At 37.8% G+C, this 72089-nt stretch overlaps 2 protein-coding genes across 4 annotated transcripts; one reads left to right on the top strand and one right to left on the bottom strand.

Moving 5' to 3' along the window:
* Window positions 1–29130: 29130 nt before the first annotated feature.
* On the top strand, window positions 29131–50261 carry LOC133800576 (ATP-dependent DNA helicase Q-like 2). 3 transcript variants are annotated; one of them, XM_062238577.1, is made up of 21 exons: window positions 29131–29209; window positions 29479–29595; window positions 30811–31031; window positions 31638–31784; window positions 31886–32101; window positions 33247–33351; window positions 33468–33572; window positions 33650–33772; window positions 34745–34833; window positions 35088–35124; window positions 35204–35237; window positions 36078–36130; window positions 36205–36282; window positions 36395–36460; window positions 37134–37200; window positions 37348–37401; window positions 46508–46615; window positions 47278–47342; window positions 48186–48264; window positions 48830–49047; window positions 49972–50261. In XM_062238577.1, exons 2-21 carry the CDS (start codon window positions 29529–29531, stop codon window positions 50164–50166), a joined length of 2127 nt encoding a protein of 708 aa, XP_062094561.1. In that variant the 5' UTR covers window positions 29131–29209; window positions 29479–29528; the 3' UTR covers window positions 50167–50261. The 3 variants fall into 3 exon arrangements, with proteins under 3 accessions (XP_062094561.1, XP_062094560.1, XP_062094562.1); XM_062238576.1 differs by having other exon boundaries at window positions 29147–29209; window positions 29433–29595; XM_062238578.1 differs by lacking the exon at window positions 48830–49047 and having other exon boundaries at window positions 29149–29595.
* Window positions 50262–58203: 7942 nt separating this feature from the next.
* LOC133800166 (uncharacterized) lies at window positions 58204–58852 on the bottom strand. The gene is made up of 2 exons (XM_062238125.1): window positions 58574–58852; window positions 58204–58509 (listed from the first exon to the last, which is right to left on the bottom strand). Exons 1-2 carry the CDS (start codon window positions 58850–58852, stop codon window positions 58204–58206), a joined length of 585 nt encoding a protein of 194 aa, XP_062094109.1.
* Between the last annotated feature and the right edge of the window lie 13237 nt (window positions 58853–72089).

The following is a 72089-nucleotide window of genomic DNA, read 5'->3' as shown; positions in this document are numbered from 1 at the left end:
GACTTTTACGTATAAAAAGGGACATGTTAATTTCATAGTTTACCACCTTTCATTCGAAAAAATTTCTCATCTTCTTTCTTCTATGTTTTCATACCTTCTTCCTTTCCAGAGAAAAGAAGAGCTTTCAAAAACCCACTGTGCCCAAAATCTTCCAAAGACTCGGCCGTTCAGCTGTCCAGGAGTGAGTTTTTCAAAATGTACGAAGCACACCTCTTGCATCGACGATCTTACTGTAAGTCGAAACATTCCTTATGGGTTCTTTCTTTATAAATTTTTGCATTTTACTTGTCATTTTTCTTTATGCTTCGCCGTAGACGATACTAGGGTGCCTTCTTGGTTTTTGGCACATAGATTTCAACTTTAGGGTTATACAAAAGACTTTGAACTTCTCCTAACGTTGTGGCACTTATGACATAGGATATTTTCTGGGTAGAATTGGGTAACTTTTAGAAAATACCCATTTGGTGCATAGAAGATGAAAGGTTAGGTTCAAAAATTGGGTTGCTTAGGGAACACGCTTTCTTTGGTGGCTTTTATTTAAACCGCCTCCCAAGGACAATAGTGGCCAGATTTTCTGACACACAGATCCCTAAATGCCAGGGGTCTGTTGGGAAACCTAGGCGCGTAGCGTAGGTAGCGTGTGGCATCACGCCGCAGGCTGACAATACCTCAGCTCGAGCATTACAAGCACCAATCTTCCTTCGTGCTTTCGTGTCTTTATAAAAATGTTAGGTCGCCTACTAAGTGATTCTTCGTTCTTGTTCAATAGGCGATCTAATGGCACCCAAGAAAGGCGTATCCAAGAAGAGCGCAGCTGGCTCATCGTCTCAATGAGCCAACAAGGGAAAGAAGGTTGCCTCCGAATCCCCTATCCCTTAGTTTGGCCCCGTGATGGAGGAGGAGGTCGTGGTCGGTCCTGACGCATTCTTTGAGGTAGAGAGAATTGTCTCCAAGATCACGACCCAAGGGAGGGTCAACAAGATAATGTTGTCCCATAATATTGAGGTCGGGTCTGGCGTCCTTATTGCTTGACCTCCATATGAAGGGGAACGGAGCTGTGCGCTACTCCAGGATGACTTTGCGGCCTGGAGTGATGAGCACTTAAAGGCAGGGGCCTTCCTTCCCCTTGACCAATACTTCGCTGACTTCCTCAATTATGTGAAGCTGGCACCGTTTCAGCTCCCCCCGAGCTCGTATCGACTGTTGGCGGGGTTGAAGTATCTTTTCTTGAAGCACGAGTGGGAGGTCCCCACTTTGGTGGATATTCTTTACTTTTTCTGCCTCAAAGCCAGCCCGGAACAACGAGGGCGAGGTGATGGGTTTTATTACTTGACCCGATTCCCGAAATCGCCCTCGGTCATCGAGCTCCCCAGCCATCCCAACGACTAGAAAGATCAATTCTTTATGTCGAATGGGTTCCGCAACTGTGAACATCGATACTTCAATCGTCCTAGTAAGTCTCCTTTCCTTTCTTAGCTCATGAAATTATTCTCTTTGTATCTGGAGTTTTCTCGTGTGTATACTAACTGAGTAGTATTTTTGTTCAACCATATTTGCGAGGACGGACAAATCTATGACCCTCGGGGGTCAATATGATACTTTATCGAGGCTTCCGCCTAGCGAGAAGGATTACCGCCAGCTCATGTCTGACGACACGATGTTGGCATGTAAGTTAATTACTGAAGGCCAGACCCTGGCCGTGAGAAGAACAGGGGCTAACTTCCCCACAGTCCGCGAGCTCCCACCTATCCCCGAAGGGGGTGCTGAGGCCGACGAAGGCGAGGAGCAAGAAGAAGACGAGGTACCTCTCATGTGGAAGAGGCGAGCTCCCGAGGCTGCTCAGGACCCTGATGTAGAGCGAGCTTCATCGGGGGCAGCAGCCGGCCCCTCCGGCCAAGGTAACCCATACCCCTATAGGGACTTAGATAGGGATGTCGCCGACCTTAGGTTAGTTAGGTTTAATCCAAACCAGCTCGTCCATCGCCACCCCAATGATCCCGACCGTAACATAACCCTACTTCAGTGCATGGATCACTTAGTGTTACGTCAAGACATGGGCCATCCTAAAGTAACCGTAGTTGTAGATAACACCATATCCTTTAGGTCAGTCTTTTTTGAAGAGTATGGAACCAATCTCAGGTCGTGGCCATCTCTACTTCAGGGTACCCTTGACCCTGGACTTAGGCAATACGTAGAGGAGTCCAGCCCCGAGGTAGAACCTGATCCTGAACCTCCCCTAATTCAAGAAGTTGTATACTTAGGCTCCCCCTCTCCTCTAGCGATTCCAAGGCCGGAGGTCGTGGCAATAGACTCTTCCTCTAGCTCAGAGGGTAAGACTTTTTGTTATATCATATACATGTTTTATGTTAATAGATGACCTTATATGTATATTAACATCCTTCTCATTCTTTTCAGGCGAGGAGATGGCACAGTCAGGGGTTCCCGATATCCGCACGATTTTCCAGGAGGGAAAATCCAACTCGGGGCCAGTCGTAAAGAAGCCCCGGTATACAGCAAAGAAGGTGCCTCCTGCGACAGGGACGACCTCCAAATCCCTGGCTAAGGGAAAAAGCCAGAGCTCGACAGCCTTAGCTACTGCTACTCAGGAGAAAAGAGGTCTGCCTCCACCTCCTCCTCGATTTCCATCTGCCTCTGCTCGGGATCAGGCAGCATAAGCTGATCCTTCAGCGCCTATTGTCCCCGCCACCACCATACATATCCCAGTTGTTATCCAAAAAACAGACACGGATGACGTGGCAAGTGATTTCTGAACACGTGGCTGACACCTGGCAGAACTCTGTTAGAGTATCGACCAGTAAGATATTGCAAGCATAACGGTTGAGTTTTTCTTACGACCAGACTGGTCGTACACTCCGCATATTTCAAGATAATTTTGTAAAGATCTTAGTCAATCCTGAGATTGTCTCCAATAATTCCTGATGATCCGATTAATTAGGAGAGAATATCTGTAACAAATTAATGTACTCCTCCTTGAGCCTATAAATAGAGAAATATAGTTCAAGGAGGGGACTTTTTTCTTGGCTTTTTGATTACTTGAGAGTATAGATTTACAAGAGAATTAGAGCTAATACATTACAATATATTGTTTGTTCTTCAGAGGTTGGTGAAACTCATACAACCCTAGTTCTTTGATCACTCCTTTGAATCTCATATCAATAATAGCTCAAGTGGACATAGGTTATTACCAGTTTCTGGGGCCGAACCATTATAAATTCTTGTGTGCTTTACTGTTTTTTTCATTATATTCATTCCAACATATCTGTCCACATCAAGCATTTTTGACTCTGTGTCAGTTGACTAAAATCAGGATCAACACCAGTCAATGCCCAGGACCTGGAAAAGATCCCGGACACCTTTCGGGGGACTCTCTACAAGACAGCGAACCATGCTGTGGAACACTTTTACAAGGCCAATCCGAAGGATCTGAGAGTAATCGAGGAGAGGAGCCCGGAGAACGTCCTAGAATCCGCGCTGGGGATGAATCTTACGGTAAGCCAACTTTCCTCAACTGACCATGCACTTTTGATTTTATCCCATTATGCGCCTAACTTGTTTCCTTACTTTTTGCAGGCGGTCTTGGCTTAGCACCGCAACATAGCTCAGTCCAAGGCCAGGAATGAAGAGCTTCAGGCCGAGCTCCAGGCTGCTCAAACCGCCCTGACTACTGCCCTCGCAACTACTCAACAACGTGAGCTAAATGCCAAGGCTGCCCTTGCAGCATCTCAAGAGAGCAAACAGGCTACAAAGGTTGTCATGGCCGCTCTTTAGTTCGAGGTTGCGGAGGCCAAAGCCAAGCAGCTAGAGGCCGAGGTTGCCCTTAAAGAAGAGAGGGTGGCCTCGCTATCCTCTATGGAAAGCATGTTGTATCACTGCTGGGCTTTCAACTAGGATGGCAACTTCTCCTTCCTAGCTTCGGAAGTGTGGCATCCATACCTCGAGAAGTTCAAGGCTTGAATCAAACAAGAGCAGTCCGAGACCAAGGAGGCCTCCACCGCTGGCGAGCAGAAGACCGAGGAAGTTACATCCTCAGAGCGTCCTGGAGGGTCTTGATTTTCTTTTTCTTCATATTATTATTATTATATTTTTTTAAAACATTTGCCATTTGGCCCAGGGCGAGGTTATTTTTCCTCGAGACAATTTATTTATAATTCAAATATCTACTTTTTTATCTATTTGTCTTTTCCTTGATTGTTTCTTATGCTTATGACTTGCACATTCAAAATCTTAGGAATCGATTTTATATCGGGATAGATATTTTAATTTTGGTTATAACCAAAATTAATGTTGATTTATATCCTACCTGTTAAGTATCAGGCCTTGGACCCGGTTATATCCAGGGTTTTGAATATTTCAAACTTAGTTCTTGTTAAGTTTTATTGCTATTCTGAGCTTCTAAGGAAGCCATCGGATTTTCAATTTTTCTAACTTCTAAGTCGTGGACCTGGTCATATCCAGTATTTTTAAATGGTTTAAAACTCAGTTCGTGCTAGGTTTATTGACAGCTTGTGTTTTTTGCAAAAAAAAATATTGGTTAATCAATTTTATTAACTTCCAAGTTTTGGACCTGGTTGTATCCAGGATAGTTTTGTACCTGGTTATGTCCAGGATTTTTAATGATTTAGAACTTAGTTCGTGCTAGATTTATTGACACCTCGTGTTTTCTTAAAAGAAAACATCTTAATCAATTTTACTAGCTTCCAAGTTTTAATCCTTCTCGGGTTGTATGCCCCCCAAGTAACCAGAAAGTGAACTTTCTTGGTTGCTTGGACAAATGCTATCACACGAACTAATACATAAATTAACTACATGAAAGGCAAGAAATATACAATGATTCCTTCATTTCTTAATCAAACGGATTTTCTAACTAAGCCTTACATAGATGGGTGGTATCATCATTGATAATACTTCTTTAGGTACATAGCATACTAGGTCCGTGGGACTGTTTCCCCATTAAGTCGAGCTAATTTGAAGGTTCCCTCATGTACGACCTCTACTATTTGATAGGGCCCTTCCCAGCTCGGACCTAAAGCACTGTCTTTGGGGTCCTTGTTTGCCAAGAAGACCATTTGGAGTACCAGGTCGCCCAAACCAAAGATACGCCTCCTGACCTTGGAATAAAATATTGAGTGATTTTTTGCTGGTAATGCGCGAGCTGTAGCTGCGAATCCTCTCGTTTTTCATCAATTAGGTTAAGAGACGCACTGAGCAAATCATCATTCAACTCCTGGTTAAATGTCTGGAGCTTGTGCGTGGTTATCTTTGTTTCGATGGGGAGGACGACCTCACTTTCGAAAGTCAGGGAGAAAGGGGTGTGCCCTATAGAAGTATAGTGGGAGGTCCGGTATGCCCACAGCACCTGCGGGAGCTGCTCAGGCCAGACTCCCTTGGCCTCGTCTAATCTTTACTTAAGGCTTGCTTTTAGGGTCTTATTCACGGCTTTGACCTGTCCATTGGCCTGTGGGTATGCAATCGAAGAGAAACTTTTAATTATGTCGTGCTCTCACAGAACTCGGTGAAGAGGTCACTATCGAACTGAGTTCCATTATCTGATAAAATCTTCTTGGGTAGTCCAAATCGGCATACAATACTCTTGACTACAAAGTCGAGGACTCTTTTTGAGGGGATTGTTGCCAGGGGCTCGGCCTCCGCCAACTTCGTGAAATAATCAATGGCCACCACTGCATAGCGAACTCCTCCTTTTCCCGTAGGTAAAGCTCCTATCAAATCAATTCCCCATACCACGAATGGCCATGGGGATGAGATCATTTTTAGCTCGACTGGTGGAGTTCGGGTGACTGTGGCGAATCGTTGACATTTGTCGCACTTTCGGACATAGGAGATGGAATCCTTTGCTAAAGTGGGCCAATAATATCCCTGCCTTAATATTTTTTAGGCTAGGTTTTGTCCCCCAGCATGATCCTCGCAGAAGCCTTCATGCACCTCCTGTAAAATAGTTTTGGCAGAACACATCGTAGAAGAGGCAAGGAATGGCCACGTCGGTACAACGATCCATCCATAATTATATACCTTGGAGCTTGATAGAGTATCCTTTTCGCATCTTTTTGTTCATTAGGCAATTTCCCTGTTGTAAGATACTCTATTATGGGGGTCATCCAGGTCAGCCTAGTGTCGATCATCTTGACCTCCATCATGCTTCCTGCCACGCTTGGGCTCTCCAAGAATTCCACCGGTACTATTGTTAGAGTCTCAGCTTCTTTGAAGGTAGCGAGTCTCGCCAAAGCGTCAGCGTTGGCGTTCTGCTCGCAAGGGATCTGCTCGACTAGGCCATATTCAAATTTTCATAGCTCTTTCTTCACCTTGGATAGGTAAGCCACCATCTTGGCCCCCCACACTTGGTATTCTCCTGACACTTGATTTACCACAAGCTAGGAATCGCTATAGCATTGGACGGCCTTGGCCTTCAATTCCTTTGCCACTCTAAGTCTGGCCAACAAAGCTTCATATTTAGCTTCGTTGTTAGATGCCTCGAACCCAAACCGTAGCGCAGAGTGGAATCGATGCCCTTCCTAAGAGATCAATATGATCCTAGATCCGGACCCGTTCTCGTTAGATGAATCATCCACGAATATTCTCCACAATGCCTATACCGGTTCCCTCAAAAGCTCCTCCTGAAACCCGGTGCATTCAGCCAGGGCTTGGCTTTTTATCATAGTCTATGGTACGTACAGTATTTCAAACTGGCTGAGTTTGATTGCCCATTTTAAGAGACGTCCCGATGCTTCAGGTTTCTACAATACCTGCCTTAAAGGTTGGTCGGTCATGACGTGGATTGAATGGGATTGGAAGTATGGCCAAGCTTCCTGGAGGCTAGAATAAGGTAGAACTCCATCTTTTCCATTAAGGGATATCGCGAGTCAGCTCCGAGGAGTCTTTTGCTTATGTAATATACCAGTTTTTGAACCCGGTCTTCTTCTTGGACTAGCACGGTGCTGGCTGCATTTTCCGTAATGGCCAAATAAAGGAAAATAGGCTCTCCCGCTGCTGGTTTAGACAATACTGGTGGCTCGGCCAAATGTGTTTTTAGATCGAGAAATGCCTGTTCGCACTCTTCAGTTCATTCAAACTTTTTATTTCCTCGGAGCAGGTTATAGAATGGCAGGCACTTGTCAGTGGACTTAGAAATTAACCGATTAAGGGCTGCCACTCTTTTAGTCAGACTCTGGACATCTTTACGCGACCTGGGCGAAGGCATTTCTAATAACGATATGATTTTATCTGGTTTCGCCACAATCCCCCTTGTGTTGACTATGAATCCCATAAACTTTCCTGATGCCACTCCAAAAGTATACTTCTAGGGATTCAACCTCATGTTATATCTCCTTAAAATCTCAAAACATTCTTTCAGATAGGGAACATGGTTATCAACAGTCTTAGATTTGACCAACATATCATCAACATACACTTCCATGTTTTTCCCGATTTGATCAACGAACATTCTGTTAACCAATCGCTGGTAGGTAGCCCCAGCGTTCTTCAGCCCGAAGGGCATAACTTTATAGCAGTAAACATTCATTGGAGTCATAAATCTAGTATGCTCCTGGTCTGTGGGGTTCATCGCGATATGGTTATACCCATAATATGCATCCATGAAGGGCATGAGCTCATGTCTTGCAGTGGCATCCACCAACTGATCAATCCTTGGAAATGGGAAGCAATCCTTGGGACAAGCTTTATTTAGGTCGGAGAAATCGATGCAGGTCCGCCACTTTCCATTTGGTTATGGGACCAGGATAGGATTTGCGATCCAAATAGGATATTTAGCCTCGTGAATAAACCTGCATTTTAATAGCCGAGCTACTTCTTCTTCCAGGGCCTTAGCTTAGGTTGTACCCAGACGCCTCTGTTTTTGGGATTTTGCAAGCACGCTTTTATCCAAGTTCAGGGTGTGCATGATCACACTCAGGCTTACCCTTACCATATATTCATGAGACCAGGCGAAAACATCTAGATTTCCTTGTAAAAATTTTATCAGCTCCGCCTTCCTCTCCTCGTCAAGGTTTCTCCCGAGCTTGACGACTCACGAAGCATCTCTGGGATCGATGTTTGCCTCTTCGAGCTCTTCAATAGCTCGGAGCTCAAATCTATCTTCGCCTACTCGCGGATCAATATCATCACTTGGGGTAATATCCCTGCCATTGGCTTGCTGAGGTTCTTCCATTCCAAGAGCAGCCCTTACTCCCTGGGATTCCTCGCCTTCGTCCTGTATGGCCATCGTTTGCTGCCCGGGTTGTGGTTTTCCCTTCATGGAAATGCTGGAGTATTCCCTGGCAGCAAGCTGATTGCCTCGGACAGTGCATATTCCCGCAGATGAGGGGAACTTGATCACAAGGTGGCGGACAGAGGTTATGGCTTCGAATGCCATCAACGTAGCTCGGCCCAAAATTGCATTGTACGTGGTCGAACAATCGACGACCACAAACTCGAGAAGCTTGGAAACAGTCCGTGTTCCTTCGCCCAAGGTTATCACTAACTTTATTGTTCCGATAGTTGTCGATCCCTCGCCGAAAAACCCATACAGCATCACGGAGGTTGCCTTCAGCTCGGTTACAAACAATCCCATTTTTTCTAGTGTGGACCTGAACAGTAGGTTCACAGAACTTTTATTATCCACTAGTGTCCTCCTAACTCTCCGATTGGTGAGCTAAACGGTTACAACTAGAGGATCGTTATGCGATAATTGGACATGGCTAGCATCTTCTTCAATAAAATTGATCGGTTGTTTTTCCGATCGTTGTTGCTTAGATAAGCGCTGCTCTTGGACAAACTTAACTCCATTGTGAGATCTCAGCTCATTGATATACCTCTTTTGGGCACCTTTACTCGTGCCTGCCAGATGAGGGCCTCCGGAGATGGTTGTTATCTCTCCCCTTGTTATCGGAGGAGGGGTATCCTGATTCACCTGAGCTCCGGTCTGATTCATTGGGGCCTCCAGAGCTGATGGAATGTTTTGTCCAGGGAGCTGACCGGGAGTTATTCAATTCCGAGCATGCCAAAGGTCCAGACCTGATGAGTGTCTCAATCTCATCCTTCAAGTGCCTGCAATCATCAATGTTGTAACCGATTTCATTGTGGAATCGACAAAATTTTGAGGGATATCTCTTCGCCCTATGATTCTTTATTGGCTCTGGATTTTTCCATGGAAGGCATGCAGAATTTGCCAAGAAGATGCGCTCTCTAGTATCCGTGTGGTCAACATAAGTCGTATAGATCAGCTTAAACTTCTCCACGGGCTTGTTTTTCTTTAAATCCCTCTACTTGCCCTCACCATTTCCCTTCCTCTTGTTATTTCCCCCTTGGTTATTCTAGGTAATGGTTTGAGCCATAGCTGCAACATCCGTTACCACTCCAACAGGCTGGGTAGGGACTTGGCTGGTTCCTGCGACCGAAGCTTGTGCTTCTTCCAAGTTGATCCACCATTGAGCCTTATTCAGGAACTCATCCACGATGTTGACCCCCTTTCTTTTGAGTTCTTGCCATAGGTCTCCCCCAACAAGAATTCCTGTTCTCATCGCCATGAGCCTAGAACTTTCATCTGTGTCTCTAGCTCGCGCATCAACATTGGCAAACCTACTCAGATATGCTTTCAGAGGCTCTCCGAGCTGCTGCTTTACATTTGCAAGGGAGTCCGCCTTGGTGATCATGTGCCATGGGCACAGAACTCGGGGCCAAGGTTCTAACCGACCGACTTGGTCTGGCTCGACTATCCCGGCAGGACTTATGAGTTCCACCTTGCCTCTTTCCGACGTTAACGTCGGTTGCAAGAGGGGGTAGTCAAGCCAAAACCTCCTCGATTTATTTGTTTGCTTTGGCCAGATGGCTCCTTAACTGCATGTTTTCCAACTCTACCGTAGTCAGGTAATCCGAGTTCGGATTTGGCGGCAATGATGCGGAACTCCCAGTGTCGCCGTGGCCCATCGGATGTTTTCCTGACCGTTGCTGGATTTCAGGGCTAGGTTCATCGGAAATAGCAATATGGTGGGCCTCCTGCCCATCATGTTGATCCGTCTCATTACCGTGCCTCGATCGAGTGACCACCATGATGAACCCTGGTTAGGATTTTTATGAAAGCACTAATCTGCAGCTTTCAATGAAAGCACCAAACTGTTGACGCGGTTTTTCACCAACAATGAATTATGAAAATATCTTAAATGGATTAGTGCTTAATGGTAAACCGCAATAAGAAAATGATGCTTAAAAACACTATAAAAGAAATATTAAGAACACTTGTCTTTTTACGTGGTTCGGGGGCTAAAATCCACCTAGTCCACGAGTCTGTATTACTATTGTTTTTCTCTCTAAATTTTGATAGAGTCTTTGTATTACAAAAACAAAAACACACACCCCTCCCCCTATCCAAGATCTTAGTATTTATAAAGAAAATCCATGTATAGGATAGGCATTGGGGTCATTACATGAATCAAATCCCTAGTGTGATTTGTCTCACACTAATTATAATTATTACAATTTATCCTAAGGTATGGTCTAATCATTAGGTAAAACTGATCATGGGTCCTCAGGGATAATTCGGACATGCGATGTATGATCATGCACGATTATATTACGTGTCCGGGATTTCAAGGATTTGCAGACATGTGTATGTCTGACCATGCATGTCTATATAATGTATCTAGGTTTATAAGGATCCAAGGGTGCAACAGATCTCTAGCGTACTCCGAGCTGAGCGCAGCGTCAGCTCGTGTCTTCAGATGCTATGCTTTATAAATGTTCTCAGTTCGTGCCTATTGCTTTGTATTCACCAGCTCGTGCTATAGATCTGGGGAGTCGTGCTACCTTCACAGAGGAAATATGGACTTGTAGATTATCTATTACAGCTCTTGGCTAGCCATCTGTATCCAGGATGGCTAAAAGACTCGTGCTGAATTTTAGGATGTACAATGGTATTGAGGTAGATAAAAGCAAAAAATGCAACAATTGAGAAATTACCACCTCCGGTGTCAGTGAAAGGTTTAAGAAGTTTTCTTGGCCACGTGGGATTTTATCGACGATTCATCAAAGATTTTTCTAAAGTGTCTAAGCCTCTCTCTTCACTATTTATGAATGGGGTGGTTTTTGATTTCAATGAGGAGTGTCTTCATGCTTTCAAGGTACTCAAGGAGAAGATAATATCTGCACCTATAGTTGTGGCTCCAAACTGGGACTTACCATTCGAATTGATGTGTGATGCTAGTGACTATGCTGTGGGTGCAATTTTGGGGCAGCGCATAGACAAGGTATTTCATTCCATTTACTATGATAGTAGAACTCTCAATGATGCACAGTTGAATTATGCCATAACAGAAAAAGAGTTGCTAGCTATAGTATTTGCTTTTGACAAGTTCAGACCCTATCTGATTGGTAATAAGGTGATTGTGTATACTGATCACTCTGCTATCAAGTACTTGATGACTAAGAAAGATGCAAAGCCTCGCTTAATCAGATGGGTTCTATTGCTACAAGAGTTTGATACGGAGATTCGTGATAAAAAGGGTACTAAAAACCTAGTAGCTGACCACTTGTCGAGACTAGAAATAGAAGAGAGTCAGAATGAGAAAGCTGTGAAGATCAATGATTTCTTTCTAGATGAACAACTATTTGGGGTGAGTGAAAATCTTGTTGTGCCTTGGTTTGCGGATATTGTGAATTTCCTTGTTTCAAAGGTTGTGCCTCCTGAGATGACAAGGCAACAATTGAAGAAATTTTACTCTAAGGTGAAACATTACTACTGGGAGGATCCTATTCTCTATAAGCATTGTGTTGATCAAATTATTCGTCGTTGTGTACCTGAGGATGAAATGCATTTTGTTCTTGCCCACTGCCACAATTTACAATGTGGTGGGCATTTTGGAGCCACAAGAACAATAGCTAAGGTATTGCAGAGTGGTTTTTATTGGCCAACCTTATTTAAAGATGCTAATTCTTTTATGAAGGCTTGTGATCGGTGTCAGCGCACTGGTAATATCTCAAGGAGAAATGAGATGCCCCTCAATGTGATTCTGGAAGTTGAGCTGTTTGATGTTTGGGGCATTGACTTCATGGGTCCATTTCTACCGTCTTACAATAATGAGTATATCTTGCTAGCAGTTGATTATGTGTCCAAATGGGTGGAAGCTGCTGCTACAAAGACCAATGATGGTAAAACTGTATTGAACTTTCTCCAGAAACACATTTTCACTCGCTTTGGTACACCCCGAGCTCTCATTAGTGATGAAGGGAGTCATTTTGTCAATAAACAACTTGATGCACTTTTAGCTCGCTACGGTGTATACCACCGCACTGCATTGCCATATCACCCTCCGTCAAATGGCCAAGCTGAAATTTCAAATAGGGAGGTGCAAAGTATCCTTGAAAAGACTGTGGATAGTTCATGGAAAAACTGGTCAAAGAAGTTGGATGATGCACCATGGGCTTATAGAACAGCGTTTAAAACACCGATAGGTATGTCTCCATATCGCTTGGTTTGTGGAAAAGTTTTTCATCTTCCAGTTGAGTTAGAGCACAGGGCATACTGGGCAATGAAAAAGTTAAACTTTGATTGGAATGCTGCTAGTGAGAATAGAGCTTTGCAACTGAATGAGCTTGATGAATTCCATAATGAGGCATACAAAAACGCAAAAATATATAAGGAACACGCCAAAGCTTGGCATGACAAGAACCTAGTCCCCAAAGAGTTTCAACCTGGGCAGCAAGTACTTCTTTTTAATTTAAGGCTAAGATTATTTCCTGGAAAATTGAAGTCCTGGTGGCCAGGCCCCTTGACTGTGGTGAGAGTGTTTCCATATGGATCAGTGGAAGTGCAAGGAAAGAATGGAGATACTTTCAAGGTGAACGAGCAGCGGTTGAAGTCATATGTGGGTAGTGCATTTGATCAAGCAAAGTCAGTAATCCTCTTGAAGCCCCTGTGAAGAGGATTTCAGCATCTGGCTAAATGACGTTAATGACAGTGCTCGTGGGAGGCACCACGTCTATTTTTATTGCTTTTTTACTTGTAAATTATGAATATTTGGTTTATTTTTGTGCATTAGGAATCGTGGAAAGCGTGAAGAAAAAAATAATAATAAAAAAGAGAAAGAAAATGAAAAAAAAATTCTTAAGGGCCGCGGCATGGTCTTATTGAGTCGCGGCATGGCTCGTTACAGAGGCCTAGGAATTCAGAAAAAATGGGGGTGGGCCATGGCATAGAGAAGTAGAGTCGCGGCATAAGGACTCGAGTTTCCCATAAAATATATGTGGGTCGCGGCATGGAGAGAATTGAGCCGCGGCATGACTTCCTAGAATCTTAAAAAAATTTAGGCGAGCCGTGGCATTGAAAGGCTAGGGTCACGGCCCGTGTTGCGCAGACAGGGTTAAAAACCCTATTTTTTGCTCTTTTTCTTCATTTTCTCCTCCTTCTCACCATAAACACCAGCCTTAACCTCCATTTATCTTCATTATCATAGCCCATTTTATCATTTTGAGTGTTTCACTTGGCAAGGAGACAAGGAGTAGACGCATTTTCACATTCAAGTAAGTGTCTCATATCCTTTTTATTGATATTTTATTGGAAGCTTGGACATAATCTATCATTTTGGACTATTTTGCGAATTTTTCTTGAGAAATTGAGGGGTTTTATCTTGTGTAATTGGTTGGGTTGCTTGTTTATTGTAATTTGGTGATTTTGGGGAGTGGGGAAACAAGGGGAGGTTCTGCTCAATTTTTCTCATAAAATTTGGGGATATTCTTTGTTTTTGTACTGGTGTAATGGGTCCTAAGAGAAATCCCGCAAGAGGTGCCTCTTCAAAGAAAGCCTCCTCATCCCAAGCTCAACAAACACCGCCTCCACCCACTGATTTTAACACAGAAAATTTTAAAACTAAAGAGGCTGCGGATTTGTTTAAAAGGATTAATGGAAAATCGGTTGTTCCAGAAAGGGGGATGGAGTTTCAATTGGAACCATATTTGAATGACTCCCCCTATGAATCAATCTGAGCTGAAATTACGCATCATAATTGGGGAATAGTTTGTAAGCAATTGCAAGTGGATACTGCTAATTACTCTCAACTATATGAGTTTTATGCAAACTTCCCCAGTCAAGATGATGAGGAAAAGGTTTTTGTTTGAGGTAAGGCGATCCCTTCCGACATTAATTCGTTTAATACTTTGCTCCATCTCCCTACTATTCCAGCCACTGAAGATGAACATTGGCAGTTGGCCCATTTCAGCGAGGTTGATTATGTTGAGGTGGCAGAAACATTGAGCTTGTCGGGGGCTCGATTTTAGTATCATGGTGGTAAGCCAAAGTATTTATTTTGTTGGCAGTTGAATCGAATTGCCCGTGCTTGGGCTTATTTTGTGAGTGCTCGTCTGCTGCTTTGCTCTCATGTCTCTTCTATTGATCGGGAGCGTTGCCTTTTGGTTTACGCTATCATGATAGGAAAATCAGTGGATGTGGGACGAATAATCCGGTATAGTATTCGCAACATCAGTAAGTTCAACACCACTGCTAGTTTGGCACATGGCACGTTCATAACTCAGTTGTGTGAGACTTATGAGGTGACAATGCTTGACGGAGACATCATTTGGAAGCCCATGAAGTCTATCACTCAATCTATGGTTCATGGTTTTCCTCTAGCCACTCTTAAGCCTCCTCAATCTGGCCAAGCCCCTAAACATCAACGAAGTGGGGACGAGGAGGAGATCGATCCAATTGGTGTTGGGGCCACTAATGAGGGGGGACCAAGTAGTAGTGCATCACATTTGGCACTTGGTGGGCTTATTGATGAACACACTCAGCGTATGCATGATCCACTGGATTATATCATCCGCCAAAGTCAGTATTTAATCCAGTCACATCATGCGCAAAATCAGCATTACAATGATTTCTTGGTACAACAGAACCAGTATGGGCACGTTCATGTAGAAGAATTGAATGCTTTGGTCACTAGGTGGACGATGAGTTCTGTACATGAACACTACTTCACCCCTCCACCATAGTTTAACTCATACAACCCACCACCGCCGCCATACTGATGTGGCGTGTCTTTTGAGGTAAGTCTTCTCTCCATAGTCTTCCTGTCACATTGGGGACAATGTGAAATATAAGTTTGGGAGAGGGGTTTATCATTTTGACTTTGTTTTTATTTTTATTATTTTTCTTTTAGTTTAATGTTTGTTATTTTAGTTTTGTCTTTATTGTCGAAAAGTTAAGCCGTTGAAATTCTTTTAATAATGTCGTTTGTCATCATTTGTGAAATAGAGATTGTGTGAATAACCGTGTGCTTGGTTTGATTACTCTTTGGATTAATTTTAATGCTTCTTGGAAATTTGAATATGTTGTGTAAATGTGAATAATTAGCATATGTTATACATGTTTTACTTGGGTATGAGGAATGAATTGTGGAATAGGATAGAACTTGCATTGCTTGTCTTTTGAGATGAAATCCTTGATAACATGTATATTGGAAAATGATCTAGGCAATTTTGTTGGAACGTTTGAGCCTTTCAAGCCTACCGATATTATTTTTATCCTTAGTTTGCCCCTTTGTGCCTTAGCCTACTTGATTAATTGTTTAACAACACTATTAAGTCAAAAATGTATCCATTACTATTTTCCCTTGTCCTTGAGTTATGCCATAAGCTTAGAAATAAGTTTGGGGGAAATGAAGTGCATTGGGTAAGACTGTTGATATGTGGATAAATAATGTATTTTAATGATTGAGCGAAATGTAAAAGCTCTTGCAACATCACTAATTTATGTATATCAAAAAAATAAGGAAAAATAAGACTTAAAGAGTGAAAAATAAGTAAGTAAAGTGATGTTGGAGCATTGTTTTGTGATTTTCTCAATTGTTGAAAAAAGTCGTGGGTTGGGGGATGATTATGAAAGGTAAGAAGGTTGGTTTGACTAGTTTTTGATGTGCTTATGGTATAATGAAGCCTAAATGTCTTTTCATCTACCGTTACCTAAGCCAAAATGTTATGAAGTCATGTTGATTCCAAAACATGTGTTGTTAACATTAGTGGAGAAAGGCAAGTATGCAAGCATATTGAATATTGGTTAGTGGATTGTTGGTATGAGTGAGACATGTATAATGCATTCTAATTGTTCATTTTGTCATTTGCAAATCATATTATAATTTCCAATGGAGGCATTCAGGTTAATTGTTAGAGTGATCGGACTGAAATTCTGGTTGTAAAATGCAGTTAATATTTTGTGAATGATGACAATGCGATGTGAATACTATGGAGGCTTAACTGTTTGTGATGTGTTATGTTTTAAGTTTAAGTCAATCTTTACTCGAGGGCGAGTAAATGTTAAGTTTGGGGGAGTTTGTTGAGTCTAGTTTATGTCATGTTTATGTGGTGTTTTAGGTAGTCTTTTATGTCGTTTTTCTTTCATTTAGTGAAGGTTTATGCTTTTGTTTGTTTGTTTTGAAGTTTTTGTGAATAAAAAGGAAGATTTGAATACTTGGAGGAAATAGGTTCAAAAAGAGACGAAATATCCAAGTTTCAGTGTTATTTTTTACAAAGGGTGGATCTTGGCGTGATTTGGAGGCGTTGGTGATTTTTCGGGCTTAAAAATGCATGAGTTGAAAAATGTCTTAAGAGCCGCGACATGAGTGCTTTGGAGTCGTGGCCAGCCTTTTAAACTAGACCAATGTTTTGGAACAGAGACTCGGGTCGCGGCATGGCTAAGGAGGGTTGCGGCATAGCAGAGCTAAATCCCAGAAATCAGAGACACAGGCCGCGACATGGTGCAAGGAAAGTCGTGACCTGGAGTTGCAGATTCTCAGGAATTAGGGACACGGGCTGCGGCATGGTGCATGTAGAGTGGCGGCCCACCTCTCCTAAAAACGAAAAAAAAATAGGTTTTATGAAAAGGGGAAAATGAGGACAGAAAAATAGAGAGAGATAGAGAGAGATAGTTTTGGTGTGGCTGAAAGAAGCTTGGAGAATTCTCAATTGCTTACTATTCATCTATTTCTTTATGTAACTTTTGAATTTCTTTGTGATTAGAATGACAATTATGAACTAATTTTCTGTTTAGGGCTGTTAATTGAATCGCTGAATCCCTATTATGAACAAATGCAATTATCATCTCTTCTGCATCTTCTTTTCAATTCCTCACAATCTGTGCTTATTGATTGATTATTGATTGGCCATCTATAGTCATTATATGTATGTTTTTGAATCAAAATCTGAAAAGTGTGATTTGAATTTGCTTTGATTGTTTAGGACACAATTCTAATTTGGAACGAGAGTATCTAGATTAATTGTGTAACTATCTTTTTGAGTTGTTGTGGTTATTGTAATCTTTGTGATTACATTTACCATATAAAATATAGGGAATTTTCGCTTAGGTTGAGTTTATAATTCATAATATGATTATAAACTGCTCTTGTCAACTCGTTAATTGAAATAGGAAGAAATAAGAAGAAATCAGTAATCTGTATTAGGAATTAATAGGGAGAATAGTTTATGAGATTAAACGCCCTAATTACTCTCTCATTGTTTAAATTCAAGGTTTTGTTATCACTTATTGTTTTATTGAGTTCTTGAGTTTTGTCTTTGAAATTTATATTTTCTTCTGCTTTTTTTACAAGAATTAAAGTTTAATTGACCAAATAGAACAAAAAGAGTAATTGTAACACCCTGGATAACCAAGGTCACTGCATTGTGTGTTTATAAAGGTGCAAGACTTGCTAATCAAGTCATTTAGTTGAAAATGTGACACTAAACCGATATCGTACTAGGGTTAAAAGATTTTGGTCAAATTTAAAAGAAATTTCTCATTAAAATAAACATTTAATACATGGGATCCCAAAACAGGTTTTAAAGGATAGTTTACAAAATTTCAAAGTTTATGTACAACCAAAAGCCACTCTAATGGAAAAATAGGCACTTTAGGTTCTCCTGTCCCTGTACCGATCCTCGGCCGTGGCGGCCGATCAGCTGACCATGTACATTCTGCCCCAGAGCTCTCCAACTCGGGACTAGTCAACTTTTCCCTTGCCTTTACCTGCACCACGTAGGACCCGTGAGCCGAGGCCCAGCAAGAAAACCATAATACAAAGCATAAACAGAAATCAATAGTTAGGTAATTCACAAATTATCAATCAGTTACTCAGCAGGTCACATTGTTCACATAATCAATGATATCAATCTAAAAACCAATAATCAATCATATTAATAACAGTAAAAATATCACACAATATCCAGGGTCGGCACGCTTTGGCCGCACCCTCTGAATGCCCCACTGACTCCGGCCCGCTTAGGCCGAGCTCAGTGATTATAAATTTAACCTCAGCTACCAGTGGCTAAGCCGCGCCTGTGCGCAAATATAGATTCTGGCACTCTTATGTCGTTTATCTCATGTCCCCATGGCATAATACAATCATATGCCATCACATACAAATATAGGGAACTCTTAGTCCCAACATAGTCACATAATCGGGTGCAGTTTCTTACCCTTGATTCCGAGCATTCTGATTAATAGAAACGATCCTCGAGCACGATCCCGTCTGAGCCCTAGCATACACCTAGTCACAAATGTAACATAGAATCCTCATTAACATTCAATTCCGTAACCTAACCTCGGGACCAATCCCGAACCCCGGGAAGCCCCAATTCCACCAAATGGGGTGGTGGAATCAAACCCCGAGCCCCCGAGCGAAAACCCTAAGAAAAATACCCAAAATCCATTTTTGAAGGCAGGTGGGCGCTACAGCGCTACAGACAAAGACAAACCCCCCCCCCCCCCCCCCCAGGAAACGAGGCCTAGCGCTGTAGCGCTCCAATGCTAGCGCTGCAACGCTACAACCAACATGCAAAATATTTCTAGGTTTTCCTTCGAATTTCCCCAAGCCAAAGCCCCACCAAATCACTCCAAACCTTGTCCAACCCCAAAATTGACCTTGCAACCCACTATAACTCAACCATAACAACCCATCAACATCAAAATCCTAACTAAAAGCATCATCAAATACATAAACCAAACTTGAGCTCAAAAGCTCAAGAACATCATCAAAAAACCAGAAACCCAGAACTTCAAAGTTAGAATTGGTTACCTTAATTGAGAGAATTTGAACTTAGGTTGTTTCTATGCCCTTCCAACCTTTAGTTCTTCAAATCCCCAAGCTCAAGCCCCTTGATTCCCATCCAAAAGTCAAATTCAGAAACAACTTCATCAAAGTCAGAAAATTCAGACCAAACTCTGTAAACTTTACCTTAATTGGACACTAACTCTAGCTGAACTTCTAGCCAGTCCAAGGATCAAAGTCCCAAGACTTTGCCTAGATCTTCCCTGAGTTTCCAACTCCAAAATCCACAAGAAATGGTGAGGAATAGGGCAAACCATATGAAAGAGAAAAATGTGAGTTAAATGTTCTGTTTTTTCTTCTTTCTTTCCTTCCTTCACCTTCTAACATTTTCTATAACTTCCACTAACTCTAAAAGCAGATTAATACTTATCCCTTTTTAAACACCAAAAGACCATTTTTCCCTCCCAAATATAACCAAGTCTTTAAACACTCTAAGGGCATTTTGGTCATTTGCTCCCAATTCCCGCTAATTCCTCAAGTGTCCCTAATAATTACCGCTTAAATCTTGTCACCTAACTAATCACCAATTATTTTCCTCAATGTCCAATAGTCTCCAATATATATCTCAAATTCCCAGAAATACCCCCAGGCTCCCCCGAGCCAGGTATAAACCCCCGCTGTGACTATTTCGCTAAACCGCTCACTAGGATCGTCTCGAGCCACAAGCTGCAAATATATCCACATAATAATGTGGTCTCAACAATTTATCACAAATAATTACATTTATGCCCTCAACGGGCCAAAATTACGAATATTCCCTTGTAATCTAAACAGGGCCTACATGCATACTAATACTCATAATCATGCACTTAATCATTTAAATCACATAAAAACCAATTATTCCTCACTGGCACCCTAATCAAGGCCCTTAAGTCTTATTAGTAAATTTTTTGTCGTTACATTAATTGACCGGTAATTGGTGATTCAGTCCTTGAGGATGATACTTGGTTTTACCAAGATTATTATTGAATTGCGATACATGCACTTGCGTAGCTATAATTTTCGCGACAACAATTGCAGCAGACTAATCTCGTCGCACAAGCAAAGTAAGTACAGAATGTCTTGAGTTGTGAGATTTTTGGGGGACCACATTCTTATGAACAATGCCCGAGCACAACTAGTTGCTCAACAGATGTGAATAATATGCATTTGGAACAGGCACAGGTTATTGGTAACTTTTCGAGACCTGCACCAACACTTACTCCAATTCCTAGACTCCTGCTTGGAAAAATCACCTTAATTTGTCTTGGAAAAATAATCAAGGGTTACAACTGTAGTATCAACAGTACCCACCTCAACAACCCCCCATCAACTGACTTATGGGTTACATTCTAGACCATATTATGATCCAAACCCACGCCCATCTCATCCACCACCACATCCTCAAATGAACCCACCAACAATTCAGCCAGACCAATTAAATTAATTCATGACAGAGACAAGGTCTTCAATCAGGAGTTTGGAGACACAAATAGGTCAATTGGCTAAAATGTTTTCTGGTAGACAGCAAGGGAATTTGCCTAGTTCCACAGAGGTAAATCCTAAAGAGCAGTGTAATGCAATATCCTTGAGGAGTGGAACTAAGTATGATAGACCTACAGTGGATGACAAGGGAAAGAAGACAGGGGATCAACATGTTACTAGTCTAGCAGAAGAGGAGATTACTAAAGACCTTCCAAAGACAGAAAAGCCAAAATACACTGAGCATACACCAAGGATTCCATATCCTCAACGGTTTTGAAAGGCTAATCTTGACAAACAATTCTCTAAATTTTGTGATATCTTTCGAAAGCTACACATCAATATCTTGTTTGCTGAGGCACTTGAACAAATGCAAAGTTTATGTAAAGTTTATGAAAGAAATTTTGTTGAAAAAAAGAAGAAGCTAGAGGATTATGAGACAATTGCACTTACTAAGGAGTTCATTGTGATACTTCGGAAGAAACTACCTCCAAAGCTTAAAGATCCTAGTAGTTTCCATATTAAATGTTCCATAGGGGGTTCAGTAGAAACAAAGGCTTTATGTGATTTAGGGGCCAATGTGAATCTAATGCCTCTATTAATCTTTCAGAAGTTGAATTTTGGAGAAGCTCGGCCAACTACTGTGTCTTTGCAAATGACATATAGATCAGTTAATCATCCTCATGGAGTGATTGAGGATGTATTGGTGAAAGTGGATAAATTCATCTTTCCTGTGGATTTTATTATTCTAGATATGGATGAATCTAACGGTTCAAGAATGTTGCTGATGAAGATCATGAGTGGAAAAGAGAAAAAGCGTCTAGTTCAAGAAAGTGTTGAAGACCTATGTTAGATACATGTCTTGTTATTATGACCTATGTTATGACCTAAAATATATTATGATCTTGTATGGTTAGTATAAATTAGCATTGTTATGAACTTGGTATGTTTGTTATGACTATGTGGTTATATGATTGCTTGTTTGTATTTTCCTTACTGGGCTTAGAAGCTCACTCCTTATGATGTTATTGTGCAGATAATTGAGGTTAGAATGGCAAGTGGCAAGTGGAACCTAAGAGCTTAGTGGTGTATTTGTGGGGACCATATAGTCGAGGAATGATCAACGGGCCTATCATTATTTACAAAGCATGCACTCAACTAAGTTACCGCTAGAAGAACCAAGTTTAAAGATAGTATGGACGAGGTGTTATTTGACGAAAGTGTTAGGATTAATGTCCTAAAAGCATGTAAAGACATTTCAGTGGTTTTAAATAAAAGTGCAATTTTATTATATTTGAATGTTATAATTATAGTTTGAATTAATTATATAATAATATCAAGAAAATTCCTTATTCATTTATTAGAATATGATCTTGTATTAGTACGAGAGAATTAAGATCATTTATAATGAATAAAATAGTCAGTAACATATTAAAGTAAGGAGTCTTTAACGAATGGTTACTAGTACGGCTTGCTAAGCATACGAGATGCAAGTAATCTAGATTCGGATTACTGTTGTGGATAGACATCTTAGTAAATGTGTTGTATATAATAGAGATTATATATGACAGGACCGATGATAATTAATTATCTTTATAAACTTGCCGTTTGACGTAAAGATTTAATTCTTATCATAATAGATGATCATTTGTAGATCAATCTAAATCCTGAGTATTCATGAACTCTTGTTTATGTTTATTAGATCTTTTGATTCACTCATTAATATCTCTTAGAATAATGAGGCTAATGACTTTTGTTTTGGAGATTCAATATCATGGATGACCCGGAACATGAATTACAATAATGGAATCCATGCTTTCCTAACGGATCGAATATTAGTTCCCTTAAGGATTGATTCTGGAACTGAATAGTTATTGAGCTCAAACTTATAATTAGATTATAGATTAATTATTCGCTAGTGAATTAATGATACTTAAGGATCAAAAGGTAATTAGAAGGGTAAAACGGTAATTTTTACCAACTCTAATTAACGAACCAATAATTGAGGACAAAACTACATATATTGATTATATCAATGGACTACTAGAGAAAACTCTGTAAATATAATTCTATAAATACTTAGAGTGCAATTCCATATTTATAGTGCAGTAATTATGGAATTAATAAATAAGATTATTTTATTAAAGAGTTTAATTAATAATCTGGTTTATTGGAGCTTCGTATTATAGGTCCAGGGTCCCTAGATCACCTATGTCCTACACTGTCAAGGGTAAGGATGTCAAAAGGAAGATTTGTAAAGAGAAAGGACTAAATTGCAAAGGAATTTATTTTCTAGGGCAAGGATACAATTATGTGATAATTATGGGTAATTGATTAATTGTGAATTAATTAATTATTTAACTATATAGTTTTTATTTTGAAAAACTATGGGTTAAAATTAATATTAATCTTGTTTTGATTAATATAAAGAGAGAAAATAATAAATATCTTATTTATAATATGATATTTATTTATTTAATTTAAAACTAATATTTTAAGATAAAGTTAATTTTGAATGAACTCATATTTATGTTGGGATTAATATATTGTCTTAAAGATTGATTAAACAAACAAATGAGAAAATCAGGGAAATGTGATATAGGCTTGGGCGACACACACTGTATTGTGCAGTGTGTGCCACCTATGCCAGAGATTTAATCCTTAGGATTTGAATTTTGAATTTCAAATAATTTTGTTTAATCAGTTATTTAATTATTCTTTTTAAATATGATTTAAATAAATAATTAAATGTAAATATCTAATCAGTTTTAATTTGAACTATATTTTAATTAAATAAATATTATTTAATTAGATTAAATATCTTTATAAGTTTGATAGTACGTGACTTTCAGAATAAGGCTTCATAATTATTTTGAGAAATAAAAATATAGACTCTCTCTTTAAAGCGATTGTTTTCCCTAAACCTGAAAACTATTCTAAACATTCTCTCTGTCAAAACTCTCTAGATCTCATGTGTTGAATACATCTAGGGAGTCACATAAATCAACATTTTAAATCGTGCCCACACACTTCCTTGTGTTTTTGAGGATTGGTCTGGAAGATCAGGGTGTGAGATCTCTAAACACTGGATGCGAAGATCGTTGATTTATATAAAAAGATTCAAGGACACTTGATAGGCTACAAGAGACAATCCCTGATCTGTTTGTATGTGATTTAATATTTATATATGTGTATGATCCTGGATGGTATTAATATTTATTAAAATGGGTCCATATATTCCGTTGCACACCTCTGATTTGATCATTTAATACCAACAAGAACCACCTAATGTTGCGGAAGAACTGACAATTGTTGTCACCCGAGAAACCTTGGAAAGAGAGAATGCCCGTCTTAGGGCAGAGCTAAGGAGGAGAGAAGAAGAATTCCAAATAAACCAAGGACAACAACAACAAGTGGCGTAAGAAGTCATTCCTTTAGCATAATTATTGCAGTTGGTAGAGCCTTACTATGAGGCAGCATATGAACGCTTTAGGAAGCAACAACCGCTGAAATTCGATGGCGGATCAGACATAATAGAAGCAGAAGAGTGGCTTCGCTCGGTAGAATCCATTTTAGAGCATATGCAATTGGGGAACGAAGACCGAGTCTCGTGCGCTTTGAGTTTACTCAAGAAAGACGCCCGCGTTTGGTGGGATAGAGTGAAGTGGACCCGAGATGTGAACATCATGACTTGGGATGAATTTGTTCAAGTGTTCAACAAGAAGTACTATAGTCCTGCGATTCTAGCCACAAGGGTGGACGAATTCATTGCACTAACTCAAGGGAATTTGACTGTGACAAAATACGCCAGAAAATTTGACCGACTGGCCAAGTTCGCAGCGGACACGGTACCCACCGAGATGCTAAGAATTCAAAGATTCAAAAAAGGACTGAAGCCAATGATAGCCCGAAACGTGAAGCTAGTTCAAGGAGTAACCACGTACGCAGAAACATTGGAAATAGCCTTGGAAGCTGAACAGCCAGAAGATAGAATCTGGAAAGAAGGAACGACCATGAGGGATGCTAAAAAGAACAAAAATGAACAGAATGACCACAAGAGGAAACTGTTGGAAAAACTTATACAGGATCTTTATTTATTTTCATGTATATCTAATATTAAACAAATTAATACGAGATAGCCTAAAACATGTTTCTAAAATTGAATTCAAAGAGAAACAAAAATAGAATACTTACAGTATACGCAGCGGAATTAAATAGTCCTTCCTTCAGTTTCTCTAACTCTTGAATCCTCTCTGTCGCAGAGTATTATCAAGAAACTGAACTGATCTTCTATTTTCTTCACGATCTTCCAATGTATCCTTAGAACCACCTAGACTAGTGTGGGCAATTCTCAACACATGAGATAGATATAGAGAGAAGAAGAGAAAATAACAAAGTGGCTTAGAAAAGGACTTGTGTTTAGAGAGAATATAAAACTATCAGAAAATCTGACTTGTGACTTATCTGTCTTCTCTGAAATCTTCTCTCTAAGCACTCCTCTTATAGACTCAATTAGGCCATTTAATTTAATTAAAAAATCAATAAAATAACAGCCATTTTGAAGCCCTAGGTCGAAATTATCATGGGCTATAGGCCCATGAAATTTCCCATTTGATTATAAGCCCGTTGGACTTAAAATCAAGGCCTGTATTATTTTCTATTGATTTAATTAATTAAATAATTATTTAAATCCTTTATCAAATTAATTATTTATAATTTGAACCTTGATTTAAATTTATTTATTAATTTAGATACCAATTTATCTTAATTAATAAATCTGCCATAATTTCTCTTTTCTTCTCAAAAGTGCACAACTCTGTGAAACTATCCAAAATTGACCTGGTCAACTTTGATAATTCTAATTGATGATTAAATCAATTAATTGAGACTATCTAGATGATTTTATCCAAGGTACAATGGGGACCATGAGCCTATGAAATCAAGCTCCAATAAGTTATCATAAATTTAACAAATAAATTTACTAACTTATTAATTCCTCGTGACTCCACTATAGACTTGGAATTGCACTCTTGAATTCATAGAACGCTCTATAACAAATATAGATACGCTATTAATTATCCATTGTTACAACCATAATTGTCACTCAATCCTCTATAGACGGTCTACAATGAGATAGGACTAAAATACCGTTTTACCCCTCATTGTATTTTATCCTTAAAACACTTAGTTCATTGTAAATGATATTTTAGTAAACTAATTTAATTACTGAAATGAGATCTCTATCATTTATCACCTTGAACCAAACTAAAAGGAAACCATTGTTTCACTCCTTCATCAGAAGCTATAGATGTTCATATCTATGATTAACACTCCCACTCAATTATACTACCGAGTTCCCAAGATGTAAGTATGGGCTAGTCCGTAGGGTAAGCTGGTAACGAACAAGTCAAAGAACTCAAATAATACAATCAGTTAGAATACTAACCACTCAGAATTGAGATTGAATTGACCTATGGTCAACTATATGATACGACTAGAATAGATAACAACGGTATGTTTACTTATCTTATCAACTGTCAATATCGGTCCAGTCCGATGTAACAAATACATCCGATCTTATCTACTTTGCTAATATTCTGGAAAGAACATAACACTGTAATGTGTAAGTAGATCATATCGTAGATTGGCAAGTCAGTGTAAATCCAGTGCACTGACTAATCTTAGGACTAACTTATTTTGAACATATAATTATATTTATATTCCACTGTGATTACGTCACTATAAATAAGATTAGCTATATGCTCGGGATTTAATAGAAGTTTATATTAAACAAATAATCATGAAAATAAAATATGTGAGCAAAGTGATTGACCAAGTCAAAAAATGATTTCTATTCTTTTATTGATAATAAAATGAGATTAAAAAGAATTTGGGTTTTAATTAGGGCATAAAACCCCAACAGAAACATGATGGTGGTCAAAACCAGAAGGCTGACAAGAAAGGAAAAACTACGTTGGAAGGCAATGGAAACAAGAGGCCTTATGTATAATATCCCCAGTGCCAAATCTGCAAGAGAAAACATTTAGGAGAATGACAATATAAGACTACATGTTGCTTCAATTGTGGAGAAGATGGTCATATCAAGAAGGACTGCCCAAAATTGAGAGACTAAAAGAAGGATGAGAAACTAGTACCAGCGAGAGTTTCGCTCTTACAAGAGGTAAGGCAGAAACTAGCAATACAGTAGTATCAAGTCAGATCACTATCTCTGGAAAACCATGCAATGTTTTATTGGATTTAGGAGCTACGCATTCTTCTGTCTCCATGAATATGATTGATAGCTTAGATAAACCATGTGAACTTTTTAGAGATAAGTTTGTCACGGAATTACCCTCGGGGAAAGAATGTTATCTAGTAGAGGGGTGTGTAGCGTTGTAGTTAGAATTGAAGGAAGAGAGTTACCAGTAGATTTGATCGAGTTAGACCTTAAGGATTATGATGTAATATTAGGCATGGACTGGTTAGAAAAACATGGGGCAACGATAGACTGTAAGGGTAAGACAGTAAACTTTCAAACAGAAGGTGGAAAATGGTTCACCTACAAAAGAGAAGTTTCTCGAACTCGCATACCGTTAGACATAGCTCTCAAAGCTCAACGGTTAATTAGTAGCTGTTGCCAGGTGTATAATATAGTTATTTAGGACCTCCCACCAGTTTTTAGAAAATTCTGAATAATTTATAGTGCCCAAAACATGTTTTAAAACAAATTATTTCATGTGCGTATAAATACGGACTTCAAAACAACCTGTTTCATGTTTTCGGTACCGTAAATTATTCGAAATTTCACAATAATTTGTGAGAGGTTCTAAATAACTATACTATACACTATCATATAAAAAAATAGATTGTAACCTATTCATGTGCCGAAAACACAAAAACAAATTGTTTTGAAGCTTATTTTATACACGTGTGAAGCAAATGAATTTTGTAATGCCCTACTAATCCAGGACCGTTACACTTTTGTGTTTAAAATTGTGCTTAACTCGCTAAATGAGTCATTTGGCCTTAAACGTGTAATTAAAATTAACTAATGGTTTAGATATTAAAAATTTTGGTCAAAGAAGTAATCATTTTCCATTAAAAGTTTAAGTTTGTACATGAGATCCCAAAAAGAGTTTAACAGTTAATTACAAACACAAAATGAATACAAAAGAGGCCGACTTAAGTGGCGAAATCGGGGTTGAATCCCTAGTTCCTCTATAGAAATCCCGACCGTGGTGGTCGAGCAGAGTGCATATGTACACGCCACCCCTGAAGCTCTCAAACTTCTCCTTACCCTTACCTGCACCTTGTAGCACTCATGAGCCAAGACTCAGCAATAAAACTTAAATAAACAGATACAGATAATTAATAGATCATAAATAACATGCTTAGCAGTAATAACCATACTCAAGCAAGCATTTAACTCAATTATGCGACCATGGAGTCACACAAGTGCATATCGCACTTCATTTATTCAAGTAGCTTTAGAGCTAGACAAGTGCATATTGCACTTCCAAAGTGGCCCAACTATGTCGACCATGGCTTATAAGCCGAGCTTTTCAATCAGATTCGATCAAGTATGCAATTCAGACATAACACAGTCATTCACATTTAAATAGATATTCAAAGGCATGATTATAATCATGGTCAATAACCAGGGCTCAAGCTCTAATCACAACCCAGGTGCAGTTTTCTTACCTTGGGTCCTGTGCGAATAATGATACGACCTCGAGCACGATTCTTCCCCAAGCCTTGTGGTGTACCTCAGCTATGGAATTGAATTCTCCAGGGTCATGATGGCCCTTAGTTGCTGCTAGCTCTTCCACTAGAGCTTAATCCCCTCCACAATCCTCTAAGCTCAAGAAGGCTTGGTCTCCCTTGAAAATGCTTTTCAATGTAACTTAGTGTTCAAGAGGTCACCACCAGATAAGAGGCAGCTTATACACGTGAAAGAGAAACCTTCAGCTATGGGTTTCCTCTTTTGTCTAACAACATGGTCAAATGACCAATTTGCCCTTCCTTTTTATTCCCACTACATACTAAACCCCAAGACAATTTAGTCAATTGACACCAAATCCCACTAAACCTCAAATTTCACTTATTATTCCCAAATTAAATTCATTAAACCTAAATATTCACCAAATTAATTCCCGTAATTTACCACAAAAATACTCCTAAGCTCACTTCGAGCATGGTATTTACTCCTATTGTGACTTTTCCGCAAAATTGCTCAAAAGAATCAACTCCTGCCGAATAGCTCAAATATATCCATATAATAATGTTGTCTCAATTACATAATATATAAAAATACAATTATGCCATCAACATGCCAAAATTATGAAAATACCAATTTTAATAAAAATAGACTCACAAAATATATTTAATTCTTATAAATATACATAAATAGTCGTATCATAATATAACTCTAAAAATTCACATAAGAGAAAGATGTGGCTGTTAAAATTGGGTGGTACATATATTATTTTAAAAAAATAAATATATTTAAACAAGCGCGCTATTTACTAGTGAAAATAGAGATAATTAGTGGCTAGTATCAAAACTTTTGCTACAGCTTAGAAAACTCCAGCATTTGAGAAAAGCAAGCAACTATAGGAAAACCATCTAAGGTGCGAAAGAAAACTCTCACTTCTAAAACTTCTCGATAAAAAATATGAACATCATGTGTAACGAGCTTACCTAAATTCATTATATTTTGTATTCAGTTTCTTTTTCTCTCTACCAAAATTGGCACATGCGAAAGAAAAATTGTCACATGTAGTGCCAATTTTGTAGAAAAATAATAAAAAAAATCTTAATAGGGGTGTAAATGTTAATATTCCATTTTACTAGAATGTAATTTTGGAATATTTGATTTCCATCGGCACTCTACGGCTAGGCGAAACAAAAAGGTGGAGAACCAAAGATCGAAAAATCCGAAGGATTGAAATGGAAGCGGAAGAAATAGTATTAGAAGAGCTACTAAACGTTGAAGTTGAAATTCATGATGTTGAAGGTTCGCTCTTATTGCTCTTTGCCCTCTCTCTTTGTTCAAGTCTTTTTTTTTTTTTTCTTTTTTGGTTTTTTGTTTTGGACAATTTCTCGCTTCGCTTTTACTGTGTCTGCAACCTAAATTTGTTGAAAAAAATGGATTGAGTAATTGGTTAATCATGGAAAAAGTATAGTTTCAATGAAACGAGGAGTAATTTGGCAGAAGTATTGTTATAATTTATTTTGGTTGAATCTTTTTAAGGGTGAAGGTTGAAGAGGAGTAATGTTAAGTTTTTAGCATGGTTAAACAATTATTGCTCTTGATGTTTGAAGTTTGGGATTAAAATAGGTAGGGAGAAATCATAGAATTATTCCTAACATTTTTTAAATTATGGTGTTAATTTCTTTTTCTCTGTTTTAAAGAGAGATTGAATCTTGGGTCAATATATACTTTAACTAGGGAAACTTTTTCTTTAAAAAAATATACTAGGAATATGTTGTTTATCTACCATTGATATTATCATAAAATTAGACTCTTTATCCTTTGAGTCCTTCCTATGATTTCTTAAGCTTATGTTTTGAACTAAAATGATTTAAGGAGGTTGAATCTATTTGTTTTGAAAGCTCTGAATTCCCACAAAAGGGCGCTTTAGTATTTTCCTTTTGCATTTTTGGAAGTTTAAGTATTGATATGGAGGAAAAGTAAGTACAAAATTTGGGACAAAGTTGAGAAAAATGAAATAGTAATGTTAGGATAGTTTAAACTTGGGAAGCACCTGCTTTTTTGTTTTATTTTTATCAACTAAAAGTGAAGATGGCCTATGAAGTACGAAACTTCTTCAATGCAGATTAAAGTGGTTACGGAGGATTTCAATCATGGTTGTTGCACTTCTGTATTTTAGGCTATTTTTGCTTTTATATTTACGGTATTGAGGTTTTATTATGCAGTCTGTTGATTTTATAGTCTTTTATTCATTTCTCATTGCTTTCTTCTTGTTATATCTTGCATTTTTTTTCTTTCTATTCTACTACATTTCCTTTGAGATGAGAATTAGTAAATGAGAAATGCAGGTGGATTGCAATGCTGATTAAAGCTTGATTTTAAAAACACTTGTTTTTGTTATCTTATTCAATCCCTTATTAATTCTGAATGTCGTTTTGTTTTCATACTTCAAGACCATTTGTGGACATGCTCAACTTCTTTTCGTGCTTCATTTATGCTTAATGTTTGATTTTCTAGAACAAATATCGGCGTTGCTTGAAAAACAAGAGAGGCTATATCAGAGACAATCAGAACTAAAGACTCTGCTGGAATCAGCAAAAGGGTCCGCACACGATGTTAATGATAGTGTTCCAACTATCGTAGAAAATTTGTCTGGGTCTTTTGAGTGGGATTCTGAAGCTGATGACATTAGATTCAATATCTTTGGCATATCCTCTTATCGTGCAAATCAGCAAGAGGTGACTACATTGTGAATACATTTCCTCTCTCTCTCTCTTATATTTTTTATATTTACTTTTAAATGTTTTAATTTTATTTTAAACTTCAGCCACGTAGTCTGGCTTTATCTTTTGATGTTGTAAGTAAAAATACTGAAGGATCAATTTCATTGTGGCTGTCCTTACTGCTGTTCAGTATCACCTTCATATCATTTAATTTTTGATTTTCTTTTGTGGATGTTGATGGTCTGTCTGTTTGCTTACTAAAATATCATGCATGCCTCTTATGAAACTTTTTGAACAAATAATTCAGATTTTTTTTTTTAAAAAAAAAATGAACTTAGGATCCTTGTAGTGTATATGATTCTCTTATACATCTTCTGTTTAAATTATTTTTTTGCTGTCGATCGCTGGGTAATTACTTTTGCTTCGTTTGCAGAATAAAATATTTTTCTATTATGAGAATGTCCATTTTCTTTAAATGGTCACATGCTTCCCCTTAAATGAGTTTTTTTTTACAATAAAGAACATCAGTGCATGAGAAGTTTGTGTGCATAATGTTTAATGCTCTGGAGTCTTTATTTGCATCTCTTTGTGAAATTTATTGATATTGTCAATTAATATCAGATCATAAATGCTGTCATGAGTGGAAGAGATGTTTTAGTGATTATGGCTGCTGGTGGTGGGAAGAGCCTCTGTTATCAGCTTCCAGCACTTCTTCGTAATGGAGTTTCCCTTGTTGTCAGTCCCTTACTTTCACTAATTCAGGATCAGGTAGCTTGGTTAAACTCAGTCAAACCCTTTCAAAGGATGACACATGCAAACTTCATCTTAGAAATCCAAATCAGCTTCTTTGACAACAACCATGGCTTTAGGTGATGGGCTTGGCTGCTTTAGGAATTTCAGCAAATATGTTAACGTCAACTACTAGCAAGGAGGATGAGAAATTCATTTACAAGGCCCTTGAAAAAGGCGAAGGAGATTTGAAAATATTGTACGTGACGCCAGAGAAGGTATCAAAGAGCAAAAGATTTATGTCAAAGCTTGAAAAATGCCACCATGCTGGTCGTCTCTCTTTGATTTCAATTGATGTAAGTATTTTGCTTTCAATCAATTCAGATTTGATTTGAGATAATGTGTATTATTGGAATAAATTAATCATTTTTGTTGGAAATAAACTGTTGAAATTTCAAATTTAACTTAATGATTTAAGGGTTTAGTTATTTGAAATAAAGATCTAGTCTTTGACCAAGTCTGGTCAATTAGCTTGGTTTTATTGTGCATATCTTGATCTAAAGCATTGTCATTTTGATTTGATTCATTCCTTTATTAGGAAATATTTGCATGACAGACCTGCTGCCCTGTTCCTTTAAATTACCTTGTACCGTTTACAAAAATTATTCAGGAATAAAGATTAAACCTTTCCCTATATTATCTTTACAAAGTTTTGTTAATTCTTCGAATCTAGTCATGTTTCCTTGTGTGTGTGTTTCTTTAACGAAATAACTTGTATAATTTATAATGGTATTAAGTCATAATCATACCATCAATACTTTGACTAGGGATTGGTTTGAGGTGTTGCTTGAAGATTGAGCTTTTATGAATAAGAGTAGCTTAAGCTTTTGGTATGGATCGTTAATCTAACAAAGTCTCTTATTGGAGGAGCTATAAAGTGTAGCTTCGTATTAAGCTCTTCTAAATAAAATTAAGCTATTCAAATTTCTAACACTCCTTGGAGTGGATGCAAGGCTTAAAAGCCTAAAGAAAGCTATTTCGAACTTACCCAATTTCATTGCTTGTTCATCTTCTAATCATGTAATATTTTGTGATGGGTTTGTAATCTATCTTAATATTAGAGCAGGAGGTCCTGGATTTAAACTTTCGTAACTGCCCTCTTCAATCATCACCACTTGTCGGGCTTACAATATGTTTTGGGTTTGTCATTAGATTATTTCGGTGCTGTGCTTCCCAGTTAATGTTTGTTCTCTCAGTCACTATCCAGTCCACTGTGAGGGGGATTGGCAATTTACCACTTCTTCTATCTTGTAGTAGTAGTTCATATCATACCACCATAAATTTACTCATTTTTTTTCTTTTGTGGAGGATAATAAGTTAGAGGAGTAATATTTTTTAAAAAAGGGTAAAATTCTTGACTCCATTCTGTATTGTGCTTTGAAATATCTATAGCTACTTAAGTTATGCAACTGAGTGTTTAGCTTTTGGGGGTTCTTGGCAGGAGGCGCACTGCTGCAGCCAATGGGGTCATGATTTTCGACCTGACTATAAAAGCCTTGGCATCCTTAAGACTCAGTTTCCCAATGTTCCCGTGATTGCTCTGACTGTATGTCTTTTTTCTACCTATGTATAGTTTCTATTATTGAAAGGAACCAAGATGAAGCATCTGGTTTTATTATTCAATGTTTTGATTAAGTTCACAATGCTCTGTATATTTTACAGGCAACAGCTACGCAAAAGGTTCAAAATGATTTGATGGAGATGCTCCACATTCCAAAGTGTGTTAAATTTGTCAGCACTGTCAACAGGCCAAATCTCTTCTATATGGTACTTAGATTTGCTCATACTTTTTGGATATGGAACTCTGAATTCACAATCTGAAGTTTCAATGTTCTACTCTGCAGGTACGAGAAAAATCATCTGTTGGCAAGGTGGCTATTGATGAAATTGCTGAGTTCATTCAAGAATATTATTTAAATAATGAATCTGGGATAGTTTATTGCTTCTCTAGAAAAGAATGTGAACAGGTATGTGGCATGTGCTATTAATTCAAGTTTTTCTTTCATTACCATATATTTATTATTTCAATACTTGTGTAAGTTTGTTACTACATTACATTCCTTTTGAAAAGTTTTCATTATTTTGTTTCTACATTATTTAATAAGATAAATTTGTGATGATTTGAACCTGGATCACTAATACACTCACCCACCCAAGCATGAAAACTTAATGTGTATACGTTAAAGTTTTCATGCTTGATACTTCATATCGGTCATATTAAAGAGTCATTGGATATTCATGTAATGATGATTATCCATGTCCAGTTAAAGAGTATTGAGAATGATAAACTAGCCCAAAAGTAAAAGTGATCAGATATAATTATCAATCTGCTTATCCTTATGTTGTATAATTATTTTTGTGTTAAAGCGACATTTATTGTTCGTATGTGTTATGTTTGTGGGACTATTTCATTTATGGTACCAGAACTCCATATGTTACACGTGCTTAAGTTCCCAGAAACAGCTCATACCCAAAATAGCCCATAAATCAGTTTTGTCCAGCAGCCTTATCTTCTACTTGTGTCCTTAGTTTTTAAACTCTAGGAATCAGCAATTTCAATATTTTCTACAACTCCAAGCTTTCAACCACAAATTTAAATTTCAACCACAACGTTAATATGGATAGGCTTTTACCGTATCACGTATATATGGATCCATCAGTGATCTAGAAATTGATGAAGTGGACGGTTAATTGAACAGTTATTTGGGTGAACTTCCATTGCTCACAAACAAATTAGAGAAAAATCAGCTTTTGGAATTTCTTTCTGAATGCAACACCGTACCATATTAAGGAACATATGCTTGAATCTTAATGATCTTATCTCACATATATGTGGCATCTTTATTTATTCTGAATAAATTCATGAAGGAGATGTATTTTGAAACATTGAAAAGTTTTTTTTTAATAACTTAGTTACATTATATTATTAAAAATTGTAGGTTGCAAAGGAGTTGAGGACAAGAGGAATTTCAGCTGATTTTTATCACGCAGATATGGATGCCAATGCCCGTGAGAAAGTTCATACGCGGTAGGGTCATGGTTATGATACTCTGTAAGAAAATTCTTTGTTCTGGAATGATTCATTGTACGATGTTCTAATGCATCAAGAGTTGGTATGAGACTGAAGCAAAGTATATTTTGTTAAAAAATTCTTTTGGCACCTGAGTTCATAAGATCCTTTAAAATGTAGAATAATTACAGTGACCATAGTGATATTACTTGAGTGATATTGTGTTTTCTTTCATAAATGTGATTCCTTTACTTAAATATGTTCTATAACAGGTGGAGCAAGAACAAATTGCAGGTCATTGTTGGCACGGTATGTCTTCATTCAGTTGTCTCTTTATTTTCTGCTTCTAATTTACACTTTCGTTTATTAAGCTGAATTTTATTTCCAGGTAGCTTTTGGCATGGGAATCAATAAGCCAGATGGTTTGTATTTTAAAAAGAGCAGTTTTGCTTTTGTGAAGTTTACATTATGCAGATATCATTCTTTTCTGAATTTGCTGTACTAATTTTAGTTTCTATGGTAAATAAGAAGAAAAAAATTGCAAGTGTTTAGGCTGGACTCAGACCATAAATTCTACGAGTAGTTCAAGAAATATGTGCACACTGGCATCAATTAGATATCCAAAGGAAATATATAAGAAATGGGAAAGAAAATCTTGTGTCTGTTCAACAGTTTAATGAAAGATTTTGCTTCTGGCAGACAAGTCATAGTGGTCAGATACAATTTGTTTGACAAACGATTATGTGTATATGGGGGGCTATTTTGAGCTGGACCAATTGATCTTTTTTAATTCTTTGCACTGATTGGGAACACAGAAAAAGAAATGTATTGGACAATATGTTTGCATGTAAACTTAAGTTTGATTGAGTTTGGTCTAGATTTAGTATAAACTATAAAATTCATTTAATATGATAGCCTGAGGGAAAAGCTTTTTCTCTATTCCAACACTGCAATTGGGAAGAGTAACGAAAAGTGTCAATTTTTTAATACTATTACATGTTGGAAACCACCTAATGCCCAATAATTTTCTTCACTTTTCCATCTTGCTTGTTCCTTTTTACAATTTGAAATTTGTTTGCTTCTCTAAAAATACAACCAAAACTTAATTTTTCTGATTTCTATTTTATAGTAATTTTTTTTCCCTTCCCCTTCCTGTTCTCACTTAATGAGTCTTTTTCTTTAGGTTTGAATTGATTTGTATACTTCTATGCAGCTAAATTCTTTTATATTTCTGATATTTAATACTCAGTAGCTGCTTGTAGTCAGGTTTGTCATCCATCACAGCTTGAGTAAATCAATGGAAACATACTACCAGGTTTTTTCGCTTTTCCAACAACTGTTAATTCCTAACAGACAGCGACTTTTTGTTCTATAACCAACTTATTGCAGGAAAGTGGTCGAGCTGGACGAGATGGACTCCCTTCTCAATGCCTACTCTACTTTAGGCCTGGTGACGTTCCTAGGCAGGTACATGTTTCTTTATATCTTTATATCTTTTTGTTTTCTTTTTTCTTTTTTTGGGAATAATTTCTTGGAATATCTTGTAAGCTTTGAGCATGGTACTTACTTTTCTTGGCAGAGTTCGATGGTTTTCTATGAAAATTCAGGATTACAGAATCTTTATGACATAGTGCAATATTGTCAGGTAATGTGTTCTATACTGCATCATGATTGAAAACTTTATCTTACATCTACAAGTAACTAATATAGGTTTAGAATGATGTTACAATTAGGCATCTCACAAGTCTCACTCTGTGGTCTTCACACCTACAGGTTATTAGACCTTTTTCACATTTGAGTGGAAGAATAACCAGACTTTTGTTTTGTAAAACACTTGATGAAATCGATATATGTATATAATATATATATATTTACATATGTTTTTTTTGTTAGGTTCTTTGAACATGTCTTTTGTGATACCTACCATTATTAAATTTATAAATATATATTTAAATAATTGTACATTATTAGGGAATTGCTTAGAACCCTCAATTGCTATATATGGCATTGCGGTAGGCAGAAATGGAAAAGGAATATATACAATTTTAATATAATATTTATGTATGTATTTGTTATTCAAACTGCATGTGCTATACTTTTCTTTTGCATTTATAAGGATTCTGTCAATGTTACAATCATCCCTTCTTGATAGTTACTGTTCAAATAATCTTTGGTGTCCTACATGTGATTTTCTCTCTTTCTATTCCTGTTTTGAATTGAACATGTATTTCATTAGCCATCTGCACACAAAAGAGATATACACACATATATATATATAATTTTTTTTAAATCTTATTGGCTTCTGTTCTGTATTGCAGACAAGAAGACAATGCCGTCGAAGTTCCATTTTCCGACATTTTGCTGAGCCACTTCAGGACTGTAATGGTACCAATTTCTGTAAAATTATTACTATATATGTCTTTAAAATATATACTTTTGATTAGCTTCTGAATAATATACAAAAATGACAGAAAGATAAGCACAAATATCACAAATCTGATCCTATCCTAAACTCAGTTTATCTTGTCTCAGGGATGTGTGATAATTGTGCATTCTCAAGTGAGATTAAGGAAGTGGATGTCTCTCGTATGTTTCTTTCACTTTTATTCAAATCTTATTTATTACCAATTCAATCAATTATCTAGTTGTATAAATGCAAATTGCAAAGTGCAGCCATGGTCTGGATAAAATCTTAGTCATAGAATTTGACTCCTCATCTTTTTTATGCTTGGAAACATATGAAAGTCGCTTCTATTTTGGATTTTGTTTCTTTTGTTATTGCTTTCTAGTAACAATCAGGGGTTGCACTTTCTCTTGAATTCTTTTACTAAAAGTTGACTGTTTGTTTTCTCCTTTGAATATTATTGTTGTACATATATTGTGGATTTATTTCCTAAATCAGGAAATTGATCACAGCTGTATATAGGGATCAATTTGGTGTTAATACCAAATATTATGTATATCTTTTCTTTCTAGAAATAGGGGATTATAATTTTGTTTTTTCTAGAATTAGCTGATTGTATATTTATTTGTTTAGATTTATTTTTTTCCTTCTAGGCCGTATATATATTCCCTTTTTGGAGATAATAAAATGAGTTAAATATTCAAAAACTCACATGGTATCAGAGCCGTAACTTTCCTAGGGTTTTAATATTTTTTTTCCTTTCTTCTTCTCTTCTCCGTGTGTCCATTCCTGTTTGCCATGGCTGCTGAAAAAAAGACAGCTTCATCTCAGAGGTAACCTCCAAGACGTCCTCATCAGATCAATCCCTCTCTACTCCAGCTCTCTTTCACAGCAATGAAGCTCTCTCTGGTTACCAGCCACAAATTCAATGGACACAACTATCTCCAATGCTCCCAATCTGTGCTGATGTATATTGGTGGAAAAGGCAAGGAGGAATATCTCAATGGGGAAATTTTTGCTCCAAAGCAAGATGTTCCTACGTTCAAAACTTGGAAATCTGACAATCATATGATTAAATCATGGCTGATAAGCTCTATGATTAATGATATAGGAGAAAATTTTCTCTTATATGCAACAACAAAGGAATTATGGGATGCTGTCAAAGAGTCTTATTCAAGTTCTGAAAATACCTCAGAACTCTTTGCTATCGAAGCTGCCTTGTATGATCTCCGCCAAGATGATACCTCTGTCACTCAATACTTCAACTCTCTCACACGCTATTGGCAGTAGCTGGATCTATTTGAAGAATATGCCTGGAAGTGTACTGATGATACTACCCTCTACCGTACCATTGTGGAGAAAAAGAGGACTTTCAAATTTCTTCATGGCCTTGACAAAAATCTCGATGTGGTCCGGAATCGAATCATGAGCACCAAGCCCCTTCCTAAGGTCAAAGAAGCATTCTCTGAAGTCTGTCTTGAAGAAAGTAGGAAAAAGGTTATGATGGGCTCTCCAACTCTACTTTCATATCAGGAATCATCTGCCCTTGCTGCCCGAGGACAGTCTCGTGGTGCAAATCCTAATAATCGTCAGAATAAGGGACGCCCTTGGTGTGACCATTGCCGAAAATCTGGACACTACAGAGAAACATGCTGGAAAATCCATGGAAAGCCTCCAAATTGGAAGCCCAAGTCATGGGGTGATCGTGAGAGTCAAGGGAATGTTGCTGCTACTACTAGTTCTACTGCTGAAGGGAATAAAGATGCATGTGAATCAGCTCCATTTACTAAAATTCAGCTTGAGGCCCTTCAAAAGCTTCTAAGTCAATCCTCCAATCAGCCAAATGCTACTCGGGGTACTGTAATGTTGGCCATGAGAGGTAATAAGTCAGTAGCTTGTTTTGTCAATAAAAGAATTACTAATCTTGGATTTTTGACTCTGGCGCATCAGATCACATGATCGGAGATGCATCAATTTTTTCTGAGTTTCACATGAGTACAGTAAATAATACAGTGAAAATTGTTGACGGCACACTCTCAAGTTGAGGGTTCAAGTTCAATCACAATAAATAAGGACCTAACTCTCACATTTGTACTTCATGTGCCTAAATTGGACTGTAATTTGCCTTCTATTAGTAGATTTACTCGTGACCACCATTGTGTGACTAAATTTTTTGCAAATCTTTGTGTATTTCAAGACTTGGATTCGAGGAAGAGGATTGGCAGTGCTGAGATGTGGGTCTTTATGTTCTACAGAATGAAATTCCATCCACTAGCACAGTCCAAAAGTTCAGTTTGTTTTCTTTGAATAAACAGTCTATTTCTTATTCTAATAAAGATAGTGATATTATGTTATGGCACTATCATCTTGGTCATCCGAATTTTTTGTACCTATAAAAAATGTTTCATTCTTTATTTATTAATAAAAGTCCAAACTCATTTTGCTGTGAAATCTGTCAATTTGCAAAACACACTCGCAATAGTTATTCGAGATTATCATATAAACCATCCAAACTTTTTTCATTTATTCACAATGATGTATGGGGACCTTCACGTGTAAACACTATAACCAGAAAACGATGGTTCATATCATTTATAGATGATCACACTAGATTAACTTGGGTATTTCTTATGAAAAATAAATCAGAAGTGAGTGAGATTTTTCAACGCTTTCATTCTATGATTCAAACTTAGTTTCAAACTAAGATTCAAATTCTCAAAACTGACAATGCCAAAGAATTTTTTAATTTTGTTCTGGGTCCCTATATGATACAACAGGGCATCATTCACTTAAGTTCTTGTGTTGACACTCCTCAACAAAATGGAATTGTTGAATGCAAAAATCGACATCTTCTTGAAGTTGCTCAATCTCTCATGTTTGGGACTTATGTTCCCAAATTTTTCTGGGGTGACGCAGTTGTTACTGTTGCCTATCTCATCAATCGGATGCCATCTAAAGTTCTCAAATTTAAAACTCCGTGTCAAACTCTCTTGCAACTATTCCCTCATACAAGGTCCATTAGCTTGTTGATCCAAAGATTTTTGGTTGCACTGTTTTTGTCAATCTCTATTCACAACATCGCAGTAAGTTAGATCCTAAATCTATCAAATGCATCTTTATTGGTTATTCATCTCATCAGAAGGGTTATAAGTGTCATTCTCCTACTACAAAAAAACCTATAACTCTATGGATATCACCTTTTTCGAAAACCATGCTTATTACAAGTCTGAGATTTAGGGGGAGAATGTAAGTGAATCTCATCTTTGGGATATTATTCCCGGTACCCATACTGACATTATTCCAGGTACTCATACTTATACTCCACCTTATGTTCAATCTTTCAAACCCCAGCCAATGGATCCATCTCCTTCCCAAGTCATAGAAAATCAAGATCCATCTAGTCCTTCCCAAGTCATAGAAAATCAATGTGGAAATTCATCTGGGCCACCAATGATTGTTGATTCTCAACTAGAACCTAAAGAGTTGCGTGTCTACCAAAGAAGAAAAAGTTATGAGAAAGAATTAGAAGACCGAACACATCTCAAAGACCACCATGAATCGGAACTGGAACCACATCATCTAGAAATACATTTAGGTTTGCCTAGTCAGGATAATGTTACTCAAATGATGATCTGCCTATTGCTTTGAGAAAGGGAGTTCGTGCTTGTACTAAACATCCCATTGGCTATCAAGCATTTGTCTCTGTTCTTGATAGTGTACAAATTCCTCATACAATCCAAGAGGCACTGACTGATCCTAGTTGGAAAAAGGTTGTACAAGATGAGATCAACGCTTTGGTAAAGAATGGTACTTGGGAAATTACAAAATTACCAAACGAAAAGAAGCCCGTGGGATGCAAATGGGTTTTCACCATTAAACATAAAGCAGATGATAGCATTGAGAGGTTTAAAGCTCACCTGGTTGCTAAGGGAATTCACTCAGTCTTATGGGATAGATTATCAAGAGACCTTTGCGCCTGTGGCTAAACTCAACACCATCCGTGTTCTATTCTCTCTTGCTGCAAATCGGGACTGGCCACTGCACCAACTAGATGTTAAGAATGCTTTCTTGAATAGTGATCTTGAAGAAGTCTATATGAATATTCCACCTGGCTTTGAGAATTCATCTAGACCAAATTGCCCCCAACAAAGACACAATAACTCGAAGTGGATCTTCTATCTACCTTGGAATCTGCTCAATCTGCATCTGAGAAACACTCAATCTGAGTGTGCCCATGATCCGTGTAAACAATACCTCGTCCTGGTGCTCCTTTTAAGTAGCACAAAATTTGCTCTAATGCCGCCCAATGATGAATTGTTGGAGATGACATAAACTGATTGACAACACTAACTGAGAATGCAATATTTGGATGAGTCACAGTAAGATAATTTAACTCTCCAACTCTCCAACCAATTTGCGATATTTCTCAGGGTCTTTAAATGGTTCCCCATCACTCGTAAGGTGCACAATAGGATTCATTGGAGTACTACAAGGTTTTGCTCCCAATTTTCCTGTCTCAGTTAACAAATCAAGTACATATTTCATTTCAGATAGAATAATACCTTGTTTACTCCGAGTGATTTCAACTCCCAAGAATTACTTGAGCATCCCCAAATCCTTCGTGTGAAACTGGGTATGAATGAAAGATTTAAGGGATGAGATGCCTCTAGTATCATTTCCAATAAGAACAATGTCATCCACATATACAACAAACAAAATAATACCGGCAGATGATCTTTTATAGAACACAGAATGGTCTGATTTACTTTTCAACATACCAAATTTCTCAACAGCCTGACTAAATTTACCAAACCAAGCACGAGGACTTTGTTTCAAGCCATATAAAGATTTGCGAAGACGACAGACTTGCCCTGACTCCCCCTGAGCAACAAACCCAGGAGGTTGCTCCATATACACCTCTTCCTGAAGATCTCCATGAAGAAAATCATTTTTGATATCAAGCTGATGCAACGACCAATGATGAGTAGTGGCCATGGAAATAAACAGCCGAACAGTTGTAAGTTTAGCAATAGGAGAAAAAGTATCACAATAGTCCACTCCATAGGTTTGAGCATAACCCTTAGCAACAAGACAAGCCTTCAAATGAGCAATTGATCCATCTGGATTGACCTTAACCGTGAATACTCATTTGCACCCTGTGGCCCGTTTTCCTGAAGGTAAATCAACCAAGTCCCAAGTACCATTCGCATCTAAGGCATTCATCTATTCAATCATTGCATCATGCCAACCAGGATGAGAAATGGCTTCACGAATAGTTTTAGGAATCAAGATAGAATCAAAAGAAGCAAGAAAGGAGCAAGAAGAAGACAAATGATTATAAGAAACGAAAGAAGAAATAGGATTAGTGCACTAGCGTTTACCTTTACGAAGTGGAATGGGAAGATCATCATCGCTTGGGTCCGGATCTGATGACGAAGAAGCAGGTTTTGGACATGAAACTGGAGGTGGATGCCTGGAGTACACTTTAATAGGTGGCGAAGGCATGTCAGGAGCTGTGACCGAGGCAGGTGGAGGATCAGAAGACTCGTCAGAACATGTGTCAGGGGCAGAAGATGTGATAGAATATACAAACAAATCATCATCTTCCCCCTGACGAGTAGGAGTAGATGAAGATGAAAAATAGGGTATGTTTTCCACGAAAGTAACATCAATAGAAACAGGATATTTGTTAAGATCAGGACAATAACATTTATATCCTTTTTGAAGACGAGAATAACCAAGAAAGACACTTTAATGACTTAGGATCTAATTTGGTGACATGTGGGGCGAGCATCCCGAGCAAAGCAAACGCTGCCAAATATTCGAGGAGCAACTTGAAACAATGACTTACTAGGAAAATGAATTTTATAGAGGATCTCACCATTAAGAACAGAGGATGGCATGCAATTGACAAGAAAACATGCTGTGGAAACAGCATCGGCCCAAAATTGTTTAGGAACGTGCATTTGGAACAAGAGGGCTCGTGCAATTTCAAGGTGGTGTATATTTTTATGTTCTGCTACACCATTTTGGGATGCAGTATCAACACAAGAAGTTTCATAAAGCATGCCACTAGAGATCATATAAGATTGAAATTGAGCAGATGTATATTCCTTGGCATTATCACTTCGCAAAATACGAACAGAAACATTAAATTGATTTTTAATTTCAGTACAAAAAGCACAAAATATAGAAAACAACTCAAAACGATTTTTCATTAAATATAACCAAGTTTCACGAGAATAATTATCTACAAAAGTAACAAAATATCTTAATCCAGGTTTAGACAAAATAGGAGGACCCCAAACACCAGGATGAACTAATTCAAAAGGAACACTAGCATGTTATTGACTTGAGGACTCGAACTAAGACGATGATGTTTGGAAAACTAGCACGACTCACAATCTAATGAAGACACCTTGTTATATTGGGTACAAAGTTTCTTGAGCAAAGGAAGGGATGGATGGCCCAAACGACAATGAGCCTCAAAAACGGAAGCGACACTCAGACAAGCAATAGAGGTTGGTGGTAGTGGATCAAGAACATATAGGCCGCCAGATTCATGTCCTTTACCAATAATCTTCTTCGTCATAAGATCTTGAAATAAACAATGATCGGGAAAGAATGAGATGCAACAATTTAGATTACGAGTGAGTTGACTAACAAAAAGCAAATTAAAGAATAAATTATGTAAGTGTAAGATTGATGACAAAGTAAGCAAAGGTGTAGGAGCAATAGTGCCAGATCCAAGAACAGAAGATGGTGATCCATTAGCTAAGGTAGCAGTAGAGGTAGGACTATGAGACTGAATAGTGGAAAAGAAACTGGAATTACCTGTCATGTGATATGTGGCACTAGAATCAATGATCTATTTTGAGGATGTGGAAAGAAGACATGCATTAGAGTTACCTGAATCAGCAATCACAATGAAAGAAAGAGATGATGACTTAAGTGATTCTTGGTACCTTGAGAACTTGGCAAATTCATCAGCAGAAATAAGGACCGATTTGTGAGATGCATCACTAGTGCTTGCAATATAAGCAGAGTGTTTCTGCTGATTCTTGAACTGTAACTTCCTACACTCAAACTTGGTGTGGCCTGATTTCTTACAATAGTTGCACATAATCCTTCCGGAATTCGTTGTTCGATTGTCAGGTCCTTGTGAATTGCCTCCTCTGTATCCACTTGGAGTAGAGGTTTTCCATGGTGCATAATTATTACGACTCACCAAAGCATTATTAAGAGGGACAGAAGAAGTTGTTTCTATGCGAAGAACACGGGTAAACACATCTTGTAAAGAGGAGACATCAGAACCAGAAAGAATCTGTGACTTTGCAGAGTCAAATTCAGATGAGAGTCTTGTTAGAAAGCTCATAATAGCCATCTGCTCTTGTTGGCACTGTTGAACCTTTACTTCAGGACTAAATGGTAGCAACACATTAAGCTCTTTGTGCGTTTTCTTAAAATGCCATAAAGTAATTCATAAGTGACTGATCTTGTTTCTCCGCATGGTAAAAGGCTTTGTAAACATCATACATACGAGACAAATTGTCTTTTTCAGAATACAAAAACTCCAAGTAATCCATTAGTTCTTTAACCAATTCACAATGATTAATCAAGCTAATTACCTCATTGTTAATAGAATTCCGAATTTGGAGAAATAAACGAGCATCCTTTTGTAGCCACATCTTTCTCGAAACATCTTATTTTGTTGGAGGATCATCACTCAAATGATTATCTTTGTCAATACTCCTTAAATAAAGCTGAATAGTCCTACTCCATTCTAAATAATTCGAACCAGTCAATTTATGGTCTGTGATTTTAGACATCACAGGAACCACATCAGATACAACCGCTGATTTTCCCTCTGATTTATGCTCAGCCATAACGCCTTAACAAAGAAACAAAGCAGCAACAAACTAAAACCAAGGTAGGATGACAACAAAGAACCTAGACCAAACCTTGATAATCACGAGTACAGACAAGAGGTGACCAAAAACGAAGCACAGATCGGTCAGGAACTTACAGATGAACAACTGGAATGAAAACGATCACCAGAAAATGGTCCACGCTCACGCACGCGCTGGCGCGTGTGGAAGTGGGCAGAGAGATACGACGGCGCGTGTGGACCACGCGCAGGGAATCTGAACACCGGACTTCGGGGGTTTGAAGATCGGTGCCTGGGCAATCCTCCTATGCCGGCGGTGAGAGCTACAGATCACTCCAAAGAGGTTTTTCGAAAAAGAACCCCTTAAGAAAAGAAAAGGAAAGAACAAACCCTAATTTTGTGAACAGCCCAAATTTCAAATCCCTAATCTAAAATTGCTTTGATACCATGTAGAAAATGATGAATGAATTGTCTATTTTATTCATGTAAATAACATATATTTATATAATATTAAAGAAACTAAACTAGGAAAGTAGGAGAGAAATTAGGAAACTAAATAATTACAATTAACCCTCATTTCTAGCTAATTTGCAGCTCATATATTCTAACAATAATAAAGAAATCGGAGTCTACATTGACGCAGATTGGGCATGAGATGTAACAGATAGAAGGAGTACTTCAGGTTATTGTTCTTATGTTTGGGGTAATCTAGTAACATGGAGGAGTAAGAAACAGTCAGTTGTTTCTAGAAGCTCAGCTGAAGCCGAATTTAAAGCTCTAGCTCTTGGCATTTGTGAAGGGATTTGGCTGAAAAAATAACTTGGTGAACTAGGAGTATTTACAGAAGAGTATACAAATGTATTGTGACAGTCAGGCTGCCATTAGTATTGTGAAATAGTATGTTCATCACGATAGGACTAAGCATATTGAGATAGATAGACACTTCATCACTGAGAAAATTGAGAACGCCATTGTTCAAATCATTTATACTCCATCAAGATTTCAAACAGGAACAGCAGACATCCTCACCAAAACTCTCACAAGAACCAGTTTTGAAGAATTAATGTGCAAGCTTGGGATGTTTGATATACACAACCCAGCTCGAGGGGGAGTGTGGATTTATTTCCTAAATCAGGAAATTGATCACGACTGTATATAGGGATCAATTTGGTGTTAATACCAAATATTATGTATATCTTTTCTTTCTAGAAATAGGGGATTATAATTTTGTTTTTCCTAGAATAAGCCGATTGTATATTTATATTTTTAGATTTATTTTTTTCCTTCTAGGCAGTATATATATTCCCTCTTTGGAGATAATAAAATGAGATAAATATTCAAAAACTCACATATATCATGGTCGTGTCAAGCTATGTGAGTAATGTGATGATTCTTTGCAGGTCATGCACAACTTATGGTTTCTTTTCTGCAAGACACGCTGGAAAATGATCAGAGATTGACAATGTTGCAGCTGATTGATAAAATGAAAACTAAGCACAAGAAAGAAGGTGATTTATTTCTAGATTGATTCTTTTGGTATCTCTACTACGCATGGTGGGATTAAAGCAAAAGCTGATGCCTATATTCCATGGTGTAGCCATGTTGGGGTTCTCTCACTAAACGTTTTAGATTTATTAAATTATAATTTTTTTATTAAAAAAAAATCTGATTTCACTCAATTTCTAATATTTCCCATTTGAAAATTTTAAATTGTACTTATTGCTCCATCAATCAAATAGTGCCAAGCTTTTTTTTTATTTTTTATTTTGTGCCCAAATTCATAAATAACATGCTATTAAAACAATAAATCTATAATCAAAATTGAGTTACTTCCATGCAATATTTTTAGAGCCCATATATTATATATTTTTATAAACTTGCAATTTATTGTTCTTATCTCAAAAAGTTAAAGTTATCTTTATGTCCCTCCACTTAAAGAAAATTGTGGCTCTGCCACTTCTTTTATATTTCCATTCCATGATGAAATTTCTTTTCTTTTAGCAATTTACCCTGGATTATACATTTTCACCATTTAATTGCTGAATATTTTTTTTCCATTCTTGTTTTTTATTGTTAATTACACATTTGCACCTCTTTCAGCTACCCTCTTAGAGCTAATATAATTTTTTCTCATTCATGGTACTTAACCTTCATGTCATGGATTTCTCAGATCCTGATTTAAAGAAAGAAGAAATGGAACAACTTGTTATACAGCTTATCTTAGATCGTGTTTTGGTACGAAATATTACTCTTTAGAGTTATGTATTTTTATGATAAATTATCTGCACTCAATACCTCTGAGCTTCTTAATTTGCTGACAAACTGAAAACAAAGATATAGTTCTGAAAAAATGCTTAGAGGGAACATTGTTATTTGTCCCGAATCATATTTGCAGTGTGTTAATTATTAAATTCTTTTGTTTTTACATGATCATTATTAGAGTTAGTATCATGTAGAAAGTACATCTACACAAGGAAGGTGAATCAAGAAAATATAAATCTCGGTGTCCTCCAATACATATGACCTACTTGCTTATCGTCACTGTTGAATTGAGGTAAAAATGCTGACAATGATGTTGGACATGTATAGAAGAGATAAGAGCAGAAAGGGAAGAAGAGAGATGCACCCACGGTTATTATAAAAAATAATAATTACAGATTAAGTCTGTGACAGTTTCATAAAGTAGTCTGAATAACATTAGTATTTAATTTGACTTTTTTCATAATTGGTTCAGTAAGTGAAAATTTAACTAGGAAATTAAATATCTAGAATATATTAAAACTCTTTAATAATTCAAATTAAGATAAAAAGTTAATATTAATCGGATCCTATAAACAAGCTAGGCGGAAGACCTCTAGTCCACAGCCTAATTCACCGTTTCTTCTTCCTTAAAAAAGTTTCTTTGGAAAAACAGGAAAACCTTTATGAATGTTGTCTGTATTACTCCAAGTTTCGTTTGTTATTTCTTCTAATGATCTATTACCTAAAACTGTGTAATTCTGTGATTTATTTATACTGTGTCGGCGTTTTGGTATTGCAAGTCTATTCTATAATTTGTCCATTTTATTCTTGATGTAGAAAGAAGAATTTCAGCATACAGCTTATTCCACAAATGCTTATGTAACATTGGGGCCCCTGGCTAGACAAGTATTGCAAGGTGAGATTCTTTTTCCAAAGATGATGCTAGATATCTTGGATATATATTTCAGATCTTTACATCAAATTTATGAGCATTTTAGTTGAAAATGGTTTAAGTGGACTCATGACTAACATATGTTAATATTTAAGATCACATTGTCTATCCCTTATCTTAAATTATATTTGCTTGCTGATTTTTCACCAAAATTTATTATGTTATTGATATTTTTTACATTCTTGATCGTAATATGCTTTAATTGTGATTGTTCATCTGACAGACCTCCAATTAGGCACACCTATATTAGGCGCACGATTCGGGGGCTAAGTATGGTAATAGCTAAGTTTGGTAATTTACAAGGATAGGGAATCAATTTGCTATCTGTTTATTTAGGAATGTTTTTATAATTAAATAGCAAGAGAGTGTAGGGGGAGGCATGTCTTTTCTTGATCTGTATTGAGCCTTGGCTCTTGGAGAGAAACTGGCACTCTCGAATTTCCCAGACTATCAATAAAACACACTCTCAATTCCTTCTTATCTCTTCATATAGCCTACTGCAGTGTATCATCATCTTACTGTTTTATAGGGAAGAGAAATGTTACGCTCGAGATGTGTAGTGGACAAAAAAAAGTAGCTCATATGAAGTCAGTCAAACAAAGTCTTCAGTACTCTGGTTTGGAATTAAAGCTTGATGAGTTGCGAAAAGAGCTCTCTTCTATCCATGGAGGAATATTTCCCCATTCAATTTTGTCTAGTCAACAAATCAGCATCTTAAGCAAGCAGAAGCCTAATTCTATGGAAGAGGCAAGTGTTTCTAGCACTGTAAATTTCCCTTTAATTTTAAGTTATTTTGAGAAACTGGTCTCTAAAGTGGAGCTTTATATCATTTACTTGTCTAGAAGACTTTTTCTTCTTCTAGTAATTATCTGATGGGCTGTTTTGGCTTTCTTTTTGCTCGAGTTTCCATGTGTAATTTTATGTGCAAATGTAACTAAAAAAATCATTGACACCATTGATAATAGTTAGCTCTTTTATTTCTCATGTCCATGTACTTAGGTTTGCAAGTCAAATCTCTATTCCCAATCTCATCCTTCTCTTCTTTCCCCATTGAACTAAAATACCACACAGAGAAAAGGGTCGGTGGAAATAATCTAGGTTGACCAGAAAATATCTTGTCCAGCACAAAAGCAGTGAACAATAGTGTTGTACAACATCAGGAAATTTTATCACTATTTCTGCCTGGTGTTTGGTGTTGTATTCGATAGGATAAATTTTATAATTTATCGGTAAGAGACTGATTCTTTGTTCTTAACAAGTTGAACGCCGTTCCTTGGTGTCTTCTTAACATTGGATGAGGGTTCTTGATTTGTCTAAGGAAATGAATGAATGTACGCTTTTCTCAAATAGAATAACTTTAGATTTGGAAACCGCTCTAGATTTGGTGGCATTCAATTCTCATTTCTTTTTTACTTTTTCATGAAGTTAATGGTGACTCTTCCTGTATTAAGTTTGCCTTTTTATAGGTTTGGGTGATTTCTTCTCTTTTAATGGTAATTCCTTTTAATTTAGAGACACCCACCGAATTAAATACTTAATCATAATAATAACATTTGAACTTCTAGAATGAAAAAGAAACTAAACAATCGGATAAGCGGCTAATATTTTGTTTTACTGTTATATCTTATTCTAACGTCTCTTAACTTTTCTGTTTTCTATTTTATAATGCAGTTGGAGAAAATAATTGGAAAACTGAAAACAGAGAAGTATGGTAGTAGAATTCTTGAACAAATAAGCAGGAATTCTGATATCAATGAGAATGAGATGAAGGAACAAGCAAGTGAAGAAAGAGCAACGAAGAGGCTGAAAACCAAGAAAGCTCTAGTTGTAATAGAAAGTAGTGATGAAGATTTTGAAGACTCGTAATAGGTATCCTTTATTCACTATTGTTTTCTTCCATCGGTAGCTTTTGGCTCCTTGTTACATTTTTGTTTTAAATATTAATTTATAAATTTTTAGAATTGGTTGGTCTTGCCATAAATTTTGTTAAAAAAATTAAAAAGAAATCATATATAATCCTCAAAAATCAATATATAACTATGTTTTTTTTCTAAGTCTCGTGTAAAATATTTACAAATAATAATAACAATTTTAACGACACTCTACTGTAATATTTTCTGCAAAATAGGATTTTGTACCCGCCGGTAATGAACAATGTCAATCGTTCAAATAATATTTATTTTGGAACTTTTCTTCTTTTGAAGTTTTTCTTAAACATTTTTTTAAATGCATTTGATAACCCAATTTAGGATTTATTTACACTTGTTTTTAGTGAAAACAATTAGTGCACAACACACGCTAAATTGGAATATGGAAATGCACAAGAATGTCTTGTAAATTTTTAATTGACCTTTAGAACAAAAATGTATTGCATGTGCTCTTAATTACAAACTAATAACTCATGTGTCGAGTGATATGTATAAATATATCTACAACATAAAATATTTTAAATATTTAACGAAATATACTTTTAAAACTACTTAAACATAAATATTTATTAATTATATTAATATAAATTTAAATATTATAAAATATTATTATTATAACTAGATATTTATTAATTATATTAATATAAATTCAAATATTATAAAATATCAAGTCTTTTTTTTTTTTTACAAAAGTACATTACTTGATATTTAATAATTATGTTAACATAAATTCAAATCATATAAAATGTTATTATAATAATAATAATAATAATAATAATAATAATAATATATAACATATAATATATGCTCCTATTTTTTATAAAATTTTATTAGAATAAATGCTTAGGAATTATATTAATAAAAATTAAAATATTATAAAATATTATTATTATAATAATAATTAATACGATATTTAACAATTATATTAATATAAATATAAATGTTATAAAAATATTATTATTATGATAATATAATACATAATAAATACATTATATATAAGTGGCATGTGTACAAATAGTATGACTGTGTAACTAAATAAAAAAAATAGAATAACATTTATCTTTTATCAATAATAAACAAGTTTCTTCTCCAATCATTGATGTTTAATTTGAATAATATCATGAATGTTTTGTGTCTTAAATATGATAGTTTGTGATCTAAAATATTATTATATTTTTATTATTTTTAAAAAAACCATAAACAATGTTTTGATTTAATTTTTCTTTTAATATGTTTATGTTATTCTTTTATATATAATATTGTTTATTTGTTTAAAATTTATATAACAATCATAAAAACTTAATAAAAAATAATTAATAATTTTTTTAAATAAAATTAAGTAAACGTGCATTGCACAGTTTAGATAGAGATAAGATTTCCCAAGAAAATAAAAAATAATAATTGGCTTCACATTCATGTTCTTATTTAATATATATTGCATTTTGGACAAGATTACAACAATGTACGATTTTATACACTACCATGATGAATTATATATTTTTACATATGTAGATAAGATATAATCAATGTTTTTTACATGACGATGTTCATTGTAGTCAAATCAAATCTCCTACAAGTTTTCAGGAAATTCTAAACAATTAGGGTACCAAAACAGGTTTCAAAACTTCCAGTACCGTCACGCGCAAAAATATTATATTAAAATCTTGAAAACGTGCAGAAGGTTCATTATGACTATAATGAACATCATCATATAAAAAAATTAGGCTCATAACTTATTCACATGCGTAAAAATATATGATCCACCACGGTAGTGCATAAAAGCGTGCACTGTAGGCATGGCCATTATATATTTTGTCTGGTATAAGAATAATAGGGCAAGGCTACAATGGGGAATGATTGCTACATGAAATTGCACAATCTGCGTCGTATGCGTGTAAAGTTCCATCTGCATCTTGGTCGTCCACGTGTACATATAATGCACCGTACTAACACATTTTATACCCTGCCACACCAGAGTATTCCTAATGAATTAAAATAATCAAAATCAAAAGGTATAATTCTGAAAACTTTTTAATCTTGTCTTTTCTTCTTAAAGACGATTTTTGTACTTACTTATTCTCCTCTTTTGACGTCTCTTCTTCTTCTTATGCTTCTTCTTCTTCTTCTTTATAACTGAGGTTTTGAATGGTTTTTTTTTTAATGCTTTTATTTTCCTTTGGCTCTTCTTGTTGTGAAAATTGTAAAATGTGAATCCTTTTTCATTCATTTATGATTTATTTTGTTTTCTTGTCTCTGTTAATTCATTTTCGAAAGCCCAATCCTAACAATAATCAATGAGACAACTTTAAGATTTACACTAAAAAGAAACAATTTCTTAACTGCCAAAATTTCGTTATCGTGCAAATTCCGATATTTCTCAGATAAATTCACCGAAAATATCAATTTTTAATTCCTTGTTCGTATCTTGTTAACAATCCTAACAATAATCAATGAGACAACTTTAAGATTCATACTAAAATTTTCCAAGTCAACCTCAATAACAATATCTTATGTGGGCACATAGCATGTTATGAACAAAATTTAGGCTCTCTTGACGTACTCAACACATGATATCAAGAAATGTTGAGAGGAGACAAAATCTATGAGAGAGTATGATAAATTTTAAGGCTTTCCTTAAAAATCAATCATTTCACGATACATTATTATACTTTTATAAATTAGACTAAGTCAAAATTGATTTAGTTTTAAATCTTAATTATTTAGTCAATATTTTAATCAAATTAAAATATATCTTTTTAAATAATTATTTAACAAATAATTAAATAATTAAAATTTAAATTGAACAAATTGGATTATGACATGTGTTCACTATGATAAATACACAAATATCAATTAATTTAAAATTAACTTTTATCTTATAATTTCAATAATTTATTTTTTTGATCAAGAAGGAAGAGCTTCATTGAACAAACAAGCTGTACAAGCATTGTGCTAAGCACTACAAGACCAATACTAAAACAGACCAACAGCCCCAAATCTAATTACATTGTAAATGCCTTGAAAAGGACTGCTCTGGGACTGAAAAATTCCTAAAATTAACTAAGTAAATTCTATATTTAACTACACATTTAATCTCATTTACAAGACAGTTAGCTGACAAAGAATAGTCTTCAAATAAGCTTCTGTTCCTATTCCTCCAAATGCTGTAAACAGTTGCAGCAACAGCAAGATTTAGGATAGCTGCCATCAGACCACGCCGAGGTCTACCAAGCCAAACACTCCAAATGGTGTAGTCACTCGGCCAAGCAAAGAAGCCAAACCAGTTAAACAGAAATTGAAGTACCTGTTTAGATAAACAGCAAGTGAAGAACAGATGATGGTCACTTTCAGGAAAGCAACCACAAACTGGACACAGATGAACAGGCACCACAATATGCAGCTTCAACAGATTATCCCTAGTAAGAAGCTGCTCATTAATCACTTGCCAAAGCAGGAATCTATGCTTAGGTAAAGTGAGCTTACACCAGACCGCCGAACAGTAAATAACAAGCTGCTGGTTTAGAGCTGAATTATACAACTTGGATGGCTGAAACCTCCCAAAACTACCCGCTGCCTGAATCTCAGAGAGACCAAACTTCTCCCTTATGCGACATAACTTCCGCCAATACCAGCTACAGTCAGATTTCAAAGTATAACTCCAAAACTTGAGGCCTTTCAAATATATAGAGTTAACCCATTTAACCCATAAAATCTCAGGTTGCTCAGATAACGCCCAAATATACTTGGCAAGAATTGCTCTATTCCAAAGAGCACCATCTCTGAAACCAAGACCACCATAAGCTTTTGGAAGGCAAACCTTCTTCCAAGAAGCTAAATGAGGTTTACTTCTCAGACCAGCACTACCCCACAGGAAGCTGCGACACAATTTCTCAATTTCCTTGACCACACTCTGAGGTAAAACAAAGATACTCATCCACTAGTTACGGAGGCCAAATAAAACCGAATGGATTAGCTGCATACGGCCTGCATAGGAGAGGTGTCTACTAGACCAAGAGTTAAGTCTTAATCTGATTTTTTGCAAAATTATATCACAGCCCTCATGACGCCACTTAGTAGGCCTCATAGGAACCCCAAGGTACTTGAGCGGAAAGGATCCTACCATAAGATTCATCTCCTGGGAAATGAAGGTTCTCACAGTAGAAGAAACTCCGCCAAAAAAGATTTGCGACTTAGCTGAATTTATGGTCAAACCAGTGGCTGAACTGAAATCATCAAGAGAAACTTTGAGAGAAAAAACAGCCGAGTGAGTACCCTTACAAAAGAGGATCAAGTCATCAGCAAAACAAAGATTGATAAGCTTTAAACTCTTGCACATAGGGTGAAATCTGAAAGAAGGATCGAGAGCAGCAAGTTGAATTCTCCGAGTCAAATATTCCATGATAAGAACAAATTATAGAGGTGACATTGGATCTCCCTGATGCAGCCCCTTCTTACCCTTGAATTTACCTTGAATCTGACCATTCATGAGTAACGAATAAGAAGTATTTCTTAAACACATCATAATCCAACCTATAAACTTCATAGGAAAACAGAGAGCATTTAAGAGGTCCTCAAGGAATTGCCAATCTACCGTGTCATAAGCCTTGCTCAAATCAATCTTTATGGCACATCTTGGGGAAGTAACAGCCCGACCATAACTTTTAATAAGATCTTGAAAGATCATGATATTATGAGCTATTGAACGACCCCTAATAAATGCCCCCTGGTTCGACTGAACAATAGTAGGGAGGACCAACGCCAAACGAGATCATAAGAGCTTAGCTATACATTTATATAATGCAGTGCAGCACGCAATTGGCCTATAATCAATAGCTCGAGAAGGATTGGCCACCTTAGGGATTAAGGACAGAGAAGTTTCATGCATGTCTGATGGAAAACTCCCTGTTTCAAAGCAGTTACTAATAGCAGAACAGACCTCCTTGCCAACAATCTGCCAGGCAGCCTTGAAAAATCCTGAGCCATAACCATCCGGACCTGTCGATTTGTTAGAAGGAATACCAAATAAAGCAATCCGAATTTCCTTGGGAGAAAATGGTTTTAACAGTAAAGTTTGATGATCTATTGAAAGCTTAGGTCCCAAGTTTATACAGTCCATATTAATGCTGCCTGTAGCTAAACTCTGACTCCCCAAATAACCTCTGAAATGCCCAACAAAATGAGAGACAACCTCAGGAAAATTATCCACCAGCTGACCTTGATCATTAACAAAAGAAGCTATACCATTATCAGCTCTCCTTTGCTTCAGAAAAGCAAAGAAAAAAGCAGTATTCAAGTCTCCCTTCTGTAACCAGTCAACTTTACTTCTTTGGGACAAAAAACTATAGAACATTTTTTCCTGAACAAGATAAGCTTCAGCAGCTTCCTTAACATTTTGCTGGTAACCATACTCAGACGGGAAAGCTTGGGCTTTTAACTGAGCAGCTTGGTAATTTTCTTTAGCCAAATCAAATCTCAAACCAATATCTCCAAAGGTATTATGATTAAACTTCTTTAAAACATGTTTCAGCCTCAGGGATTTTAAGAAAATAGCCCGTAAACCAGTAACTTTAACAGGTAATTTCCAGCTGAGCCGCACCACTTCCAGGAACTGAGGATGATCAACCCAAAAATTATAAAACCTGAACAACTTTGTACCCAAACTCACCTTAGACTGAATATTGATAATACGAGAGCAGTGATCTGAAACAACTTCCCACTTAAAAACAGCAGTAGCATGAGGAAAAAGATCAAACCAAGTCTCATTTATGAAAACATGATCAATTTTGGAATAAATGCGAGCTGAACCACTTTGATTATTAGTCCAGGTGAAAAACGAACCTAAACTTTTTAAGGGAACCATATGAGCCACCTTAAGCCAACGAACTGAATCCACCAATTCAACACCAGAAATAGGATTACCACCAGCTCTATCCATACCAGAAAAAGGAGCTTTAAAATCCCCTAAAATAATCCAAGCTTCATGCACAAGAGAAAGTCTAAGTAACCCTTCCCACAAACTCCTTCTACCTTCTATAGCATTGAAGCCATAGACAAAAGTGACATAGAACCGGTGCTTCTGACCAACCATCGAAACCAAGCAGTGTACAAATTAAGGAGAATCCTCAATAATTGTAACCTTGACAAAAACCTTCCTCCACACAATCAAAATTCTACCCTCTGTAACCAAACTAGTATAAAAATCCCAGTTAGGTAATTTTTTCTCCATAAAATCCAAAATTTTAGGACCCTTCATCTTAGTCTCCAAAAAACCTCCAATACCAATTTTGAACCTGCTACAAATATCCACAACTACTTTATGCTTATTAGAACTACTCAGACCCCTTAAATTCCAACTGAGAATGTTACTATTATCCATTAGTAGAAATAGGTAAGGGAATACCATCTTTATTACCATACAATTGCTCTTGAAGAACCTGAAACTGATTAAGTTTGTCTTGTCCTTGTCCTGAATTCTTTGTAAATGGAACAGACTATTGCCCAGATTTCGGATGAAAGGCTACTCGTTTAGGAGTAAGCCATTTAGTGCTTTGCTGCTTATCTTTATCAATAACTGGGATTGCTTGAGAGTTATTCTGGTTACCCTTTGATGTAGTGACTGGTGCGCTTTCCTTTTCAGAAATATTACTCAGATCCCCTACCTTTTCCACAGAAACCAAATCTACATTCTCCAAACCAGTAGATTTTTCCCCCTCAGTATTCGGCCTAGCCTTCACCTCCTCTTTAGATGTAGTTTCTTTTTTGACCCATTTTGTTTTCAGCTCTTTTCGACATTCCATCTCAGCATGACCAAAACCAGTGCACACTTTACATTTAATGGGAAGCCACACATATTCCACTTCTTGCTCCATTATCTGACCAAATTCATTCAGAAATTGGATAGATCTAGGGGGATTATCCGTTACTTCCATCTCCACAAGTACTCTAGCAAACTGAATTCTTGAGCGCTCCCTAGTGAATTTATCGACCATTATTGGTTTACCAAGCGTGCTCACAAGAGCACTAAGACATTTACTTCCCCAATACTGCAAACCTAAGTCAGGCAAGCGAATCCAGAGCGAAACTGAACGAACAAGACGAATGGCACTAAGATCCGCAGACCAAGGCCTTATAATAACTGGTTTCCGATCAAAATGAAGGATACCATCTTCAAGAACTTGATTCCTTGTAGCTTCATCATTGAACTTGACTATGGTTAATCCCATTGTCATTCTAGAGATCTGAGCTATACCTAAATGACCCCAGACTCTTTTAATGAAACCTTCGAAAATAGCCATGGGAGGATTTGCCCCTAGCACCATGCATATAACAGCAGAGCTCCAATTCGCAGATTGGACCTTAACCTCTTCTTCATCTATCTTGGCATATTTCCTTCCATCTTTGAACAAAGGCTCAGAGAACTCAAGTTTCTGATATGAAAATGAGAGTTTTCTAGCTGAAAATTGCTGCCATTGTCGTTGAGCTGAGGCTTGAAAATCCCCTTCCTCAACCTTATCCGCCCACTTTGCCCCATGTGAAATCGAGTTTGCTAGCCTATCTCCAACAAGATCATCCTCCTGAGAACAAAACGTCTCAGGCATTCGTGGCTCTTCATGAACGAAACCTCTCTCGTCTTCGCGAGCCCCTTCTTCTTTGTTCAACCCATCCGATTTGAGGTCAGTAAGAACCTGATCATTAGGACCAGAGTTATTCGGATCCCTCTGATCTTGATCCTATTGTATCTCTTGGTCTTCCACCCGAATTGCAAGCTTACGAACCAGTTTTTTCCTCTTCGCCATGGGAGAGAGCAAAAACCGAACCCAAGCTTTTTAATTTCAATAATTTATTATCATATAATAAATTAATATTTTCCTCTCTCATTATTTTTTGATTCTGAAAGAAACTTCATTGAACCAACCAACAAATACAAGCATATGCTCAAAAAGAGCTCAGATCAACTAAGACAAGAACAAACAGATTACAACTGATTCATAGAATCAAGAAGAGTCTTCTCAAGAATTCCAAACTTCTTCCTAGCAAAACCCAACAATTTAGCCTTTAAGCTAGCCTTAATCAGACAAAGAATTCTATTACTAGAAATAGCTGCGTGATTAAAAATACATGAGTTACGATTCAGCCATATGAAATAGATAGCAGTAGCAAGTGCAGCGGCCAAGATTCGCTGAAATAGACTTTTAGGCTTCCCATCCATCCAAGCAATCCATTCACAGAATTTGGAAGGCCATATAGCAATTCCTAACCAATCAGCAATCTTATTCAAAATCTGCTGAGAGTAGAAACAGTCAAAAACACAGATGTGCATGTGATTCCAAATCTATCTCACAAACTGGGCATAAGGGAGAATCAAGAGGGATCTGCCGAAGAAGAAGATTGTCTCGGGTCAGAAGGTGACCAAGGACATACTGCCAGAGAACAAATCTATGTTTCGGAAGAGACAAACTGTACCAAACCACTTTGGCAAACCTCACTTTACTCTGCTGAAGCAGCAGCATATACAGATGATTCAACTGAAGCTTCCTACCTGAAACCGCAGCCTCCAAAGTACCTCTGGTCAGAAAGGATCTCAGATGCACCAACTTCCTCCAATACCAGCTCACATCAGCCATTAGGTTGTACTCCCAAAAATCCATACCTTTGAGATAGATATTATTAACCCATTTACCCAAAGCAGATCTTGTTTGGATGATAGCGCCCAAACATATTTGGCCAGTAACACTTTATTCCATTTCGATCCTTCCTTGAACCCAATGCCTCCCAAGATTTTCGGCAAACAAACATGGTCCCAAGCTGTAAAATACAGTTTACTACGATTACCTTTCGAACCCCAGAGAAAATTCCAACAAATCCTATCAATCTCAAGAGTGACACTTTGGGGAAGTAAGAAAATACTCATCCAATAGGACCTAATACCCAGTAATACAGAATGGATGAGCTGAGCTCGACCCGCAAATGAAGATGACGACTAGCCCAAGAATGCAACCGAAGATGTATCTTTTTTATGATAATTCCATAGTCACCAGCCTTCCATTTGGTAGGACAGAGAAGGATACCGAGACACTTCAAAGGAAAAGATCCCTCTTCAATGTTAATATAGTCCAGAATATCCTTCTTAGTTTCAGTTGTCAAACCACCAAAATAAACATGAGATTTGGCCAAATTCATAGCTAAACCCGAAGCTCTACTAAACTGAGAAAAACCATCCCGAAGAATTTGGACAGAGCAAACATTCCCTTTACAGAACAACACAAGATCATCAGCAAAACAGAGACTAACCAAATTCAGATTTTTACACATGGGATGAAATCTGAAATCCTTATGATGAGAGTCTTGAATAAGGAGTCTAGTAAGATATTCCATAACAAGAACAAATAATAAGGGAGATATAGGATCCCCTTGTCTAAGCCATTTTTTCCCAAGAAACTTCCCTTGAATCCTCCCATTCAACATAAGCGAGTAGGTAGTTCCCCTCATACACACCATAATCCAATGAATAAACCTACCAGGAAAACAAAAAGCTTTCAAAAGGTTCTCTAAGAACTGCCAGTCAATAGTATCATAAACTTTCCTCTCTTATTATTAATTAACCCAAAATTAATTAATATTTAATAAAATTAATATATAATTTTTAAATAAAACACATTAGTTTATTTAATTAATTAATTACACATAAATATCAAATTATTAAAACTTAGCCTTAGAAAATTAATTCATTGACAATTAAGTCATTTTCTCTTTTTAATTTGTCAATTATATTAACACCCTTGATAGTGTAGTATAGAGTTGACTTAGGGACCATAGACTTATAATACTGAGCTTCAATAAAATAAATTATTAATTAAACTCTTTAATTAAATAATTTTATTTATTAATTTCATTACTACTCCACTATAAATATGAAATTGCACTATTATTACTCATAGAATTATATTTACAAATTTATCTCGATTTGTCCATTGATATGATCACTTCATGTAGGTATGTCATCCAATCTATTGGATCGCTAATTAGAGTTGGTCAAAATTACTGTTTTATCCTTATAATTACCTTTTGATCCTTAAGTATCATTAATTCACTAGTAAACAGTTAATTTATAATCATATCATAAATTTAAGCTCAATAACTATTTAGTTCCAGAATTAACCCTTAAGAGAACAAACATTAGATCCGTTAGGAAAGCTTGGATTCCATTCCTGTAAGATCATGTTCCCAACCATTCATACTATTGAATCTCCAAAACAAAAGTCATTATCATCATTATACTAAGAGACATTAACAAGTGAATCAAAAGACCAAATAAACATGATCAAAAGTTCATGACTACTCAGGATTTAGACTAATCTACATATGATCAGCTTTTTTATATGAATTAAATCTTTATGGTAAACAATATGTTTATAAATAAATTAATTCACATCGATCCAGTCATATATAATCTAATTATATAAAGTACATTTACTAAGATTAAGATGTCTATCCACATCAGCAATCTGGATCTAGATCCATTGATTAAAGATTTCATACTTACTACAAATATCTTCTTTTTATACACACACACACACACACATATATATATATATACAAAATTTAAAAAAAATTCATCTCCCTCCACATTTATCCCCAAATTATTGTTAATCCATAATCATAAAAGTCCGAAATTAGAAATAACAAATTTAAATCCAAAGCTCATGAATACAGACCTAGAAACTCATAACATCAATAAAATCAAAATGACAACATCATGGTTTCTAATTCTTGCTCTTTCAAATAAGCTAACACATAAATCTAAAAACCCAGATCTCCCAAATAAACCACTCATCCCCATCACCTGTAACCCAGAAAAAACTTAAAAGATTACAAAAAGCCAAACCAAACCCTATGTGACCTAGAAAATCAAACCTAGATTCTTTCCTCCTCCTCCTCCTCATCATCATCAATCTAAACTAATAAACAAAATCATTAAACTACTATCATAAACATCATCATCATCATCATCATCATCATCATCATCATCATCATCATCATCATCATCATCATCATTAATCTAAATATATAAACAAAATTATAAATAAAATAAAAAAACCCAAATAAACCCAAATCTACCTCTGACTTTTACAGCTTTGACCTTGCCGACCACAATCCTTCTTCAACCATGTTCAACTAGCTGTGACTTCGTCGCAGCCCCTGCCCCTCATTTGACCAAGCCCATATCTACCTCTGATGTTCGTATTAGCTTTGACCTTATAACTTTGACATCACCAATCACAAGCCCCCTCCGACCACATTCAAGTAGCTCCAACCTTGCTGCAGCCCCTGCCCCCTATTCGACCAAGCCTAATCAGCCTAGATTTCCCAACCCTTTGACAAGCCCCCTCTGGCCAATTTTGAGCCCAAGAAGCTTCGACCTTGGTGCAGATTGTAATGTCCCAAATTCCCTAATGTGGCTTAATGCCTGGATTAGGGGGCCAGGAGGACCATAATTGATTTAATATGCGATTATGTGATTATATGGATGATTATGTGAGTTATATTATTATATGATGATAATTGCATGCATGTGGGGCCATTTCTTGTTAGAGGGGCATTTTCATAATTTTGGCCCATTGAGGGCATAATTGTATATTTATGTGCATGTATGTGATATATGGGTGAGACCACATTATTATGTGGATAATCTTGAGTTATTCGGCATGAGATGATTCTAGCGAGCAAAGTGGCGGTTTGGTCATAACGGGTAAAAAGGTACTCAGGGCGAGCCTAAGGGTAATTTGGTAATTTAGCGCATTACCGGGAATTTTGGGTAATGGGAATTTTATTTGGAGATATTTGAGACTTATTTAAAGAAATGTGGAGTTGTGGTGGTAAAGGACCAAAATAGCCTTAAGGGCATCAATGGCAAGTTATAGGCTTAAGGGGCAAAAGGGTCATTTTGGGGTAAATTTAGTGACTTAGTCACTTTCCTTCGGCCAAAGGAAACCACACATATAGTATCAAAATAGAGTTCTTTTTCTCTCTCTCTCAACTGGTTCCCTTCCTCTCAAACTCTTGAAATTTTTATGTAAAGCGTGGAGGTTTTGGAGTGGGTTTTGTGGAGTTGAAGCTTAAGGAAAGTATAAGTGCAACTAGGATTTCTTTTCTAGCAATTGAGGTAACAATTCTGAGTTATTTCTCTATTTTTTTTAGGGTGTTCTTGAGCTTGAGAGTTTGATCATGGAATTTGGGGATTTGTTGAAGTTTTTAAGAAAGACGGTTGGGTTTTATTGATTTTGATGAGTGAAACTGATTTATGTGGTTAATTCTGGGTTTGGGAGCATTGAGGGATGGAATTTTGGAGCTTTGGCTCGGGGAAGTTCGCTGGAATAAAAACCCAGAAACTGGGTCCTCTGCCTTTAGCGCTACAACGCCAATGGGTCACTGTCTTTGGCGTTGTAGCGCCCAGTGGTTGGCGTTACAGCGCGGGTCGGGCTGTCAGGTCGACGTTTCTGACCTTGGCGCCATTGCGCTTGGTAGGCGGCGCCGTAGCCGTACTGTTTTCCAGGGCATGAATTTGGATACTTTTTGGGGTTTTGGCTCGAAGGCTCGGGGGCCGATTCCACCACTCTGTTTGGTGGAATTGGAGGTCCCGAGAGTGCGGAATTGGGTTTTGGAATTCAAACTTATTGAGACACTGTTTATGATTGTGACTAGGTTACTTCTAGGGCTCGAGATAGGATCGTGCTCGAGGGTCGTTCTTATTGTCTATGGCACTCGGACTTGAGGTAAGAAAACTACACCCAATATGTGACATGCATGGTTATTGATGAGGCATGTTGAGTGCTTTATATATGGATATTGGTTGCATTGTAAATTCCTGGCAACATTGCTTACTTGTGAATGGCACTGACTTATTAGTCAGAAACGACAATGGTGTTTAGTACTGGTCGGGAAGCTCTGACTTATGAGTCATGATCGGCAATAGTACTTAGCGTTGGTCGTATGGAATTGACTTATGAGTCAAGAGCGACATTAGCGTTCTGACCGCAAGCCGAAATGATTAGATCTAATCAACATGAGCATTAAATGCTTGACCGACCTATTGGTCGAAGAAAACTAAAGCGCTTGGCTAGTCTAAGGCTAGTTACTCAGAGCCAGGGCTAAAAGGCTCAGGTGACTGGAATGTGACATGGCTAAGAGTGCAGGACCCTAGAGAGACTTCTTAGACATCTGTTCAGGGCGCAGGACCCCAGAGAGACTTATTAGTCCTCTGTTCAGGGTGTAGGACCCCAGAATGACTTACTAGTCATCTATTTAGGGTGCAGGTTTCTAGAACGATTTAATAGTCAACAATCCAGGGCACAGGACCCCAGAACGATTACATGATCATTTAATATTATTTGTATACATGCAGTAATAAGTTTTCTTGCTGAGACTTGGCTCACGGGTGCTATCTGGTGCAGGTAAAGGGAGAGAAAAACTCACCCAGCCCTGAGTGGAGAGCTTAGGTGGCGATGTGTACATATGCGGCCGCTTGACCACCACGACCAAGGTATTTCTCAGGGGAACTAGGGTTTAACACTATTTTTGCCGCTTAGGTCGGCAGGTTGTAACTTTTATACTGTAATGACCATTTTGGATTGTAAATAACTTTGTAAACACTTTTATGGGATCCCATGTACAGTTTAACGTTTTAAATAAAATATATCCATTCCTTTTGACCGAGATTTTCACCCTGGCCTATTAATAACATCTACATGCACGTTTACAACCTAATGGCTCGTTTAGCGAGTTAAGCACTATTTAAAGTGCACAGTGTGACGGTCTTGGGCTAACCAGGGCATTATAACTTGGTATCAGAGCGTGTCAAGGTTTAGGGTTCTTATAGACTGGCTGGGCATGTACACTCGCCACTGAAGACAAGCTCAACTCATGGTTTGATAACTATTTATGTGGTTATGTGTTTAACTGCTTAAATAGAATATAAATGCTTTACCTGCATGCATGAGATACAATAATAGGGCTGGCCCTTGACTGCTGCATGATGAGCAAAAACGTGCTTATTAGCACTGATATTGCAAGAACTTGCTTATTGGCATCATTAATTGGTAATTGCTAAGTGTTAAATGTTATTTGTTATGATCATGAATCAACTTGCTTATTAGTATGATTGTGGAATATGGATGAGTATCAGTGTGATCTTAGACCGTGAGGTGGCAAAAGGTTTAGTTATCACTACCTAACTGGCCGTATTGATTATTGCAGCAAGGTTTAGGTTGAAAGTATGCTTCCAAGACAGGTAGATTCAACAGCTGGCCAGGAAGATCAGGGCCAGAATGACAGACAGGGTCAAGAAAATGACCAGAGTCAGACCCCTCAGCCAGCTCCTGAAAACTGGCAACAGTTGCTTGTTGATTTACAAGCTAGAGTAATGAGGAAGGAAGAAGATATCCGCCTCCTGAGACAACAATAGGTTCCTGTAGGGAACATTTTGCCAGAGGTAACACCTGTAATGATGCCAACAGTTGAGCAGTTGCCAGAGGCTGGAAGTAAATGGGAACCTCTTTATGAAAGGTTCAGGAAACAACTCCCTTCAATCTTTGAGGGTAGTGCAGATCCAGCTAAGGTAGAGTAGTGGATGAGCATGGTTACCACCATCCTTGAATTTATGAGGGTGTCTGGTAATGAGAGGGTGGCTTGTGCCACGTATATGTTTCGAGAGGATGCACAAATTTGGTGGGAAGTGATATCCCAGACCAGAAATGTCAATGCCCTGAGTTAGGAAGAGTTTCAGACCTTGTTTAATGAGAAATACTATAATGTTGCCATCATGGCTGCAAAAGCTGAAGAGTTCAGCAAGCTGTTTCAGGGAAGTCTGTCAGTGACTGAGTATGCTTTAAAGTTTGACAGGCTGCCAAAGTTTGCAATGGAATTGGTGCCACTAGTGGGACCAGAAGGGACAGGTTTCTCTAGGGGCTACAACCTAGGATAGCCCGTGATGTTCGTATTACCACTGTGTCTGGAGTTACTACTTATGCACAGGTGGTTGAAAAGGCGCTCACAGTTGAGAGCGCAGAGAACAAGATCTGGTGGGAAAATGCAGCCAGAAGAGACTTTAGGAGGGCGGGACCTGCATTTTTGGGTTTAGGTAGGGACGAAGGCCCCAGTGATCAGAAGAGGAAGGCTCCCGACGCCTTCCCAACTCCAGGCCCTGATAGGCGACCACGTGGTATTTCAATGGGCTGCTAGGGTGGCAATGAGGCCTGGAGGACTTATCCAGAGTGCCCTAGTTACAAGAGGCGCCATATAAAGGAGTGTCAGGAAAGAGCTTGCTTTTTATGTGGAGCAATGGGACATTGGAAGAAAGACTGCCCGAAAGCAAGAAAGGAAGAGCCAAGAAAGGCGAACAGCTCGGCCCCAGCTCGAGTGTTCGCATTGACTCAGGCAGAAGCTGAGGCTTGTCCCTCAGTAGTCACAGGTCAGATTTTTATTGCTAGAATCCCTTATACTATTTTGATTAATTCTGGTGCTACACATTCTTTTGTTGCTAGTAGAATTATTGATAGACTGTGTAGACCATGTGATTATTATGCTGTGGGGTTCGGGACCTTGTTACCCACTGGGGAGCTAGTAGTATCCAGGAGATGGGTCAGACGTTGCCAGTGACAGTGGATGGTAGAGAATTGTCAGTTGATTTGATAGAGTTGGTTATGACTGAATTTGATATGATTTTGGGTATGGACTAGTTAGTGAAGTATGGGGCAACCATAGATTGCAGAAGGAAGATGGTAACCTTTGAGCCTGAAGGTGATGATCATTTTGTGTTTGTTGGCATTGTGCATGGACCCCGTATATCTATGATATCTGTACTGAGGGCTAGAGATCTATTGCAAGGAGGTTGCATAGGATTCTTAGTCAGTGTGGTTGATACCACTCAGGTCATGCCAGTGGGACCAGAGGAGACCAGATTAGTATGTGAGTTTCTGGATGTGTTTCCAGAAGATTTACCAAGGTTGCTACCATACAAAGAGATTGAATTTATGATTGAACTGGCACCAGTGACGGAGCCAGTGTCTAGAGCACCTTACAGAATGGCCTTAGCAGAATTAAAAGAACTGAAGGTACAGCTGCAGGAGCTGTTGGATTTAGGTTTTATCAGACCTAGTTTCTCACCATGGGATGCACCAGTTCTGTTTGTGAAGAAGAAAGATGATCTCTGAGGATGTTCATTGATTACATAGAACTGAATAAGTTAACAATCAAGAACAAGTATCCTCTACAAAGGATAGACGATCTGTTTGATCAGTTGCAAAGTAAAAGGGTATTCTAAAAAATAAATCTTCGATCTGGTTATCATCAGCTGAGGGTCAAGGAGGGAGATATACGGAAGACTGTTGACGCCGTTTTTCATCAACAGTGAAATAAGAGCACGAAAACAGTAAATAGTTATGGCCAGAAAAATACAATAAGACAAACGAGATTTTTTACGTGGTTCAGCAGTTAACTCTGCCTAGTCAGTCTTTGTTATTAGAACTTAAGATGATTTCTAGAAATTCTTTAAGAATGAATTCTTCAGAGTTTCTCCCCAGATTACAAAAATTCGGTCCTTTTCAATGGTGCATGACCCCTCTATTTATAGAGGAGATTTCAGAATACTATCCCACACATTTCGGGAAGTTATTCTGTATATGTAAATAAATTTAATGGCATTAAGAGCCTGTAATCCTATATACAAGGAAACGTCCCCTGAAGATCAGGGGGCGTATAACTGAATAATAAATACCCCTTTAATATAGGGGATTTACAACAATCAATGTAGACCGCGTCTCTCCAAAATGACTCACTGAGATATTCAAAGTTATCAATATACATTGTCAGTGCTGTTCCCACCCAGGTCTCTTACTGAATTTCGAGCTGTGGCATTTCCCCGAGATCATGTGACTTCGAGCTCATACTTATGTCAGGCTCGGAGCCCCTGATCTGAGGTCATCCGAGAACAGACGTGCTTCGATGTCTACCTTTTGAGTTTGTGAGGATTTCGAGGCTACCATCTTCGAGGTTGCCCCTGCTTTGTAGGTTCGATGCCTAGGTGGCGGACACGTCTTCCAGACATTACAAGCCCATTCCTGACGAATCCAGCTTTCGAGATCATAATTCTTAAGGCTCGAAATCTGGGTGTAACATTTTTCCCCCTCAAAAGTATTTCTTTGAATCCTTATGAGAATGAAACTTTTGAACTACTTTCTTCGAGAACCGCACCGTCACACATACTTGAGGGTGGACACGTGTCAGTCGGGTATTGCTCATCCAAGGTACTCGAGTACCTTGGAAATCCGCCCACGATCGTTCACCTGCCACCTTTTCGGTGCCATCATGTCATTTGTCCCTGGCCGTCGGATTTTATAAGGATTCTAGCCAATGGCTCAGATTTATCCCTTTTTACCACTTTTTATCATCTATATATAAGGCCCTGAACATCCTCTTCCTCTTATTTTACACTCATCAGAGAAAAAAAAATAGACAAAACCAGAAGCCATCCCAGAGAGCTTTTTGCTTCTGCATGTTCTCCCAGCCAAAGAAACAAAGGACCGCCAGCTTGTTCGAGACCGTAAGTTTATACCTGCAGCCTCTCCTTCAATCAACGATTTCCCTGCAATTGCCATCATTGTGTAAGTATCTGATTACCTTTTCGTTTTCCTTTATGCCAGTTTCTGTCTGTGTTGTTCTTTTATTTTTGGGAATGTACTGGTTTATTTTTTAGTTTGACACGCTAGGAAGCTCTGGCCGATAGGCATTCAAGTCTAAGTTTCCACGCTAGGTTTAAGTCACTGGTTCTAAATCCAGTTTTGATGTAGAACAAGCTCAAACAAGGTCTCTTTTTTCTGGGTTTTCAAAATTTAAAAGACATATCTTGCACACCAAGATATCGGGTACAAAATCTTGGTTTTAAAGAATGCACGATACCCAAAACTACCATTTCTGAATAACCGTCACCTTTTTCCCTGATATTTCGTGATTCTCAAAAATTTGATCCACTCCCCTCCTTTTTCTCGTAGAATACATGTCCCGACTCTTAATCGGGTTTTTAGTATCAAGCTCGTTTCATACTCAAGCACTCTCCGAGTTTGTCTTGCCAAGCTCGTAATTCTTGAATCCTTGCATGCATGGCCCTCACCATTTTTTCTTTCTCGCTAGATGTCACAGAATCTGGAAAGACGGTGGGGGTCGTTGCTGGCAATTCCGTATTCGCCAAAAACTCCGAGCCCAGAATCGCTGTTTGCTCGGAACCAATGTCTGATTCGTGAATACGATCTCGCGCGCGAATAAGAAGAAACCCGAGCTCATTATCGCCGCCAAATCGTCGAGGTCATAGAAAAGAAGAGGAGAACCCTTCGAGAGGCTCTTTATCCGGAATTTGATTCAGGGCCCAGGCTGATCCCCCTCGACCCTAGGTTAAAAGTGACCATCGCGTACAACCCGAGAGAGCTCCAATTCTCAATGATGGGGGAGCCCTCTACCTCGCAACCGAGGAGGGAGTTTTTCGAGGCTGAGCACTACTGGAGCTCGGTTACCTCGCTAGGCTAGATAAATGATATCCTGGCCTTCCATGGTCTCAGACTGTCAGGCTCCTTAAGGTGTCGAGCTCCTACTTCTAGCGAGCGAAGCTGCTATGCTCCAGGGGATGGAAATCCTGATAACAAGCTGAGGTATGCGGCTTGGAGTCAGGAGCATATGAAGGCGGGAGCGTTACTGCCTTTGAAGTCTTTCTTCAAGGACTTCACGAACTTTCCTGGGTTGGCTCCATTCCAGCTCAATACTAATTCTTACAGGGTTCTGTCTGCCCTGAGGTCGTTATACCACGAGTTGAAGTGGGATGGACCTTCACCAAAGGAGATCCTGTATCTCTTCTGTTTGAAAAGCAATCCCTCCCGAGCTCGGGGAGGAGACAACTTCTACTATCTTTCGAGCTACCCCAAGGAGAAAAAGGTGTTCGAGGACCTTCCCAACCATCCTCCTGACTTTAAGAAGGCCTTCTTCTGGACAGATGTCCTGTCCCCATCTCGATACTATTCATTCAGACGGATTCGTAAGTACCCTAACCTTCTTTATCTCTGTGCTCAGATTTTTGTCTGTAGGCTCGTACTTAGTTGAAATGTGTTTTATCTTCCAGCCAACTATCACCGTCCCACTCCCACTGATGAGATGAAGGAGCACAGTGAGACTCTGCTCCAACTCCCTTATGGCAGGAGGTCCCTTTCATATCTTTTGTATGAGGGTAAGCTCCGAGCTTGCGGGCTCTTGGGAGAGGACCAGTCCACCTCGGATTGGTCCAACAAAAAGTACGACCGCTGGGAGCTCGTGCCTCTGCCAACATGCATCCTTCCTCCAAGGAGGGAGGTGAGGCCCCCGCCCCCAGTTCACCGAAGGAGCCCGCAGTCAGGGAACGAGGCCAACGACGAAGCCTACAGTCATTTTAAGTTTGAAAATGTGGTCCCCCACTCTGTTAAAGCACAAACCCGATAGGCTAGTTCTATGCAAAGACGAAAGGAACCACTTTTATGTGTGGACTTGGGTAGGTGAGCGGGTTCATAGGTTCGATAGCTGGCTCGGGCAATATGATACTATGCATAGCCTGAACGAGGTATGGAACGGAATAGTCGTCCAATACGGGACCAATGATTATAGGGACCTTTCGAGGTTGACATCCACATATAGGGAAGGTACTCCCCCCGCCTCCTCTGAAGATGGGGGAATTTCATGGTCTCCGAGCTCAAGCTCGGGGGAGAGTTCCAGTTAGGTCTTTCTCTACTTGTTTTTTTTTTTTTTATCTTTCAAGTTTGTTAGCACTATGTTTAACTTTGATTGGAACTGTGCAGGTGCTATGGATTTCGACCTTGATGCCGTGCTCTTCAGCGATGAGGGAGCTCAAAAGAGTAAGCGCCCGAGAGGCTCGCGGAAATCCGATCGGCCATCTAAAGTCCCTAGGCGCACTGAGAAGACCCCAACGGCTCAAATTGCTGTGAGCACAACTGAGGATCCGAATGCCCAGGTTGATGCATCTGTTTCGACTGTGCCTGCCACGCTTCCTCCAGCCGCAACTCTCCTAACAATCGGCCGACCTCCGAAGAACCCTCAATTTCCAAGGCACTCCTGCCATCGGCCCGACCTCATGTTGAAGAATTCGTGCTTGATGGTACTGTTGGGACCCAAGGAGCTGTACTTGGTTCGGACGTCCTTTCTCGAGTGGGTCAGAGTTTTTCAGGATTCAGCGCTGACCACTGGGATTTTGTGCATAAGGCCCCAGACTGTAATACTCTTTATGATAAGAGTATTGAACTTACTGCCGCGGTAATTTTTGCAACTCTCCTTTAATTGCTTATGTCTTGGCTTGTGGTCTAATTCAACCTTTGTGTTTCAGGCCCTCATCGTCTCGGCACAGCTTAATTATAAGCTGACCAACGAGGTGCACACGAGCATGTCTCTGGCCCAAGAGTCGAGGGATCTCTAGCTTAAAACGGCTGATGAACTCAAAGACTTGAAGGCTGAGCTTGAAAAGGTGAAGGCCGAGCTTGAAAAGGTGAAGACTCGTCTTGCGGAGCTGGAGAAGGCTAATGCCAAACTCGAGGAGGAGAAGGCTGCCACTTTCGAGATAATGGAAAACGAGAAGGCCCGCCTCCTTAACAAGTTCAAAGAGAAGAAGGAAAAAGCGGTCGACCAAGCCATGTACAAAATCTGGGTTGATAATGCCGACCTCGACACCAGCTTCCTAGGTCCTCTTGAGGCGAAGTATGTAGAGCGGTGGAATGCCCGACTTGAGGCGGATGAGGCTGCTCGGGAGGCTGCTCGGGGGGCTGCTCAGAAGGATAGTCATGCTATTCGTCCTGAGGGGTCTAGTACCGCTGATGCTGAGAAGGCCAAGGAAACTGCTCCTTCCTGAACCTCACCTCGGGGCTGCGTCCCTTTATTTTTGTAATTGCTTTAATTTATGCCCGTAGGGCTGATACAATTTCTTTTTATTTTAATACATATGCTTTACCTCTCTTGGTTTGAAATATTTTGCACATTTTAAAGAACTGCGTATGTTTATTTATCCATACAAACATAGTTTGGATTTTAGGCTCGAGGCCCAATGCATTAATGCACCGTTTGCTCGAATTATCCGCTTCCGATCTCGTTATTCATCAAGGTTAGATATTACTTTAACCATGAACCCGAAAGTACTTGTATGGTGTGTAATGCAAATGGTTTAGTTATATCTTATTGTTTTTAGTTACTTTTTCTCGTCCTCGGTTATCTCTCCGAGGTTATGAGTTCGAAACTATTTTTTTTATAAGATACTCCAGCCTCGATCTCGACTTATCTCGAAGTAGGTTTAGGTTCCAACTTATTGTCGATTAGTTCTAGCTGGTTTGCTCCAAACCTTTTAAGGTTGTGATTGGTTTGTAATCCATACACTTATGTGTTTTTAATAATTTGGTTATATCCAAATTACCCTAGCTCGCGCATTTGGTTAAATCCAAACACTTGTACATTTTTCGTATATCTTAATTTATTTTTCAAGATGGTGGTATTTATATATACCAATGATGCCCCCTTAATATCCTATGAATGTGACCATAGGTTATTAGATTAAGAGAGATTGCAAAAATAAATTATATCAGACGAAATAACTCTTTATTTAACAAGATCCAAAAGTAGGCAAAACAGTACAGATAAACAAGCATGGTTACAGGCAACATCCTTCCTACACTATTGAAAGTAAGGCCTTAGGTGTTCACCATTCCATGCTCGCGGTACCAGGCTCCCATCCAATCTCGCTAGCTTGTAGACACTGGGGCGGATGACTGACTCTATCTGGTAGGGTCCTTCCCA

The sequence above is a fragment of the Humulus lupulus genome, chromosome 9, assembly GCF_963169125.1.
Source record: "Humulus lupulus chromosome 9, drHumLupu1.1, whole genome shotgun sequence".
NCBI lineage: Eukaryota > Viridiplantae > Streptophyta > Magnoliopsida > Rosales > Cannabaceae > Humulus > Humulus lupulus.
This window is presented reverse-complemented; position numbering and strand designations above follow the sequence as displayed.

Excerpts from the sequence above, each read along its gene's own strand:
- LOC133800166 (XM_062238125.1), bottom strand. The coding sequence starts at position 58,852 with ATGGCTGATGTGAGCTGGTATTGGAGGAAGTTGGTGCATCTGAGATCC. Across the intron at positions 58,510-58,573 it reads TTGATTCTCCCTTATGCCCA|ATTTTGAATAAGATTGCTGA; the intron begins GTTTGTGAGATA and ends TACTCTCAGCAG.
- LOC133800576 (XM_062238577.1), top strand. The coding sequence starts at position 29,529 with ATGGAAGCGGAAGAAATAGTATTAGAAGAGCTACTAAACGTTGAAGTT. Across the intron at positions 34,834-35,087 it reads CGTGAGAAAGTTCATACGCG|GTGGAGCAAGAACAAATTGC; the intron begins GTAGGGTCATGG and ends GTTCTATAACAG. Across the intron at positions 35,238-36,077 it reads GGGAATCAATAAGCCAGATG|TCAGGTTTGTCATCCATCAC; the intron begins GTTTGTATTTTA and ends AGCTGCTTGTAG.